The 72,089-nt window shown below is 41.3% G+C and overlaps 1 protein-coding gene and 1 long non-coding RNA gene across 2 annotated transcripts; both read left to right on the forward strand.

Moving 5' to 3' along the window:
- Window positions 1-18,873: 18,873 nt before the first annotated feature.
- On the forward strand, window positions 18,874-54,624 carry LOC126108131 (uncharacterized). The gene is made up of 3 exons (XR_007523508.1): window positions 18,874-19,115; window positions 38,968-39,135; window positions 49,209-54,624. It is a non-coding gene; the product is annotated as an uncharacterized LOC126108131 (long non-coding RNA).
- Window positions 54,625-63,661: 9,037 nt separating this feature from the next.
- On the forward strand, window positions 63,662-66,070 carry LOC126108848 (uncharacterized). The gene has a single exon (XM_049914215.1). The coding sequence runs from the start codon at window positions 63,662-63,664 to the stop codon at window positions 66,068-66,070; it is 2,409 nt and encodes an 802-aa protein (XP_049770172.1).
- Window positions 66,071-72,089: the final 6,019 nt, after the last annotated feature.

The raw sequence follows: 72,089 nt of genomic DNA on the forward strand, positions 1-72,089 counted from the left end.
GCTGGTTCCCACTAGAGCGCGGCAGCGTGGCGTGCGGCAACGGCAGCGGCAGTGGCAAGCGTTTTCCGCGTTGACGCGGCGGCTCGCGGAATTGGCGTTCCCATCTGGAAGCGGCAGACGTTAGCGGTAGCCAATGACGGACAGCCACTGAGGTACGGGGCAGGACCCACTGAAACGCGCGGTGCGTTTGATTAACTATATCTTACACCTACATGAAGGAAAGACGAAGTTGGGTGAAGACATACCAATTTTTAATTTTCTGTACAATGTACTCTTTCACATATTTCATTATTCATGTTTTCTCATTTCACCATGAACAGATTTCATGACTACCGTTCACGATTGTTCACTATCTCCTAACACATTGAAACAATGTACGACAAAAGAAATTATTCAGATAGTTAGGCGAGACAAAAATTTAAAATGTGATACGGTAGCAGGTACACGAAACAGTAAGAACACAAAGGCTAGGTGGAAGGGATGAAAGTGGAAGCCACCTGATAGAATTTCCCACAGAGCTTAATGTAATCATCGCCAGCGCGTTGCTTAAGAATCACGAAAGAATAATATATATTTCGAACAGTTTTCGAAACCAGATTTTAAATTGTAAGGCATTTCCTGGTGCAGACGCAAACCTGACTGAAGACTGTCAATAGCAAGAAAAGCGTTCTGAAAAAGAAAATTTGTTCACGCCGAATATATATTCTAATGGTTGGATACTATTATACAAAGTTATTTGTGTGGAGTGCAGCCTTGTACGTAAGTGAAACGTGGACGATGAACAGTTCTATCAAAAAGACAATAGACGCTTTCAAAACGTGGTGATTCATAAGAATGCTGAACATTAGATACGAGGATCGTGTGACTAAAGAAGAGGTACGGAATTAAATAGAGGAGGAAGAGGGAATTATGGCACAACTTTGACAACAATAGGGGTTAGTTGACAGGACGTATTATGGGGCGTCAAATAGTGAGGACAAAGGGGTTGGGTGATACTATTCTGATAATAATCATCTGTTGAAATACTACTCTACTATTTTATCTATTAATGTAAGCAGTGAATTTACTCTTCCATGCACTCCTCCACAAAACATTTAAACCAAAACTGAAATCAGCTGAACACCAAATCTTTCAACCACTGTCTGACAACTACTGGACTCACTTTCAACTTTCTATAACTATCACCGGCTAGCCACACACACATACAGATATAAGGAGAACGAAAATAAACAAACATTAGTTTTCAGCATATAATTCTGCAGTTTGGCAACATGTACATAAACAAACCAGACAGGAAGGGACATGAGATGAACACACTGTAGTTACGACGTCAAATCAGAGTTTTCAGTAAAACGTCTACTGCTAGTGACAGAAGAAAAAAGAGCGAACATGAAAATGTGCTTATGTTCCATAATCTAAGTTTTAGTTCAACCTCCAGCATGTGACCAGGTGAGGGGAAACGTATATGTCCGCCAAAAACTCGATTCACTGTAAGTAATCAGTCATTCACGTAAAAAAAGATGTTAACTGTTTTATAATCTGCAAGTATCACATATCAAAACAAAACTGAATCATCCTAGATTTCACCGAAGATGCCTTAAAGTAAAAGGAGAAACGCGTCTTGAATCAGTAAAGTACACTGGATAAAGAAAAAAGAAAGGAAATAATCAATAGCTCTACATATTTAGTAAATTACATCTTATGACATACCAGCAAATTAGTTTCGGTTTAACTTCTCATTCGACATGCTATTAATGCCATTTAAAAAAATTCATCTATCCCTTCTGAAAAACTGTAGTTACTTTCATATCTCAGTAGATAAACAGATTTAGGATATTTATCATGCGACGAAATACATGACTTGTCACAAGTTATCGTTTGCGAAAAACACGTTTCGATTTCTTGAAATGTTTACGAAATTTGCGGTTGATACAACCACATGGTTTACGACGAGCAGGACGAAGTATCGGTCACATCGCGAGCGAGCTGCGCGCGGTCACGGCACAGCCCGTCCGCCGACATATTCAATATCTCGAGAACGGTGATAGCTATCGATCTGCTCTCAGCTTTAAAAACAATTTCGATATGTTGACTAAATTTCATACACAATAATGTATAACCTAAAATGAACTGTACGCAAAGTCCACGCAATGCGTTTTCACCTCTGCACACTCATTAAAATTTCGTGTAAAGGTTTACGTAAATGCGATACAGCAAGTAACTACGACGAATAACGAAAAGAAATTTGGTCCTTTATCGAGAGAAGATATCAGGCTATAACATGCCCAAGAATCAAATTTTTCTATCCAATAGTTTCCTTGGAATCGGATGATATGTTTTTCATAGCTGCCGTCGCATCCGCTCCAGCGCTTCGGCGGAAGTTCGTGTGGCTCGGGGTTCCGTACCTGACGTCACGCTCAGCGCGTTCTGTGATTGGCGGCGCGCACCTGGACCGCGTCATGCGGCAGCGGAAGCGGTTCGACATGGTCAAACCGCGACGCAGAGCCCGCCGCGCCGTGCCGCTGACGCCGTTTCCATGGCAACCACGCCGTTGACGCGCGGTTTTGACGCACGGCAGCCCTAGTGGGAATCGGCCTTAAAGGGCAGTGGTTGAAAGATTTGGTGTTCAGCAGATTTCAGTTTTGGTTTAAATGTTTTGTGGAGGAGTGCATGGAAGAGTAAATTCACTGCTTACATTGATAAAACAGTTGAATAGCATTTCAACAGATAATTATTATCATAATACTATCGCCCAACCCCTTTGTCCTCACTCTTTGGCGCCTCATAATATGTCCTGTCAACTTACCCCTCTTGTAGTCAAAGTTGTGCCATAATTTTCTCTTCCTCCTCTATTTAATTCCGTACCTCTTCTTTAGTTACACGATCCTCATATCTAATCTTCAGCATTCTTATTGATCACCACGTTTTGAAAGCGTCCATTGTCTTCTTGACAGAACTGTTTATCGCTCACGTTTCACTTACATACAAGGCTGCACTCCACACAAATACCGCACTCCACACAAATACCTTTGTAAAATAGTACCCAGTCATTAGAATTTGTATTCGATGTGAACAAATTTTCATTTTCAGAACGCTTTTGTTGCTATTCACAGTCTTCATTTTATATCCTTTCTACTTCTGTCTTCTCATTGAAGTCTTAGAAATGCAGTTTAGTTTCTGTACAAGTTGTAGATAATCTTGTGGCCCTGTGTTTTATCGATGACAACTCCAGAGTTTCAAAGAATGTTTTAGTTAAGACTGTCAAAAAAATTCTCTAAACATGCAAATGCTACAAACACAGTTTCGCAGTTCTTCAGTGTGTCTACTTAGCAAAGTGGTAGGATCAGTATTGCCTTGCGTGTTCAGACATCTCACAGGAATCTAACATTGTGCTTAGGTATGTTAGTTTGTAAAACCCCTCCCCCTCTTCTCTCTACATATTCCTTCCACTTTCTAGCCTTCTCTCATTTGCTTAGTTCTGGCTTTGCCAAATGAGTTCTTGACAGTTGCTTCTCGTTTGAGCAAAGTTTTCTTTGATCTTTCTCATTTTCATTCCCCTATGTTTTCCAAATGCAAAATCGCATTGCAATTTTGCACTTTCTGTCAACGTCATGTTTAGACATTTCTATGGAAAATATTTCATTTCCTTGGATACACCCAGAATATGGAATCTTCCAGAATCAGATTGTCACTCTGCAGCGGAGTGTGAGCTGTTGCGAAACTTTCCTGGCAGATTAAAACTGTGCCGGCCCGAGACTCGAACTCGGGACCTTTGTCTTTCGCGGGCAAGTGCTTTACCATCTGAGCTACCCAAGCACTACCCACCCCGCAGTCCTCACAGCTTTACTTCTGCCAGTACCTCGCCTACCATCTTCCAAACTGCACAGAAGCTCTCCTGTGAAACTTGCGCACACTTTGCTGTAGAATGGAAATCTCATTCTGGAAACATCCCCCGGGCTGTGGCTAAGCCATGTCTCCGCAATATCCTTTTTTTCAGGATTGCTAGTCCTGCATGGTTCACAGGAGTGCTTCTGTTAAGTTTGGAAGGTAGGAGACGAGGTACTGGTGGAAGTAAAGCTGTGAGGAGGGGGCGTGAGTCGTGTTTGGGTAGCTCAGTTGGTAGAGCATGTAACGCTCACTCTCTGTTATTGTTTTTGTTTTTTGTTATTGTAGTAGTAAAGACATGAAATCATTGTAGTGGTTTGCTTAGTCAGCCGTATCTCGAATTTTTTGACATTAAATGGAGCCCGAAACTTGCGTAATAAATACTTCGCGTGAAGTGCGATTTGTGGCATAAACGAAACTTAATTGCGGATATGCAGTCCACAGAATATTAACAGAAAAGCTTTAGAACAATGCTCACGACTGACTAGACACATTCAGAGGGTACGTACATTGCGATCTGATGGGAAAGATCTATCTTAATTTTTTTTGTGTAAAATAACTACGTCGTAACACACTCATAGATTGCGAACGTACAATCAGGGTAGAGGCACGTACTTTCTATCATTCCCCGTGGCCTGGGTAAAAGAATTGCAATTATTTAAATTTAAGACTATTTCTTTTTCAATCGGACTCCTATGTTTATACGAAAAGGAAGATTGCAGGTTCTGAATATCTCGGCAAAAACACATCGAAATTAATCTTATCGGCCACCAAAGGAAAGTAGTGAGCACAATAACGTATCTCTATTGTTGAGCAGCGCCGTCGTAAAGATTGTCGCCTTCTTGAATTAACAGAATAATTTGTACTCCATTGGTATGGGATTTAGGCTTGATCTTGACAGAAATTGTAAAACACATTTTTCATCATTTAACACCTTCATTTAACACACACATAGACATGAAACTATACTTTACGCCAGCACATCAGAACAAAAAGGTAGTTAATATTAGAAGTAATAAAAGAATCTCGAAATTAGTCCTTTGTCTCTCAATGATAAAAAAAGTTTTTTAGAGTATTCCTCTGGTATGACAGTCCAACAAATTTTCTTCTTGTATATTTGAGATTAAATTACAACTTTTTTTTTTTAGTTCCTTCTCATCGCCCCCTTTTCGGGGCAATGAGCCCAGACACTGAACACTTGCAGGATGAGATTTTCACTCTGCAGCGGAGTGTGCGCTGATATGAAACTTCCTGGTAGATTAAAACTGTGTGCCCGACCGAGACTCGAACTCGGAACCTTTGTCTTCCGCGGGCAAGTGCTCTACCATCTGAGCTACCGAAGCACGACTCACGCCCGGTTACTGAACACTTGACTGTTATACACATGTAATGGGACTGCACTTTCAGTGTCTTTCTTCCCATATCCTCATTCTACAAACATGGTTTTGGTGCCAGTTCCGACACAAGGCAATGAGGACAAAACATATACATTAGGATATACAGAACACACGTAAAACGCACAAGCTTACATGCTATACACACAATGTCTTTTACATTGTCTTTACATCGTATTTCACATAAAATCATCACATATGGATAATTATACAAGGAATTGTTACATACTCCTTTTAGCTTCTTTCTCTTCTTTTCTTTCTTTTTTATGTCGTACAGTATACACAAAATTATTTTATTATCTCTTTGTACATTGTATTGTGCAAGAGTATAACATTGTTTTTTAATTAATATATCGCCGTATAAACAGCCTTCTCGTTCGCATGTTGACAATAAAAAATGGTTCAAATGGCTCTGAGCACTATGGGACTCAACTGCTGAGGTCATTAGTCCTCGAGAACTTAGAACTAGTTAAACCTAACTAACCTAAGGACATCACAAACATCCATGCCCAAGGCAGGATTCGAACCTGCGACCGTAGCGGTCTTGCGGATCCAGACTGCAGCGCCTTTAACTGCATGGCCACTTCGGCCGGCTGTTGACAATAAAATTCATTTTTCATAAGTCTTTGTCTCTTGAGTAAAAAAAAAAAATTACAGGAAAGACACATATTTATTGGATTGCACGGATCTAGGGTGTGGGGCTAGCAGAGGTGTCTGGGGCAGCAAGAGGCGTTAGTTCTTGCTTAGAGTTGCTTGTGCTTTCCACTGCTTCCCTCTTCTACGCCAGGATCTGCTCAGTGACATCCTTTTCGCATTTTACTATTGTCTCGTCGTGGGTAATATAAACATGTAACAAATAAAAATTCACATGGATTAGTACTTAATACTAATATATATATATATATATATATATATATATATATATATATATATATATAAACATAGGCATAGGCGTTGTTCAAAGGTAACGTGGGGCGTGAATCATGAGCTGTGGTAGTCAGACTTTATTTAGTGTGTCAGGGAACTGTTTTTCTACATGTCTTGGCACTTCGTTGGGTGTCCATTTAATCGTAGATATTGCTTTGCATTTAGATTGCCCTCCTGTGTTACGCCGTTAGCCAATAATGCGTCAGATGCGCTTAACTGCAGACGCAACAATCAGTTTGGAGCTCAGCAGTTGCGTGGGCCCACCGCCGTAGTGCGATGCCGCGCGTCCCGGTCCACACTTTTCAGTGTCTCTTGCAGTGTCCGCAGAGTTTGCGAAAAACCAACCGCATTCGTTTCAACTTGCCGTACACGTTGGCTGTGGGAAGGGACCACTGGGTGCCTTGTAAGTTTACTGCACAAAAGTACTGCACTTCACTATTTGGCTTGCAACGGCATACTGTCCTATATAGTGCGCAGACACTCGTACCGTAGCAGGCTTCCTCGATTCACTATATATCTCTTTCACCTCGAAGAAAAAGCTTTGTCATATGAAACGTATTTTCACTTGTCTATTTGTGTATAGCTCACAAGTCACTGACACTGAATGACTCATTGTGACTGGGTAAATATACACTGTCCTGTTCATTATCTAGTTCGTTCAGAAACAAAACTGTAGCTCACCACTAGCTTGTCTTTTATGATAAATGCCCACATTCGTTATTTTTTTTCCTGTGCTTCTATACGGAACTACGTCGGCGTACTTTTTGCTCACAACATTTTATTACATAAATTGGTAGGTGATTGTGGTCTCAGAGAGTACGTGCCTCTAATACTACATTTCGCGGTCGCGACACTGCCTGACATCTCACAGAGCATGGGAGAACACGCTTGAGAACAACAGCACTTTGTAACTTCATGCCGTACTACTGATGCACTCATGTATTGAAGTGACAACACTAGGACATGAACGCACTATAAGTGTTTTTTAGAAGTTGTCTCCAAATGAGGCAAAATCTGTTCATTTTCTACCCACGAGTTACTATGTGGTGGGGGGGGGGGGACTTTTTTTTCATCCTTTTGTCGCCCAAGTTTGTAACAACGCATGGTACACACACCATAAACAAACAAATAATAAAAAAATGAAAATACATACATAAATAAATCACTGTACTTAAATTGCTAGGTAGTACAAACAACAGATCAATAATGAAGCTTGGCTGCTGTGCGCTACTGCCTGTAAAGTCTGTGCTTGCGTATATGGTGTTCCTTTGTGTTCAGTTTGTGTTACTTTTCCCTTCCATCAAATATCTTCTGCTCAGATTGGACAAATTATTATAAACCGAGCAAAAAAAAAAAAACAAGTGTACTGCATCCCTCTAAAGTCAGCAAACATTCTTAGTGTTTTCATACTGAAAAAATAGATTATTAAAATCCTCTGGCGTTACTTAGTTCACGTAGTGTATTTCCCAGTGATCTTGGTAATGTTTTAATACGTCAATCGTCAGTCATAGTGACAGTAATGGAACCTCCAGCGGCTTTTCTCCGCCGATTGAAGTCTCGCAGTATGTCGCCGAGCGCCACCTGTAAATAATTGTTTGTTTCGGCGTTACCTCATTTTCTTTTTTTTTTGGCTAGTTGGTTTACTGTAACTTACCTTGTACATACCCCTTTATTTTGTTATAAGAGACGGTGTTATGTTTGCCTCAGCTAACATTCACTAATCGTATCTCAACATCGTACTTGCATTCAAACATGTATATAAAGTTGAAAAAAAATTATCTGTATGACAGTAAGATCACACGAGTTGTTATTCATGAATCCTCTCTTTAGGTGCACTTTGCTTAGATTAGGTTACTGTGCGTATGATATATAGTACGCTAAACTTTCATTAACAGCTAGCAATCATTTTTATAACTGCAGCATTCAAAAAAAATTAACGTCATTTTCCATGCGATACATTTATAGATAACACCTCGTGGTGTGGATACGCCAAAAGCACACAATACTTTCTCAGCAACCTATAGTGTACTTGCGTCACACATTTGTCCTTTGTACCTTAGGGAGTCCATTATTTTTCCGTAACTTACCCTGTACCTTAATGCTTTGACACACAAATGGAATAAAAATATTCTTCCGTAACTTACACTGTACCTTATTGCTTTGATACACAAATGGCATAAAAAAAACCTTACATCTATATTGTTCCGAGGTCTGTGCTAATTGTTCACTCCAGATACCTCCGTATATAAACTTAAAACTAAAATACCACTGTGACCAAACAAAAACATTCCGTCAAAACTTACAAGTACACTTCGTGTTAAACATCGCTAGTCACCAACTGACACGTATGTCCTAGCTTACCTGTGTCTTGCATCCACGTTCACTGACAAATGTAAACAATAATACTGAAAAGTTCTTAATCGCTTAGCTGCATAAGATGTACTTTCTTTATCCTAATCGTGTTCGTTCTCTTTTTCACAGTAACTTATTTTATACGTGTGCATCAATAGGTATGGCGTGTGATACTTAATTATAGTAGAATTTTCTTAAGTCTCTGTGTGCATACAGTCCTTTGATCTTGCCATTGTGAGGGTATGCAAGTAAATAACATCCGTCGTGCGGAATATGTACAATTACGTACGGACCAGTATATTTTATTTGGCACTTAGCGTTTTTATTAGCTAACAAGGAAGATTTCACATGAGCTTTGAGTAACACTTTTTCTCTGACTGCAAATCTGGTAACACCATGTAGCTGCTTATCATAATGCTTCTTTCGGCGTTGGGCTTGTTGTGTGATAGAGAGTAATACTTGTCTTATCTTGGATTGCCCCTACGACTATGCATGGTCAACATTGGGGAGCATAATGAGGCCATGCTTAGTTTAACGCTCCACAGTTCTCATCTGTTTGTGTTTCGTTTGCGACTTCATTTATATTTACCCCTGACATGTTGATCCTTAGCTGAGTATTCCTGACGTGGTTTTGCCCTGAGTGTACCGGCATATTGTCACCTAGTGTTTGAGATTGATAGGCTTGGCTGTTAACTGGATATTGGTGATCGCCCGTGTGGTTGCGGCTAAATTCAGGTTGTAAATTATTGTAACTGTTTCCCCAATGGTTCCTATTGCCATTTCTGTTCCAGTTAAGTTTTCGGTCATCAGAATAACCAGAAAAATTCCTATCACCTTTTTTCTTTTTCTTCGAGGTGCGTTCAAGTTCTAAGGCCTCCGATTTTTTTTCTCCGGACTGGAAAGAGATAGAAACATGCGCATTGTTTTAAAATGAGGCCGCATTCATTGTCAATACGTCCCAGAGATGGCAGCACCGTATGGCAGATGGAATTTTACCGCCAGCAGCGAGAATGAGAACTGTTTTAAATACTTAAAATGGCGACGTTTTCCTTACTTGAACAGCATGCAATCATTCGTTTTGTGAGTTTGCGTGGTGCGAAACCAATTGAAATTCATCGACAGTTGAAGGAGACATGTGGTGACGTTGTTATGGATGTGTCGAAAGTGCGTTCGTGGGTACGACAGTTTAATGAAGGCAGAACATTGTGTGACAACAAACCGAAACAACCTCGGGCACGCACAAGCCGGTCTGACGACACGGTTGAGAAAGTGGAGAGAAATGGTTTGGGGGATCGTCGAATGACTGATGAACAGATCGCTTCCAGAGTCGGCATTTCTGTGGGTTCTGTGCACACAATCCTGCATGACGACCTGAAAATGTGAAAAGTGTCATCCAGGTGGGTGCTACGAATGCTGACGGACGACCACACGGCTGCCCGTGTGGCACGTTGCCGAGCAATGCTGACGCGCAACGACAGCACGAATGGGACTTCCTTTTCGTCGGTTGTGACAATGGGTGAAATGTGGATGCCATTTTTCAATCCAAAAACAAAGCGCCAGTCAGCTCAATGGAAGCACACAGATTCACTGCCACCAAAAAAAAATTTCGGGTAACTGCCAGTGCTGAAAAAAATGATGGTGTCCATGTTCTGGGACAGCGAGGGCGTTCACTCAGCAAGGTTGGATGAGATTTCTGGATGAGGTACTGTTCCCATCCTCACTATTTTTATGCGATGACACTCCCCTGTTGAATTAAGATAACAAAATATCTCCTTTATATGTTACATACGAGCCTGCTGTACATTCACTCACTAATTGCGGGGCGGAAGAATGCAAATCGACATATACTACATAAAGGCACTTAATTCCAAAAGCTGCAAACAATCAGCAACCTAAATGTAACAAAAATAACCGAAGGATACATGCACGCAATTAACTTATACCAAATGCAAGAGCAAAAACCGCCCTAAGTAAGTAACTGAATTTATGTTCAATATATGTTAATGAAGTTGCCTTGCTATTTACAGATAAGTAATTTTCTTTTAGAAATTCAAGTTCTGTTGTTAGTGTACAGCTGGCGCATACAGCTGAAAATGGTTAGCCCCTAATTGCAGCCAAGTACGAGAGTAAAAGAAGTAGGGAAATTAGATTCATTCAGCTTTATCCCTTACAGAGATGTGAGAAGTTCTAAGACAACAGGCCTAAAGATAAAACTACAAAATGAAAAGTGGCCAGAAATGTACTTATCTAATAGTGTTAATGATAACTATAACAGTACCCTAGATACCTATTTGAAAATCATTAAAGAGCACCAGCCAAAACCAAACCATGGAAATCTACCATGGCTAACAAAAGGTCTATTAGTATCCTGTAAAAAGCTGAAACTTCTTCATGCACTTTGGAAAGCTCCATGTAGGCCTATTCATTTTGTTGAATATTATAGAGGCTATAAAAAGATTTACAATAAAACTTTGATAGCTGCAGAAAAACTGTATAATGAAAATGTTATAACACTAGCTCCCAACAAAGTCAGAAGCACCTGGAAGATAATAAACAGAGAAACAGGAAAGTCATCAGGAAATAACAATAAACGTTTTATCCTAACAATCAATAATGTTGTAACAGAAGATCCAATAATCATTAACAACACTTCCAACCAATATTTTATCAGCATCTGCCAACAACTTACACAGGGTAACAATAGTAATTCTCTGCAAGCCCAAAAACTAGTTGAGAATAAACAAAAGTCACCCAGTAACTCATGTTACCTGTATCTGGCAACTGAACAAGAGATAAGAAAAATAATAGAGAAACTACAAAATTAAGCATCCACAGACATAAATGGCACGTTAAATAAAATTTTGAAGCTGACTACTAGGGAAATTGCTGAACCCTCTGTCACTTAGTCAACTCATGTCTCAAAAAAGAAATCTTCCCAATTAGAATGAAGATTGCCAGAGTAATAGCACTATTCAGAAAAGGTGATCACATGTGCCCACATAATTACAGACCAGTTAGCCTCCATCCCATTTTGTCAAAGATCCTAGAAAGAACAATATTTGTTAGGTTAAGGGCATTTTTTGATAAAAACTATACTATCATAAATGGTTTTTGCTATGCCTAACTCATTGGCTAATTATATGATTTCATTACTCACATGCTTCTTTCCGAGTTGATTCAGATGAAGACTGTGAGCAGTGTGGAATCTTGTACCTAAGTTAGTTATGTTTACAGAACAGAAACGGAAAGAAATTAAGAATTCCGCAGCATAACACAACTCAATATGAGAGTAGCAGTGGTTACATGGCACACATCACTAATGCCAAATCGAAGGATAAGTTTAAACATTCAATCAAGTAACTGCTATCACAAACCCCTTTATATTCAATCACAGAACTTATTTCAAATGAAAATAACTGGAGCAAACAGGCATAGTACACTAAAAAAAATGTACACAAGTGTAGAGAAAAAGAGAAAGTAAAATGTCTTAACTTCCTTAACAGCATTTATTTATCTAAAGATTTCGTTTTTCTACAGTATTATTGCTGTTAATTTTTTTTTATAATTGTAAACAAAACAGAATCTAGAATTTGTATGTGCTGTGTGGCTGGATTATACTGTATATACAAAATAATGGACCAATAGTACAGAATTATTGCAATTAAATGTTCTGTAATTTAGGTACATAAATTACGTATGCTTCATAAAATCTGTTCAGTTTACAGTATCTAAAATTTTGTAACTATGATGTTAATTTCCAGAAACGTTGTGACTAAAATTTATAGTTATCTTAACAAAACTATAGTTAGAATCAGTAAGAGTAATGTAGTTTACTGGAAAGCTGACAAAGCAAATATGCACTTGGACTTACTCCATAGATGTACATCATAAGCTGCTAAATAAGTTTACGAAATTCTAGACTGCTGCGGGATGTACTATCAAGTACTGTATGTGTGTTGTTTATAATGCAAAAGGTGAACGTTGAATCCTTGCAGACTCTCCCCCGCCTACACTTCTCTTATTATCTGCCCATTTGTGAAACTTTGCCGATCTAACCTGTTGCATAAATGTGTGTTTAAAACACGTAAGTTCGTTCTTCCGCGAGGAAGCCGTTTCCCTGGAAAGTCAGAAGTTGGCAGCATGGTGAGTTGAGATGCATTCTGCTTTGCGCTCTGGAGTTTTTGCGTGAGTACGAAGGCGATGTGTCGGTCTGCCATCTGTCGGCAACGCCAAGAAACAAGTGTGATTGAGAGCCTCTCGCATATTACTTCACCCATTTCAAATTAGGAAGTTTCACAAGAAAAAATCAGAAATAATTAACATCTCCTGCGCGATATGAACTGTTTGAACACATTTTATTAATGGGATTGCTATAAGCGCCAATAGCTCTACATTATTTCGGTTGAGAATATTTCATATTCACAAATGTTTGTGGTAACCTATTCTACATATTTACCAACCGCTGCATCGTTGGGTCACAAAAAGAGTATAAAATTATTCATTTTTAATTTTTAATGTTTGAAGGGCACGTAACGAGAAGTTCGTGTCTATAATTGTATTTAAATGATGAATGAATTGCCAGCGTATGCGCTGGGCTTCGTCGTAACAGTGTAAAAAGGTCACTTAATGAAGTTGTCAGACTCATTCCTGCATTTGCCTGCCTCACCACAGCAACTGACAGTGAGCATCTGGACATAAGCTTCTGAACAGTTCTTGCACTTAACTTCTACCGTTGGTGCAAACCCCTTTTCAAAAAAAAAAAAAAAAAAAAAAAAAAAAAAAAAAAAAAAAAAAATAAATTAACGTTGTAACCTTCTACAGTTTGTACATATATAAAATTCTGCTCCTTGCTCGGGACCATAAAGATATATTGAACATAAAGGAAGGTGTACACCACCACCACACCAGAAACAGCGAGAAATTAAGAATTCCGCAGCACAACACAACGCAATATGAGAGAAGCAGTGGTTACATGGCAGTAAATTTGTACAACTCTTTACCACCACACTTCATTAATGCCTAATCGAAGGATAAGTTTAAACAGCAGTGAAACAACTGCTATCAGAAACCCCTTTATATGCATTCAGAGAATTTCTTTCAAACGAAAATAACTGAAGCAAACAGGCACAGTAAACTAAACGAAAATGTACACAGGTATAGAGAAAAGGAGAAGGTAAAATATGTTAACTTCTTAACAGCATTGTTTTATCTAATGATTTTGTTTTCTACAGTATTATTGCTGTTAATTTTTTTTGTAATTGTAAACAAAACAGGATCTAGAATATGTATGGACCGTGTGACTACTATACTGTATCTATAAAATGATGGGCCAATAGTACAGAATTGTTGCAATTAAATATTCTGTAATTTAGGTACATAGACTATGTATGCCTCATAAAATCCGTTCAGTTTTAAGTATCTAAAATTTTGTAACTATTATGTTAATTTCCAGAAATGTTGTGACTAAAATTTATTAGTTATCTTAGCAAAACTATAGTTAGAACCAGTAAGAGAAATGTATTTTATTGGAAAGCTGACAAAGCAAATATGTACTTGGACTTACTCCATAGATGTACATCATAAGCTGCTAAATAAATATAAAAAAATCACTGTATGTGTGTTGTTTACAATGCAAAAGGTGAACGTTGAATCCTTATAGAATCTGTCCCGCCTACACTTCTCTTTCTGTCTGCCCATTTGGGAAACATTGCCGGTCTAACATGTTGCATAAATGCGAACACATACGCCGTTTTGCTGGAAAGTCAGAAGTTGGCAGCATGGCGAGTTGAGATGCATTCTGCTTTGCGCTCTGGAGTTTTTGCGTGAGTACGAAGCCAACGTGTTGGTCTGCCATCTGTCGGCAACGCCAACCAACAAGTGCGATCGAGAGCCTCTCGCATATTACTTGACCAATTTCGCATTTGGAAGTTTCACAAGAACATCTCAGAAATAACAAACATCTCCTGCGCGATATCAACTATTTGAACATATTTTATTAATGGGATTGCTAGAAGCGCCAATACCTCCTCATTATTTCGGGCGAAAATATTTCATACTCAGTAACGTTTGTGGTAACACATTTTACATATGTACCAACTGCCATTGCAACAATTTTGAGGGTATTTTTCTTATCTTCTATTATTGGAGGGCAGGGATTATATGTTCCGTACCTTATAACTCCTCCCCCCCATGAACCATGGACCTTGCCGTTGGTGGGGAGGCTTGCGTGCCTCAGCGATACAGATGGCCGTACCGTAGGTGCAACCACAACGGAGGGGTATCTGTTGAGAGGCCAGACAAACATGTGGTTCCTGAAGAGGGGCAGCAGCCTTTTCAGTAGTTGCAGGGGCAACAGTCTGGATGATTGACTGATCTGGCCTTGTAACATTAACCAAAACGGCCTTGCTGTGCTGGTACTGCGAACGGCTGAAAGCAAGGGGAAACTACAGCCGTAATTTTTCCCGAGGACATGCAGCTCTACTGTATGATTAAATGATGATGGCGTCCTCTTGGGTAAAATATTCCGGAGGTAAAATAGTCCCCCATTCGGATCTCCGGGCGGGGACTACTCAGGAGGACGTCGTTATCAGGAGAAAGAAAACTGGCATTCTACGGATCGGAGCGTGGAATGTCAGATCCCTTAATCGGGCAGGTAGGTTAGAAAATTTAAAAAGGGAGATGGATAGGTTAAAGTTAGATATAGTGGGAATTAGTGAAGTTCGGTGGCAGGAGGAACAAGACTTTTGGTCAGGTGATTACAGGGTTATAAATACAAAATCAAATAGGGGTAATGCAGGAGTAGGTTTAATAATGAATAAAAAAATAGGAGTGCGGGTAAGCTACTACAAACAGCATAGTGAACGCATTATTGTTGCCAAGATAGACACAAAGCCCATGCCTACTACAGTAGTACAAGTTTATATGCCAACTAGCTCTGCAGATGATGAAGAAATAGATGAAATGTATGACGAGATAAAAGAAATTATTCAGGTAGTGAAGGGAGACGAAAATTTAATAGTCATGGGTGACTGGAATTCGTCAGTAGGAAAAGGGAGAGAAGGAAACATAGTAGGTGAATATGGATTGGGGGGAAGGAATGAAAGAGGAAGCCGCCTTGTAGAATTTTGCACAGAGCATAACTTAATCATAGCTAACACTTGGTTCAAGAATCATGAAAGGAGGCTGTATACATGGAAGAAGCCTGGAGATACTGACAGGTTTCAGATAGATTATATAATGGTAAGACAGAGATTTAGGAACCAGGTTTTAAATTGTAAGACATTTCCTGGGGCAGATGTAGATTCTGACCACAATCTATTGGTTATGAACTGCAGATTGAAACTGAAGAAACTGCAAAAAGGTGGGAATTTAAGGAGATGGGACCTGGATAAACTGAAAGAACCAGAGGTTGTAGAGAGTTTCAGGGAGAGCATTAGGGAACAATTGACAGGAAGGGGGGAAAGAAATACAGTAGAAGAAGAATGGGTAACTCTGAGGGATGAAGTAGTGAAGGCAGCAGAGGATCAAGTAGGTAAAAAGACGCGGGCTAATAGAAATCCTTGGGTAACAGAAGAAATATTGAATTTAATTGATGAAAGGAGAAAATATAAAAATGCAGTAAATGAAGCAGGCGAAAAGGAATACAAACGTCTCAAAAATGAAATCGACAGGAAGTGCAAAATGGCTAAGCAGGGATGGCTAGAGGACAAATGTAAGGATGTAGAGGCTTGTCTCACTAGGGGTAAGATAGATACTGCCTACAGGAAAATTAAAGATACCTTTGGAGAGAAGAGAACCACTTGTATGAATATCAAGAGCTCAGATGGCAACCCAGTTCTAAGCAAAGAAGGGAAAGCAGAAAGGTGGAAGGAGTATATAGAGGGTTTATACAAGGGCGATGTACTTGAGGACAATATTATGGAAATGGAAGAGGATGTAGATGAAGATGAAATGGGAGATAAGATACTGCGTGAAGAGTTTGACAGAGCACTGAAAGACCTGAGTCAAAACAAGGCCCCGGGAGTAGACAACATTCCATTAGAACTACTGATGGCCTCGGGAGAGCCAGTCATGACAGAACTCTACCATCTGGTGAGCACGATGTATGAGACAGGCGAAATACCCTCAGACTTCAAGAAGAATATAATAATTCCAATCCCAAAGAAAGCAGGTGTTGACAGATGTGAAAATTACCGAACTATCAGTTTAATAAGTCACAGCTGCAAAATACTAACGCGAATTCTTTACAGACGAATGGAAAAACTGGTAGAAGCCGACCTCGGGGAAGATCAGTTTGGATTCCGTAGAAATGTTGGAACACGTGAGGCAATACTGACCTTACGACTTATCTTGGAAGAAAGATTAAGAAAAGGCAAACCTACGTTTCTAGCATTTGTAGACTTAGAGAAAGCTTTTGACAATGTTGATTGGAATACTCTCTTTCAAATTCTGAAGGTGGCAGGGGTAAAATACAGGGAGCGAAAGGCTATTTACAATTTGTACAGAAACCAGATGGCAGTTATAAGAGTCGAGGGGCATGAAAGGGAAGCAGTGGTTGGGAAAGGAGTAAGACAGGGTTGTAGCCTCTCCCCGATGTTATTCAATCTGTATATTGAGCAAGCAGTAAAGGAAACAAAAGAAAAATTCGGAGTAGGTATTAAAATTCATGGAGAAGAAGTAAAAACTTTGAGGTTCGCCGATGACATTGTAATTCTGTCAGAGACAGCAAAGGACTTGGAAGAGCAGTTGAACGGAATGGACAGTGTCTTGAAAGGAGGATATAAGATGAACATCAACAAAAGCAAAACGAGGATAATGGAATGTAGTCAAATTAAGTCAGGTGATGCTGAGGGAATTAGATTAGGAAATGAGACACTTAAAGTAGTGAAGGAGTTTTGCTATTTGGGGAGTAAAATAACCGATGATGGTCGAAGTAGAGAGGATATAAAATGTAGACTGGCAATGGCAAGGAAAGCGTTTCTCAAGAAGAGAAAGTTGTTAACATCGAATATAGATTTAGGTGTCAGGAAGTCGTTTCTGAAAGTATTTGTATGGAGTGTAGCCATGTATGGAAGTGAGACATGGACGATAACTAGTTTGGACAAGAAGAGAATAGAAGCTTTCGAAATGTGGTGCTACAGAAGAATGCTGAAGATAAGGTGGGTAGATCACGTAACTAATGAGGAGGTATTGAATAGGATTGGGGAGAAGAGAAGTTTGTGGCACAACTTGACTAGAAGAAGGGATCGGTTGGTAGGACATGTTCTGAGGCATCGAGGGATCACAATTTTAGCGTTGGAGGGCAGCGTGGAGGGTAAAAATCGTAGAGGGAGACCAAGAGATCAATACACTAAACAGATTCAGAAGGATGTAGGTTGCAGTAGGTACTGGGAGATGAAGAAGCTTGCACAGGATAGAGTAGCATGGAGAGCTGCATCAAACCAGTCTCAGGACTGAAGACCACAACAACAACAACCTTATAACTGTGATTAAGAGCGGCGTAATATGCTGCTGACAGCCCACCTTGTATAAGGTGCTTAAAAATTGCAATAAAGAATATAAAAACAGCGAGCCGCATTGACGTGATTCATATCTAAGCTGGTTATCTTATTAATATTTGCAAGACACGTAAACGTTAGTTTGTGTCTATGAATGTGGTTGAAGTACAGACTTCTGGTAAGTGATAAATCTCGGAAGAACATGGAAACGTTTATGATTTACACAATATTAACAGTATACCGATTTATGAGGGACACGGTAACGTATATTCGTGTCTAAATGTCTATGGATTGATTGAATTACAGATGCAAGCGATGGGCCTAGTGGTAATGGGGTAAGAAGACCACCACTTAACTTAGTTCTCAGACTCATTCGTGCATATGCCTGTCTCACCACAGCAACTCATAGTGTGCACGTAGACACAGCTTCTGAACAGTTCTTGCACTGCTGTAAGTCTGAACAGACAATCGTAGTGCTTCCCTTTCGGACAAAGCGAAGGTTTTGTACGATCGTATAGCGTTGGAAACACTACCGATTCGCCCACGTCATTTTTACTCTCCTAATTATGTCCTTGCCTGCCCATCCAGTCGACTATCACTATCTTCAATTTCCGTTAATGTAAAAACGCATCCTTAGCTTTTATCTGTTTGTTGCTTTTGCGTTACTGTTGTGTTGCTGCTACGGTGGACCAATGGAGAAAAGTGCACGACGTTTAATGACGGAGAATCCACACCTGGCCGGCTGCACGTAGTGTAGAAAAGCGGCGCGAGAGGGCAGCAGCAGCGGGCGGCAGCACGAAGTGTCACTGCCCGCGAAAGTATGGCCGTCATTGCATAATGCATAGCGTACAGCTGACTGGACTTCGTGGCATTTGTAGCCACGTTGTTCATTTAAAATAGCAAGTACTGTGTATTTTTGTCTTGAATAAGTCAAACAATGCTGTGCTTTTAGCTGAACTTTCGAAGCCAAGAAGAGAGGGAAGCAGCAAGAAGAAGAATATGCCTGATGAACTTCTGCAGAGCAAACTGGCAGAACACAAAAGCAACTGCATTATGTGAAGTAAGAGCAATTTTCACGCATTAACGTAGATTGGAAAATGTAAGATTCCCCACCTAGTATGTCACGTAGCAAAGACGTGCAGTATTTTACTTGTACAGTTCGTGACGTAACTAGTTGCAGAATGTTGAGGTTAAATTCGTAAGGTACAGTATTGGTGCTTTTACTGGTGAACACGTGTTGGTAAAAACACAAAATAATGTCACCAGTAACTGAGCCAGCAAAACAAAATCTCGTTTCAACTTGTAGCGTGCAGTTCCTGAAGCATGCTTTTCTTATTTGTTTATTTCTGTTCAGTGTAACATCACGGGAAGTGACAAATTAAAACGAAACGAGACAAACGTGAAAGATAAACAAATATAATGAGAACAGTATAGTTGATTTTTCGTTATTTTACAGTTGTTGTGTAAGAGACTGTTGCAGTAAACTATCTCAAGTGCAAATAGACCTTCAACATGTGTAATATATTGCGGTACCGGAACACATGCCAAGCAATGAACGTAACATAAGAGGAGATGTTAAGTTTTTAAATTAAAAATAAAATTGCTTTCGAGCAATTCAAGAAGTGGAATGCCACAGATGAGAAGGTGTCGTGTGTATTACTCTACTCCAGCATGTGCACTTTGTGTGTTGTGATTAACAGTAATATTTTTAAAGTTGTGTTGTTTTGCAAATGAACATCATTTTCATTTCCAAATTTAATTGTAATGGACAGTTACGAAATTTATTCACCTTTAATACACAACAGACGTAATGGGATCAGCCAATTATAGTTTCACTGATTAATCGAATAGTTTTATTCTAGAGCCATTCTAAACCAAAGGAACTAATGAGTTTGTGATACTTAAACCAGCTTTTGTTATTGTAAACCAATACTTGTACGCAAGGCCGTTGCTGAGAGGAAGATGTTTTTGAAATATGCCCCTAGGAGACAGGAAAAGGGAAAAATTAAATTTATAGCTTCAGTAACTTGCATTCTTATGGATACTATCGTTTGCTGCTGAATCATAACAGCCTGAAATACTATAGGAATACTTATAATTTTATGGTTAAATTAATACGATGTTAAACATTCCGACCCACCAGCTTGATGATCATAAATTTACCACTACAAGATACTTAAGTATTCCAATAAAAGAAATGAATGGAATTACCTGGTGTATGCTGTGAAATGAAAACTAGGTTCAGTAACTATTAAAAAAAAAATTAATTTTTATTGTAGCGACTGTATTTTTTAAATGGTAAAAATAATTTCATCCATCCCCATACAGATAGCCGTGAAAATGAGTGATTGTAAAACTGTAGTAGGTATATAATTGCTTTGAAGACTTAAAATAAGAAATGTGGTGTACATTCAGTAGATAATCGATGCATGAATAGTTCACCTCTTTGTATTAACTTAGGCATGCAATTATTCCATAATACATTACTGTGCAGAAATGTGCTAAAGATGTCTGTATTATTAGTCGGAACATGCGTGTTCCTGGAAATATTTTAGACTGCCATTAAAATGTAGTAGTTTTGTTGAATATGACCTTAAACTATTATGGACTTTAAATAAACTTCCCTCTTCAATTAACAATTTGTTGCACATCAGTTGTTTCAGCCTGAGCTGTGTCAATAAATGTGCCTTGATTCGGGATCCTACTATCGTCCTGCTCACAAGTTGCAAAATTAACTACGAAAATCAGATTCAAACACCCAAACAATGGTTATAGTACTTTTTACCTCTCGGAATCCTTCAAGAAGTGTATTAAAATCGTCACAAACTAATGACTGGTTCAGCTTGTTTCACAAGAGAGCTCAGTAATTCATGTAGATTTCTCTTAAATCACTGAAAGTCTCATAGACCTCTGAGGAGTGTTATAATTAGAAGTGTATTATTCTGAAGCAACAACTGACAAGCACACGCTTTTACATTGCGATTTACAAAGAAACTCCTTGTTTCCATATTTTTGCTTTTGTGTTAAAACTCCTCTTTTTTCCAGGTTAAGTGCACACATACATGATGCTAGCCTATAATCCCTTATATCTTATTTCTCCATCACCGTGAGTACATGGTGTTGAGAGTGGCACAAAACACACATCCAAATTTCACACACCTTTCTAACAGAAAAGAAGCTCATATAACTCTTTATTCAGCATCCTAATGTTTTGATGGACCAAACATTTAACTTTCCTGGAAACTATTCCATATATTACGAAGCTATGCAGTTCTAATATCTCTCAAAGCTGTCTGTCTGTAACCTGACTCTAATCAAAAGATGTGTTGCCTTACGCTTCCTGCAAGATGCTCACCTAATTTCTCGGGTTAACGGAAACGACCGATTCCACCCGTGTGCTTTGACCAATGCCATCACCAATATGGCGGAAACGACCATTCACAGCAACTCCCATATCGCTACTAAAACGTCATTACGTAAACATGACAACAAACACGAAAATAGATCGAAAAACCATCAAACACATATTTCTCCGATAATATAATGGAACTAACGGTACAAGGGGGGGGGGGATGGGTGTTTTTTGGGTAGGGACAAACTAAAAATAATCACAAGCCACTAAACCAAACGATAAAATAAAACGACGACAACCTTCCCAAAATCAACTAAAAACAATATCCACTGGAATCGAACATTTCCCTTGATCTATATAGCTCAACAGAAACTACCGATACCAATTCATACAACCCAAACCTACAACCACCTCAACAATCATCACTGCCTCAAAAACCACAAGAAAACATCAAATTTGGAACTAAACACTTCCCTTGACCTTACAGGTCATCAAAAACACACAAAACCTACTCACCAATACCAGCAGCACCACCACCCCCACACAAGATCCACAAATTATCTAGCAAGATAAAAACATGAACAGACAACTCACCCCCCCCCCACACACACACACACAAAACTATACACACAACCTCATAAACATAATAAACCACAACCAAATAAAATACCCACCCCTGAAAATCAAAACTAAAGAAACAAATACTAACCAAAAACAAAAAAAAAGCCATACACACCCTAGAACTAAAAAAAGAACACAACAAAACAAATACCAAAATCTAAAACCACCCCCACCCAACTACCTCACCCCCCCCCCCCCCCCCCCCGCCCAAGAGCCAGAGCTGACACCCAAAAAAAAACTAACCTTCGGCCTGTAGATCTTACTAACAGCCCTTAAGAAAACCCTAAAAATACAATCCCCCTCAGGGATACTCTTCCACCAACATTACTCACGTAAATGAGCCTGAAGGTTGGAAGAGCGCCTCTTCCCCCTCCCAATAACAGATTTAACAGGAACCCCAAAACCCCTCTATATTATTTGTACAGGCCCCACTCACATAATTCTTAAGATCAACATTGCTATTGTAACCCTCCTGACCCAATCCACTATAAGAAGCAAACCCATCAGAAACTACAGTACTCCCCTGTTCTACATACTCCTGAATCAACCCCACCAACTCCCTCTTTGTACGATGTTCAACAACCCTAAGCACACATTCAGAAGACCCAGACCCTGATACCACAGCCCCCCCTCCCCCACCTATGAACGAACCACAGGCTTACCCCTCCCATACTTCCTCCTACCAAACTGCGACCCATCAGTCTCTATCACTACTCCAGGCCCACCCAACTTACCCCTCTATTTAATGTATTCTGAACAAACCTCACGACAAAAAGAATACCAATCGAGGACCGTTCGCTCACTCACACCCACCCCTTGCGCGCAAAAACCTGAGAGGACTGATAACAACAATGATAACTCGTCAAGACAATTTTACGCATGCCCGACCTAGACTTCTCGAACCAGGTACCCCAGTGAATGGAGCGCCAAAAGTTATCACGCTGGCACCTCCCTGGTCTGAGACGTTGGAACTTTCGTTAACTTAATACGTTCACCAAGTGAAGTGCACTTCACCAGCTCGGCCAGAAGACCAAACGGCTGCAGGAATTTGATGAGCGACATTGAACTGTCACGCAACATGCCCCACAACCGAAAACTGTTGATTTTATCGGTCGTAGCCATGCCTAACAGTGACATAACAATAGTAATCCAAAAAATTCAGACACGACAAACCACACATGACACTACATTAACTTAGAAATAACCAAAAACCAAAACGTCAGCTCACTGCAAAATATTCCACTAGAAATTCACTAATAACCAGAACAACACCCGACAACATCAACAACTCAGATGAACCCAGTTCGACACACAACCCACAAACACCAGCAGAGAGCACCACCAACCGCAACCGTATGGCACTTACAAACACATCACAAGCACACACTAACCCAACAACAAAACCATACCCACAACACACAAACACGCCACCAGAGAGCACCACTGACAGAACAAGAAGACATCTACAAACACTCACAAACTAAACTTCACACCATCGTGACGTCACACACCACAACAGACTTACGTCACGGGTCGAAGCCGACGGGTGGTATCGGACCCTTCTGGTGTCCCAGTTTCTCTCCCTACCGACCCTATTCAGATGCAGGCCATAATTAGTGTATCCACATCTGCCAATTTGTAACAGCACACACACGAGAGATTGATTCAATCGAAATCAGTTCACTCAGTACCCAGATTACATGGCTGATAGCTGTGTTTAGATTAGGTTAGTACCTGTTCCATAGGTCATGAATATGACACTTTGTAATGATGTGGCATGTGTCAGGTTAATAAAAGGTGTCAATACAAGATATTACATTAGACAAAATATTACATGACACTCAATACTTTATATATACATATGCACGTGGGAAGAATATATCTAAAAACAAAGATGATGTGACTTACCAAACGAAAGCGCTGGCAGGTCGATAGACACACAAACATACACACAAAATTCTAGCTTTCGCAACCAACGGTTGCTTCGTCAGGAAAGAGGGAAGGAGAGGGAAAGACGAAAGGATGTGGGTTTTAAGGGAGAGGGTAAGGAGTCATTCCAATCCCGGGAGTGGAAAGACTTGCCTTAGGGGGAAAAAAGGACGGGTATACACTCGCACACACACCCGTATCCAAGACACAGACACAAGCAGACATTTGTATGGCCTTTACAAATGTCTGCTTGTGTCTGTGTATCTGTGGATGGATGTGTGTGTGTGTGTGTGTGCGCGAGTGTGTACCCATCCTTTTTTCCCCCTTAAGGTGGGTCTTTCTGCTCCCAGGATTGGAATGACTCCTTACCCTCTCCCTTAAAACACACATCCTTTCATTTTTCCCTCACCTTCCCTTTTTCTTGACGAAGCAACTGTTGGTTGCGAAAGCTAGAATTTCGTGTGTATGTTTGTGTTAGTTTGTGTGTCTATCGACCTGTATCCAAAAATTCATCTATCGAGCAGAAGGAGTCGCCATTAAGAAATTCTTTTAATTTCCTTTTATATGCTATATGGCTATCTGTCAGACTTTTGATGCTATTGGGTAAGTGACCAATGACTTTTGTGGCAGCATAATTTACCCCCTTCTCAGCCAAAGTTAGATTTAACCTTGAGTAGTGAAGAGCATCGTTTCTCCTAGTGTTGTAGCCATGTACACTGCTATTAGTTTTGAATTCGTTCGGAGCGTTAATAACAAATTTCATAAGTGTATATATATATTGTGAGGCTACATTGAAGATTTCTAGCTCTTTAAATAAATGTCTGCAGGATGATCTTGGATGAGCTCCAGCAATTATTCTGATTACACGCTTTTGTGTAACGAACACTCTTTTACTCAATGACGAGTTACCCCAGAATATGATGCTGTACAAAAGCAGAGAATGAAAATAGGCATGGTAAGCTAATTTACTCAGGTGTATACTGCCAAAATTTGCAATGACCCTAATAGCATAAGTAGCTGAACTCAAACGTTTCAGCAGATCCTCAGTGTGTTTTTACCAGTTCAGCCCCTCATTAATGCATACAACTAGAAATTTTGAATATTCTACTTTAGCTACCGATTTCTGATCAAAGTCTATATTTATTAATGGTGTCATTCCATTTACTGTGTGAAACGGTATATACTGTGTTTTGTCAAAGTTTAATGAGAGCCCATTTGTAGAGAACCACTTAATGATTTTCTGACAAACATCGTTTACAATTTCACCAGTTAATTCTTGTCTGTCGGGTGTGATAGCTATACTTGTATCATAGGCAGAAAGTACCAGCTTTATATCTTTGTAAATGTAGAATGGCGAGTCATTAATATAAGAACAGCAGAGGACCCAAGACCGAACCATGCGGCACCCCATTCTTGATTTTCCCCAGTTTGACAAATCACCAGTTTTTTGCATATTATGTGAACTGTTTATTTCAACTTTCTGCACTCTTCCAGTTAGGTATGATTTAAACCATTTGAGTACTGTCCCATTCATACCACAGTACTTGAGCTTATCTAGAAGTATTCCATGATTTACATAGTCAAAAGCCTTTGATACATCACAAAAAATCCCAACGGGTGACTTCCGGTTACTCAGAGCATTTAATATTTCATTAGTGAAAGTATATATAGCATTTTCCGTGGAAATCCCTTCTGGAAACCAAACTGACATTTTGTTAAAACTTTATTTTTACAAAGGTGTGAAGCTACTCTACAATACATTACTTTTTCAAGAATTTTGGATAAGGCAGTCAGAAGAGAGATTGGGCGGTAGTTGTTGACATCAGACGTATCCCCTTTTTTATGCAGTGGTTTAACAGTGGCATACTTCAGTCTATCTGGGAAAATACCCTGCTTCAGAGAGCTATTACATATGTGGCCAAGAATCCCACTTACTTCTTGGGAACAAGCTTTTATTATCCTGCTGGAAATGCCATCAATTCCATGTGAGCTTTTATTCTTGAGAGTGTTTATTATCTTCCTAATTTCGGAAGGAGAAGTGGGTGGAATTTCAGTTGTCTCAAATGGTGTGGGTAAGGCCTCTTCCATTAACTGCCTTCCTTCTTCTAATGAACATTTAGATCCTATTTTCTCTACAACATTTAAAAAATGATTATTCAAAATGTTTTTGACTTCCGGCTTGTTGTTTATCAAGTTTCCATACACTTCGATGGTGATGCTGTCGTCCTGTACTCTTGGTTTCCCTGTCTCCCTTGTAATAATACTCCAAATTGTTTTGATTTTGTTATCAGAGGTATTAATCTCAGACATGATGCACATGCTTCTGGACTTTGTAATAACCTTTCTTAATGTAGCACAGTAGTTTTTATAATATTTGGCAGTTTCTGGGTCATTACTCTTTCTTGTTGTTAGATACAGTTCCCTTTTGTGGTTACAAGATATTTGTATTCCTTTAATAAGCCAAGGTTTTTTGCATGGTTTCTTATAATTAGATTTAACTACTTTCTTGGGTAAACAGTTTTCAAATTCTCTTACAAGTGTATCATGAAATAAGTTATATTTTAAATTAGCATCGAGTTCCTTGTACACCTCATCCCAGTCTAACTGTTGAAGATTTTCTCTGAAACTTCTAATTGTTGAATCATTAATTGAACGCTCAACTTTGGAGGGTAGTTTTGAATTACTGAATGGAGCGATGTCATATACTGTAACTAGCTGAGCACCATGATCAGAAAGGCCATTCTCAACAGGACAATAATTTATGTTATTAAACCTATCTTGGTCTATAAAAGTGTTATCTATCAATGTGCTGCTGTCCTTTACTACCCGAGTAGTGAATCAACAGTGAAGTCCCCACAAATAATAATTTGCTTTCCCCTACCTGACAGATAGCACAACAAGGCATCCAAGTTTTCCAGGAATAAATGAAAGTTTCCTGAAGGGGACCTATATACTGTTACAAGAGCCCTCCTTCAGTTTAAGTTGACAGGCACATGCTTCTATACGTTGCTCTAGACAAAACATTTTAGTATCTAAGCTTTCTACACAGTGATAACTTTTGACATATATGGCAACTCCTCCTCCCACCTTATTCTCTCTACTCACTTAAATCACGGCTGGTTGTGGTGCTGCAATACTTAAACATGTATGCTGTTACTTCTTGTAATTCTCCAGACTGGCTTCCATACTCTGCTCTAAGTTGACAGAACTATTTAAGTGAAACAAGTCCTAAACTCCTTTAGACTTTGTGTTCCTTTCTCTGTGGCTTTGTGCATTTGTGACTTCTGTATAAGTTTTGTTATTTGAAGGAATGTAACAGTTATTGAAATTTTCAGGCAAAATAGACACATACAAATTTGGTGGACCCAAAGGTTGTAGTCGGATTCTTCACTTACGATGAGAAACGGAAAGTAAGAGATAAACAGGAGAGGAACAAGCACCTGCTTGTTATAAGTTTCGTTATTTGAAGGAATGTAACAGTTATTGAAATTTTCAGGCAAAATAGACACATACAAATTTGGTGGACCCAAAGGTTGTAGTCGGATTCTTCACTTACGATGAGAAACGGAAAGTAAGAGATAAACAGGAGAGGAACAAGCACCTGCTTGTTATAAGTTTCGTTATTTGAAGGAATGTAACAGTTATTGAAATTTTCAGGCAAAATAGACACATACAAATTTGGTGGACCCAAAGGTTGTAGTCGGATTCTTCACTTACGATGAGAAACGGAAAGTAAGAGATAAACAGGAGAGGAACAAGCACCTGCTTGGAATTCAAAGAGGGTCAGCCAGCATGCAGGTATTCTTGCCTTTGGTCAGTCTGATGGCTTTTCGTACCTAAATTACTGCTGCTTGGATATTATTTGTGGTCATCACTCCTAAGACGGATTTCGTACATATCTCCAATCTAGTCTGTCATGTGCAATTCTCTTCATCCGTGAATAACTACTGCAACCTACATCCATTTGAACCTACCTACAGTATTCAAGAGTTTGACTCTATCTAAAATCTCTACTGCCAACACATTCCTCAAGTACCCAATTAACTGTTACTTTTTACTTCTTGATGTTTCCTGTTAAAGTGACTGTACATTTAGGCAGGTGGTGCCATAAATTTCTGTCCTCTCAGATAATATACCTCTTTATCGATCATGATCTTCTCCATTATTTTCAGTGGAGAATTTTATTTGTGGGTCGGCAAGTGCTAAACTGTTTGTGGTAGTATAGAAGTGCTGTGGCCATACTATATTGTTTTTATTTTGTGTGTTTATATTCCAGTCTTTGCAATTCATTTTGGGATCTGCCTCATGTCGATCTGGAATGAGGCATCATTGCTGGTCGCAGTGGTCAAAACTAGTCTCAAACATGAAATTGGTAAAATAAAGCGATGGAGTTGTTCAAAAACAAATGCCTCTTCATTGGTGATTCAGACTACCCACCACATCTTTAGCATTCTTCTGCTGCACTACATTGAAACGGCTTCTAATCTCCTCTTGTCTATACTGTTTATTGTCCAAGATTCACTTCCATATAAGGCTACAGTCCAGACAAATATTTCAGTCAACAGGTGGATTTATTTGTGTTAATGCAAGGTGTGTATTGTGTAACGATTTTAGGGTAACCTGAGGCACTGTGTGTAAAGAAACAGATCCCTATTTTAGAACATGGCTGTGTGAAGGTCACTGACTAAAACCTGAACATAAATCTAAATATGTAAATGAAATAACTAAAATGTAATACCTCCAGTGGCCACAGGCTCCTTTCTGGGTCACATGCATCACAATAAACTAGCAATGAGTTAACTAATCATCCAGCACCTCCGATGAGGGTATGAATATCACAGTTGAGAACCAAGTAAGTGACACTGTAATCTTATTGGACGGGACCATTAAATAATGAATAATAGACATCAAATTGAAATTTATTGGAATCTTCAACAATGCTCTGCCACCCACAATTCCTCTTGTCATCCCACGGCCACAAAATGGTAGCATTCTGGTGGGTTGTCAACAGGAACAGCAACCCAACTACAACACTCTGAAGACAAATGTAAACAATAAATTGAAATGATAAAACACCACCTCCATAGTATACTCCCTGCAAAACTCAAATAATTGCAGAAGAATCACAGCACATAAAACAAACATAAAATGAGATCTTCCACACAGTACCATTTGTGGTTAGTATTTCATATTTATTTATATCCCGATATGTAAAGGCATAAACATATCTTTCGTCATGCGCAACATGATTGGGCAGATAATTAGGCATCCTTGAAACACTGCAGATATACAAATACACTACTGGCCATTAAAATTGCTACACCACGAAGATGACATGCTGCAGATGCGAAATTTTACCAACAGGAAGAAGATGCTGTGATATGCAAATAATTAGCTATTCAGAGCATTCACACAAGATTGGCGCCGGTGGCGATACCTACAACGTGCTGACATGAGGAACGTTTCCAATCAATTTCTCATACAAAACAGCAGTTGACCGGCGTTGCCTGGTGAAACATTGTTGTGATGCCCCGTGTAAGGAGGAGAAATGCATACCATCACGTTCCCGACTTTGATAAAGGTCAAATTGTAGCCTATCACGATTGAGGTTTACTGTATCACGACACTGATGCTAGCGTTGGTCGAGATCCAATGACTGTTAGCACAATATGGAATCGGTGGGTTCAGGAGGGTAATACGGAATGCCGTGCTGGTTCCCAATGGCCTCGTATCACTAGCAGTCGAGACGACAGGCATCTTATCCACACGGCTGTAACAGATCGTACAGCCACGTCTCGATCCCCGAGTCAACAGATGAGGACGTTTGCAAGACAACAACCAACTGCACGAACACTTCGACGACGTTTGCAGCAGCATGGACTATCAGCTTGGGGACCATGGCTGCAGTTACCCTTGACGCTGCATCACAGACAGGAGCGCCTGCAATGGTGTACTTGATGATGAACCTGGGTGCACGAATGGCAAAACGTCATTTTTTCGGAAGAATCCAGGTTCTGTTTACAGCATCACGATGGTCGCATCCGTGTTTGGCGTCATCGCGGTGAACACACATTGGAAGCGTGTATTCGTCATTGCCATACTGGCGTATCACCTGGGTGATGGTTCAGGAGGGTAATACGGAATGCCGTGCTGGTTCCCAATGGCCTCGTATCACTAGCAGTCGGTTACAGGTTCATCATCAAGTACACCATTGCAGGCGCTCCTGTCTGTGATGCAGCGTCAAGGGTAACTGCAGCCATGGTCCCCAAGCTGATAGTCCATGCTGCTGCAAACGTCGTCGAAGTGTTCGTGCAGTTGGTTGTTGTCTTGCAAACGTCCTCATCTGTTGACTCGGGGATCGAGACGTGGCTGTACGATCTGTTACAGCCGTGTGGATAAGATGCCTGTCGTCTCGACTGCTAGTGATACGAGGCCATTGGGAACCAGCACGGCATTCCGTATTACCCTCCTGAACCATCACCCAGGTGATACGCCAGTATGGCAATGACGAATACACGCTTCCAATGTGTGTTCACCGCGATGTCGCCAAACACGGATGCGACCATCGTGATGCTGTAAACAGAACCTGGATTCTTCCGAAAAAATGACGTTTTGCCATTCGTGCACCCGACTGCTAGTGATACGAGGCCATTGGGAACCAGCACGGCATTCCGTATTACCCTCCTGAACCGTCTCGGTCACCTCTCGTTCGCATTGAGGGCACTTTGAACAGTGGACGTTACATTTCAGATGTGTTACGACCCGTGGCTCTACCCTTCATTCAATCCCTGCGAAACCCTAAATTTCAGCAGGATAATGCACGACCGCATGTTGCTGGTCCTGTACGGATCTTTCTGGATACAGAAAATGTTCAACTGCTGCCCTGGCCAGCACATTCACCAGATCTCTCACCAATTGAAAACGTCTGGTCAATGGTGGCCAAGCAACTGGCTCGTCACAATACGCCAGTCACTACTCTCGATGAACTGTGGTATCGTTTTGAAACTGCATGGGCAGCTGTACCTGTACACGCCATCCAAGCTCTGTTTGACTCAATGCCTAGGCGTATCGAGACCGTTATTACGGCCAGAGGTGGTTGTTCTGGTTACTGATTTCTCAGGATCTATGCTCCCAAATTGCGTGAAAATGTAATCACATGTCAGTTCTAGTATAATTTATTTGTCCAATGAATACCTGTTTATCATCAGCATTTCTTATTGGTGTAGCAATTTTAATGGCCAGTAGTGTATCAAAGAAAACAGACTGAGTCCATCCTAATTGCCAACATATACAATAGTGTCTGTCATCTCTGGTTTTAACAGCACCCTACACCATTAGATTTGCGATGCACTTGCACAAGCTCTCTCTCTCTCTCTCTCTCTCGCTCTCGCTCTCGCTCTCGCTCTCTCACATATACACTGCCTTTATCTTCCACTTCATATTTACCATGAATTTCGTAATTTTCATGTTTTATTAATATTTTCTATATGAACATTTCACTAGCATACTTCCAGTACTCACTAGATCTACTTAAAATGGCAAAACAGTTTGGATCCCTTGTCATCCTTGTTGGTTATAGCATGCAACAGATGGAATCCTAGCAAACCCATAGCTCTAGGATAACCAGTATTTCTCTCTTCTTCTGCCACTCCTTTTGTCCTCTGTCTCTGAATCCCAAACCAAATTGTTATTTATGTATAATTATACCATTTTTAGCACTATAATTATCACATTTCATGTTTTTAACAGGTGACCTGAACACACAAATGACTACAAAGTTTAAGTTATGTAAATTTAAAAGAAAAGATTCATGAACCATTTTAAATACTAAATCTAAAATATCTATTCATGTACTCAACCACAGATATGCACAATACTTTAACGCATACTCAGAAATTCTGGGCGTTTTTACTGTATGCTCTTAGTATTTTGAAATAGTGTTTCTGCTGTACAGTCTATGTGTCTATCAGTTTCTAAACATCATCTTTGTCAACGAAGTGTGTCAGTTTATTGTGATGTATAGTGACACAGAAACTAGCCTGTGGTAAACAAGGGTATTCTAAAACAACGGTTTTGTGTGTACATTTAGACTTATGTTTAGGTTTTAGTCAAAGATCCCCACAGTGTCATGTTCCAAATAGTGATTTGTTTCCCTACAGGCAGTGCCTCAGTTTAGCAGAAAATCATAACACAATACACACATCATATTAATACAAATAATCCACCTGATATTGAGGTTTAAATCTTTGAAGCACATTGAGGAAATAAATTAAACAGTGACTGGTAACTGTAAATACATTGTTTCATGTGAATTAATATACTTCCGAATAGTGGCTTCAGAAGTACTGAGGTTAAGGGCTTAGCCAAATCACTCAGCATGCCCTGCATTAGTCTGGATGCAAGTAAACAGAAACCACTGGAAAATGTAAAACAAGGTAAAGGGATGTAGTCGAATTACAGCAGCTAATGCACAAGGAATTAACAGGGGGGAAATGACACACTACTAGTATTGGACAAATTTTGCTGTTTTGGCAGCAACATACCTGACACCGGCCAAACTAGAGAGGATTAAAATGGAGTGCGGTAGTTTATAAAAAAGCTTGTCTGAAAAAGAATGAGGTATATTTACATCACGTAATTATAATTTTGACTACTGGAAAGTCTTTTTTTGAAAGTATTTGTCTGGAGTGTAATCGGATGTGGAAGTGGACCATGGACAACAAATAGCATACATAGGATGAAAACAGTAGTTGTGTAAATGTGGTGCTACAGAAGGGTGCTGAATTAGATGTGTAGATTGGACAACCTATGAAGAGGTATTTGTTTCTCAATTGAAATCCCACAGGAAGTCCTCATGTCCATATTTTCACCGTGTGTCTTTGAATGCGAGGAAACCTTCCTTGTTCAACCAACCATTAATTCACTTGGCTACCTGTCCTGTCCACTTGCAATATATTCGCATTACAGCCATAATTACGTCCACCCCGCCAGTCTGCTCCCTAGCCCATTTTTACTCTTCTATATAATTAGGCTGTAGCCTTTAAGTCCAGTAGTCCAGAAAAAATACACACAAAAGCTCTCCATATAAGAGATAGGACATATCTTTTATGATCACTTAACTCGAAAGAATTCAGAAGAAATGACGTTTATATGAAGTGCCTACAGAACTGAATGACATGTTAATTAGCAACACACACACAATGCTTGTTTCACTATTATTTAAGTTAGATTCTTCTCATGCTGCTCAAAACTGCATCTGCTCAACCATAGGATGCTTACAGCTAGTATATAAAAAGACCTTACTTATCTGTACAAATATATCAGGAGAGACAAAAATTTGTTTCTTTAACTGTGTGGGAAGAAATTTTGTTTAATATGACAGTACCTTATAAATGATTCACTGAAATGTTTATATTGTTATAAATATTTGTAGCTACAAATTGTAAACATGGTCTTTCTGTGTCTCCACACTTCACATCACATGTGACAACTCATCAATCACGTATACAATGAAATAGATGATGATACATGAAATCTTTCGAAATTGCTATTTATATTAACCATAAATTTATCATTGTACCTATAACTACAGATATCACATGCTAATATATCTGAATCACAAACATATCATTAAGAATGCCAACTGTTTGCAGCAAATTTGGAGGTTACAGTTCAAAACCTAGAGTTGTCTTAGCTTTATATAAAAAAGAATAAATCAAAAATAACAAAATCTATGTTGCTATTGTCCTCTTTACTGGCAGGTTCTACTCAATTAATAAATAAGATACAAAGTTGGTGTATCATCTTCATGAGCACGGGGCATGCAACATTTGACACCAGTGCAAGAAAAAGTTTGCACTTCTAAACTCTCATTTGAAAGTTTTGCGTTTTACATCACAGATCATAGTTTTCCTCTAACTCTTACTAGAACATGGTTTTGTTGTTGTTGTGGTCTTCAGTCCTGAGACTGGTTTGATGCAGCTCTCCACGCCATACAGTAAAGCTGCATGCCCTCGGGAAAAATTACGGCCGTAGTTTCACCTTGCTTTCAGCCGTTCGCAGTACCAGCACAGCAAGGCCGTTTTGGTTAATGTTACAAGGCCAGAACAGTCAATCATCCAGACTGTTGTCCCTGCAACTACTGAAAAGGCTGTTGCCCCTCTTCAGGAACCACACGTTTGTCTGGCCTCTCAACAGATACCCCTCCGTTGTGGTTGCACCTACGGTATGGCCATCTGTATCGCTAAGGCACGCAAGCTTCCCCGCCAATGGCAAGGTCCATGGTTCATGGGGGGAACATGGTGGGTTAATGTGTAATGCTTCATACAAACGATGCTACTATATCTATAAACTGTTTTCTTTTTTCGTGTCAAATAGTATAGGCTAGTTTGATTTCACTATGAATGATTTCCAGTGACAGAAACCAGACTTACGAGTAATCTACATCTACATTTATACTCCGCAAGCCAGGCAATTGTGTGTGGCGGAGGGCACTTTACGTGCCACTGTCATTACCTCCCTTTTCTGTTCCAGTCGTGTACGGTTTGCGGGAAGAACAACTGCCGGAAAGAATCCGTGCACACTCAAATCTTCTCTAATTTTACATTCATGATCTCCTCTTGAGGTATAAGTAGGGGGAAGCAATATATTAGATACCTCAGCCAGAAACGCATCCTCTCGAAACCTGGACAGCGAGCTACACCGCGATGCAGGGCGCCTCTCTTGCAGAGTCTGCCACTCGAGTTTGCTGAAGATCTCCGTAATGCTGTCACGCTTACCAAATAACCCTGTGGTGAAATGCGCCGCTCTTCTTTGGATCTTCACTATCTCCTCTATCAACCCGACCTGGTACGGATCCCACACTGATGAGCAATACTCAAGTATAGGTCGAACAAGTGTTTTGTAAGCCACCTCCTTTGTTGATGGACTACATTTTTTAAGGACTCTCCCAATGAATCTCAACCTGGCACCCGCCTTACAAACAATTAATTTTATATGATCATTCCACTTCAAATTGTTCTGCACGCATACTCCCAGATATTTTATAGAAGTAACTGGTACCAGTGTTTGTCCCGCTACCATATAATCATACAGTAAAGGATCCTTCTTTCTATGTGTTTGCAATACATTACATTTGTCTATGTTAAGTGTCATTTGCCACTCCCTGCACCAAGTGCCTATCCGCTGCAGATCTTCCTGCATTTCGCTGCAATTTTCTAATGCTGCAGCTTCTCTGTATACTACAGCATCATCCGCGAAAAGCCGCACGGAACTTCCGACATTATTTACTAGGTCATTTATATATATTGTGAAAAGCAGTGGTCCCATAACATACGATGGTACAGACTTAGAGTTGAACTCAAAACAAGGAAAGACAGTGAGAAGTACCTTTGTAACATACGGTAGTGCTGTGAACAAGACGGGAGGCCATTGCAATACTGCCATGGAACTCAATTGAGATAAAAGTGAAATTTATTATTGTTATTTATTCCAAAACATGTTTCGCCCCTGAACTGATCTTCTCTCCTATCGTACTACTCAGATGACTCCATCCATCTTCCCACAAATGCAAATGCGCATGCGCATGTTCGCTCTATCTCTATCTTTCTGCCTTTCCACATGTAACCGTCTGCTCATTTGCATATGACATCTGTCCAGCATGGACTACAGCTCCATTGCCAGTGCCGCCAACACTGCCAACCGTGCCAGCTGTGACACTTGCACCAGTCAGCTGTGCCGTCACCCTCACTGTTGCTCCATTTCCACATCACCATCACTACATCTGGGTCCAGAAGCAGCTTCCCAGCATCCCCACCTGCTCCAGCAACAACAAACCCTGCAACCTGTGCCATTTCGCGGTCGCCTCCCTCTTTTTATTCGTGCCTTCTAATGGATCGACAGTTCAGGGTACGTGTGGGTTCTGTCCTGTCAGACAGCTTTCGCCATGAGAATGGGGTCCCACAGGGCTCCGTTTCGAGCGTCGCTCTCTTCGCCATAGCGATCGATCCAATAATGGATTGCCTCCCAGCTGATGTATCAGGCTCCCTTTTCGTGGACGATTTTACCATCTACTGCAGTGCGCAGCGTACATGTTTCCTGGAGCGCTGTCTTCAGCGTTGTCTTGACCGTCTTTACTCCTGGAGTGTCGCCAGCGGCTTCTGTTTTTCTGCCGAGAAAATGGTCTGTATCAACTTCTGGCACTACAAAGAGTTTCTCCCACCGTCCTTACATCTCGGTCCTGTTGTGCTCCATTCGTGGAGACAACAAAATTTTTAGGTCTTACATTTGACAGGAAACTTAGCTGGTCTCCACATGTGTCATATTTGGCTGCCCGGTGTACCCGTTCCCTAAATGTCCTCCGTGTTCTCAGTGGTACGTTGTGGGGAGCGGATCCAACCATCCTACTTCACCTATATTGGTCGATCGTCCACTGAAAGCTGGATTATGGGAGCTTTGTGTAGGCCTCTGCACGTCCGTCCATCTTTCGCCGCCTCAACTCTATACAACATCTGGGGTTACGTCTTGCGATCGGAGTGTTCTATACTAGTCCCGTCGAGAGTCTTCATGCTACCGGCGCGTTATACTGCTTTGCCGGTAAGCCTGTCGGCTACTGCAATCCCCGACCACCCGTCTTATCGTTCCTTTTTTGACGACTCTCTCGACTGTCAATACGGGTTTTATGTATCTACCCTGCTACCCCCTGGAGTTCGCTTTCGTTGCCTTCTTCAGCAACTTGATTTTCCACTCCCTGCAACCTTTAGAGTGGGCGAGAGCCAAACGCCACCTTGGCTCCAGGCTCAGGTTCGCATTCACCTTGACCTCGGCTCGCTCCCAAAGGAGGTTACCCCAGCTTCAGAATACCGCTCGCAGTTTGTCGAACTTCGTCCGAAGTTCATTAATACGATCTTCATTTATACAGATGGCTCTAAGACCAATGACGGTGTCGAGTGTTCTTTTATTGTCGGGATGCACAGTTTCAAATACCAGCTCCGTGGCCATTGTTCGGCCTTCACAACTGAGCTATTTGCCCTCTACCAGGCCGTTCTTTACATCCGCCGCCACCGACATTCTGCTTATGTCATCTGCTCCGATTCCCTGAGCGCCATCCAGAGCCTCAGTGATCCGTATCCGGTTCACCCTTTTGTGCGCCAGATCCGTCGCTCTCTTCGGCAGCTGGCAGACGACGGTTCTCCGGTTAGCTTTATGTGGGTCCCTGGCCGTGCCGGTATCCCTGGGAATGAAGCTGCAGATGCTGCGGCCGAGGCTGCGGTTCTCCAGCCTTGGACAGCTTCTCGTCGTGTGCCTTCATCTGATTGTAGCAGGGTCATTTCTCAGCACATTTTATCACTGTGGCATGCCGATTAGTCTCCACTTACTGGAAACAAGCTTCGGGCTTCAAAACCTCTCCCCATGGCTCGGACGACCTCTTCACGCCCTTCTCGGTGGGAGGAGGTCGTTTTGGTCCGGTTACGGATCGGACGCTGCTGGTTCAGCCACCGCCACCTGCTGACGGCTGTGTCAGTGCTGCTCTGCCCGTGTGGGCAATTGCTGACGGTGTGCCACATTTTAACGTCCAGTCCGAATTTTAATACACTGTGCATTGATCTCGGCCTGCCATGTACTCTGGGTGAAATTTTAGCGGATGACCCAGGAGCAGGTGCTCACGTTCTTCGTTTTATCCACTTGACAAACTTGTCTGAGGACATTTGATCATGCTGTTTTCTTTTCATCCCTTGCCTATTAATGTGCCTTTTATAGTGTTGTCCTTTTTAGTTGTTTTTTTAACCTTGTGCCTCGCAATGCATTCATAATTTAGTCTGGGCGCTAATGATCACTATAGTTTTGCGCCCTAAAACCACAAAAAAAAATCCTCTCTCTCTGCACCTCCACACCCTCCATCTCCTTCATCAAGGCAATTTCCAGCACCGCCCCCTTTCGGATGTTGAACTTCGCCCTGACATCTACCCTTCCTTCCAACTGTAACCTGACCTTGTTCCCTCCCCCTATCCACAGCTCGTGGTCTTGCAGTCGCGTTCTCGCTTCCCGAGTGTGGGGTCCCAGGTTCAATTCCCGGCGGGGTCAGGGATTTTCACCTGTCTCGAGATGGCTGGGTGTTTGTGTTGTCCTGAACATTTCATCATCATTCATGAAAGTAGAGAGCTTGGAGTGAGCAAAAGTTGGGAATTTGTACGGGTGCTGATAACCGCGCAGTTAAGGGCCCCACAAACCAATCCATCACCATCATCATCATCATCATCATCATCATCATCATCATCATCATCCCTCCCTCCCTCCCTCCCCCCTCCTCGCCCTTTCTGTCGCAGCTGTATATACTAAAGTAATTTTGAATAGACTATAGGTAGACTTAGACTATGTGCATCTTACAATATATGTTATGAATATAATAGAGGGAAACATTCCACGTGGGAAAAATATATCTAAAAACAAAGATGATGTGACTTACCAAACGAAAGTGCTGGCACGTCGATAGACACATAAACAAACACAAACATACACAGAGAGAGAGAGAGAGAGAGAGAGAGAGAGAGAGAGAGTGTGTGTGTGTGTGTGTGTGTGTGTGTGTGTGTGTCGACGTGCCAGCGCTTTCGTTTGGTAAGTCACATCATCTTTGTTTTTAGATACAATATATGTTGTTACACAGGAAACCTAAATCTCATGAAAATTAAACTTGAACAAAGATACATTACCTAAAAGATGTTTGTTATCTCATGTAAAATAATTTTTTTTTTCAATTATTTTGCAGGTAGAAGCTGAGAGATTGATAAGAACGACAGTGTTTGCGTATAGCTACTGTACCTAATTCATAGGCCTCTGACCACCTTGCACTTCATGTAGTTTTAGTAATGTGTGCTCAGTTCTATTGATATTGCAGATTCATATATTTTATATTATAAAATATAGTTATAATGTACAGTTTTGAAATTTTTATATCGCTTAAATAATGAAGTTGGTAATTAAATTGGCTGATAGTACTGTTTCTGTTTACCAGAATCACTTCACTCCAGACCAGTTTGAAACCAACAGAGCTTGTGGAGTGGTAAAACTTAAACCAAATGCTGTGACAACCATTTTTTGTCATCATAAGCCACCAGTGGGATGTAAAGCTCCTTCTGAGAGAAACCTGTTGGCCCACTAGAGAAACGAACTGAGGATACTGGTAACTGGAAAATAACATTCACTACTTCAGTAGCTTTTTATATGTGTCATGCTGTCACACGCTGCTGAATTGCAGTACTGTGAATATCTTGTGTAACTGCTAATGGTTCACATTTGTTGTTTTGAACAGTAGGACACACAGAATTTCCCTTCACAGCATTATGCTTGCAAACAGTGGGCTTACTTGTATCGTAGAAGTTGTTGTAGTAAATACTTTGTCAATTGAGTACAATAAGCATTTACTTTTTAATAGTTGTTGTAAATACATAGCTTAGAATTTCTTCTTTAGAAATAAGAGATGGAGTTTATCTACATCATTTATTATTTGCTAATGATCAAGTAGTCGTAGCACAATATGGGGAGGATGCTAACTATATGTGCAATCAACTAACAGTAGCATACAAAACTTGGGGTTTGAAGATTAATTACCAAAAAACAGAATACTTGACTAATGATTCAGATGAGCTATACATTGAAGGAAAGAAAATCAAAAAGATAAACACTTTCTGTTATTTGGGATCCATTTTAGAAATGGAGGGTCATTGGGATGCTTAACTCAGTCTTATGGAGCAGGAATGTAATGAGTAGAACTAAAAAATTAATATACAAATCCATATTGGAGAGTGTGGTTCTGTATGGAACGGAGACCTGCACAATTAACATGAAGAACATTAAAAAATTACAAGCTCTAGAGATGGACTTTTGGAGAAGATCGGCTAGAATCTCCAGGAAAGAAAAGATAAGGAACACCGAAGTAATAAGGAGAATGGAAATAAAAGAAAGAATATATGACGTAATGGATAGGAAGAAATTACAGTGGTATGGGCATGTACGACGTATGGAGAAAACCAGAATACCATAATTGATACTGGAGTGGGAACCGGAGGGGAGAAGACGACCTATGACCACCTGGCTCCAAAGTGTCCAGCACACAATGAGGAGAATGGGTGCAGAGGAAGAAGACACACAAGATCAAAACACCTGGAGGAATATTTTGAGAATATAGTTTAAGAACATTAATTGTTTGTATTATAATTTCCAAGTAAATTATTATGTTGGAGATAAGCCTCTGTAATGAAGAAAAGCTCAAAATAATATAATAGAGTTTCTTCTTTCAAAGTTATATTTAATACTCTCATTTAAACTGTTGTATAGTGAAGGTCTGTTAAATTACAGTGCTGTCAGATTTCTTTGGTGCCTTAGCAAAGAGCTAATGATTTTTGTAAACACTGTGGTAGTGTTTATTGGGAATTAAATATAATTGGTCGCCTACAATTTCACTTTAGTATATGGCATTACTTTTACATTTCAGAGTATTAAGAACCCACCTCCAGAATATTTTGGGCTCTTAATACTATGAAATGGAAAAGTAATGACATGGAGAAGAAATAAAAACTTTGAGGTTCGCCGATGACATTGTAATTCTGTCAGAGACAGCAAAGGACTTGGAAGAGCTGTTGAACGGAATGGATGGTGTCTTGAAGGGAGGATATAAGATGAACATCAACAAAAGCAAAACGAGGATAATGGAATGTAGTTGAATTAAGTCAGGTGATGCTGAGGGTATTAGATTAGCAGATGAGACACTTAAAGTGGTAAACGAGTTTTGCTGTTTGAGGAGCAAAATAACTCATGTTGTTCGAAGTAGAGAGGATATAAAATGTAGACTGGGAATGGCAAGGAAAGCGTTTCTGAAGAAGAGAAATTTGTTAATATCGAGTATAGATTTAAGTGTCAGGAAGTCGTTTCTGAAAGTATTTGTATGGAGTGTAGCCATGTATGGAAGTGAAACATGGACGATAAATAGTTTTTGACAAGAAGAGAATAGAAGCTTTCGAAATGTGGTGCTACAGAAGAATGCTGAAGATTAGATGGGTAGATCACATAACTAATGAGAAGGTATTGAATAGGATTGGGGAGAAGAGAAGTTTGTGGCACAACTTGACTAAAAGAAGGGATCAGTTGGTAGGACATGTTCTGAGGCATCTTTATTAGAAGATGCTAGGCTGTTAATGGAAGAGGCCATACCTATGCAATTTGATACAATTGAAATCTCATCCACTTCTCCCTCTGAAATTAGGAAAATAATAAACTTACTTAAAAGCAAAAACTCACATGGAATTGATGGCATTTCCAGCAAAATACTAAAAGCTTGTTCTCAACAGATAAGTCCCCCTGCGGGTCCGGGGTAAGAATAGGCACGAGGTATTCCTGCCTGTCGTACGAGGCGACTAAAAGGAGTTTCAACCGTTTCGGCCTTCCATGTGATGGTCCCCCTTGGGGTTTGACCTCCATTTTTCAAAATTCTACAGAAGTACGAGCCTTTTGGGGAAGGACACCTTACGTGGTGTACCACTGTTCCTAAGTGCACTCAGACCTTGGCACTCAGCATTGCACCGGCGTTGTAACCATACCCACTATTACTCAAATTGGGCCTAAACGCCTTTTGGGTTGTCCAAGTTACGCCCATAGTGCATCTCCATCTGCACCAGCGATCATGATGGACTTTCCATGGCACCAGAAATCCAGCACGGTAGCCAGCCCGTTGTGGTGGGGTCGTCATGTACCCTCTAGGTTGTAGCCCCCTGACAACACAGGGATGGTACTGCCGATACCTGAGCTGCACCCTCCCCACGTCGGCCAAAGAGTAGATGCCAGTCTCCTTGGGGCATCAGGACTCCCGGCATCGGTCATCCTGCCAGGTGGCCCTTGCTGAGGCTGGGTGGCGCCCGTAGGGAGAGCCCCTGGTCGGAGTGGGTGGTATCGGGGCAGACATTTCGCAGATGAAACGTCAACATGTATCAGGTCGCTCTGCGGCCGAGTCTTTTAAAAAGAAAGGTACTGTCTCTGGTTCTGGTTTTCCTGCCCTTTCCCCCTTGGCCACTCCCTGGGAGGAAGGACAGGCCCACCGGCTTGGGGCGAAGTACTTCCCCCGATATTTAGTCTGTTCTCGGACCAATGGGGGGACGTTCGCCACCTCCAAGCCCATGTTCTTTGTCCAGCACATCGAGGACATCTTCGGGGAAATCGAGGCTCTCAGTAAAACGCGTTTGGGGTCCGTTCTTATAAATACCGCCTCTGCCACACAGTCGGCGGCGCTCCAGGCGTGCGACTGACTAGGGGACATCCCAATGTCTATTGTCCCGCATCTGGCACTGAATAGGACGCAGGGGGTTATTTTTCATCGGGACCTCCTGCTACAATCTGATGAGGAGCTCAGGGCCAACCTGGAGCACCGAGGCGTGCATTTCGTCCGGCGAGTCCAGCGCGGCCCCAAAGACCGTCGTATCGACACCGGGGCCTTTATCCTCGCCTTCGAGGGGGACGTTCTCCCGGAGAAGGTAAAGGTGATGCGCTACCGGTGTGACGTGCGACCCTACGTCCCGCCTCCTATGCGCTGTTTTAGGTGTTTGCGCTTTGGGCACATGTCATCACGGTGTGAGGCTGAGCCCCTTTGTGGCGATTGTGGACGTCCTCTTTGTGAGGAACATACATGCACCCTTATTCTGAGGCCAGGAAGAAGTATGACTGCCTCCATCCCATGACGTTGGCAACTTCGTTTGCCCCAGTCATATCCACTCCTTCCACAGTATCCTCACCCCTATCCTGTCCCCCCTCCACCTCCTCACCCCATCCGGGGGCTCTGCCTCCGCCTCCCAAATCCCTCCCTTCCAAATCCTCCTCCCCTGTGGCCCCCACCCCCTCTGCCCCAGGGGCCACCCTTCCTCCTCCTTCTCCCCCCACGCCACCTGAGAAGCGATCCTCTTCTCAGGTGTCCATCGGGGAAACGTTCCGGACCCCGGCTTCCGAGGTCCGGCGTTCCAAAACGGACCCCGCGCGTGAGGACCTTCTTCGGGTCCAGCCCACCATCCCTGTGCCTCCTCGGCCTTCCAAGAAGGCCTCCAAGAAGAAGTCTTTATCCCCCTCTCCACCCCGGCGCGTTTCGACTGACGCTCCATCCGTGAGTCGCTGCTCCCGGCCGTCCTCAGTTTCGCCGGGACGCTCTGCTGCCAGGCGCTCAGCTGGCCTTTCGTCGGCAAATGATGCTGCCCCTCCTACACAACCAGGGACAGCGGCCGCAGCTGGCGACGAGTCGATGGAACCGGATCCGCCTCCCGTCGGTTGTAGCGTTGTTCCCTCGCAACCTGGCCCTCCGCGGCCGTTGAGGTGACCAGCTCTTTTCCCGTCTCGTTTCCCCGACTTTTTGACTAGCGATGGCATTGTTTCATTGGAACATAAGAGGTATTCAATCTCATCGGGAGGAATTACAACTGCTCCTCTGCCTGCACTGTCCGCTCGTCCTTGGACTCCAGGAAACCAAGTTGCGCCCGACTGACCGTATTGCCTTTACCCACTATACCTCGGAGCGGTATGACCTCACCCCTGTGGACGTTATCCCAGCTCATGGTGGGGTCATGTTGCTCATTCGGGACGACGTCTATTACCATCCCATCCCATTGACCACCCCACTCCAAGCAATAGCTGTCCGCATTACTCTTTCTGCTTTTACTTTTTCAGTTTGTACCATCTACACTCCACCGTTGTCTGCTGTTAGTCGGGCTGACATGATGCACCTGATCGTTCAGCTTCCCCCGCCGTTTTTATTGTTTGGCGACTTCAATGCCCATCATCCCCTTTGGGGCTCTCCTGCATCCTGTCCAAGAGGCTCACTCCTGGCAGATGTCTTCAACCATCTCAATCTTGTCTGCCTCAATACCGGCGCCCCGACTTTCCTCTCGGACTCTACTCACACCTACACCCACTTGGACCTCTCGATCTGTTCTACCACTCTTGCCCGTCGGTTCGAGTGGTATGTCCTTTCTGACACCTATTCGAGCGACCACTTCCTCTGTGTCGTTCGTCTCCTGCACCACACCCCATCCCCACGTTCTTCGAGCTGGAACATACTGAAAGCTGACTGGGGACTTCACTCATCCCTGGCGACCTTTCCGGACCACAATTTTCCCAGTTGTGACAGTCAGGTCGAATACCTCACGGCTGTTATCATCCATGCTGCCGAACGTTCCATTCCTCGTACTACTTCTTCACGTCGCGTTTCCGTCCCCTGGTGGAACGAGGCTTGTAGGAACGCTATCCGTGCTCGACGGTGTGCTTTACGCACCTTTCGCCGCCATCCTACGTTGGCGAATTGTATTGAATACAAACGACTCCGAGCGCAATGCCGTAGAGTCATAAAAGACAGCAAAAAAGCTTGTTGGGCCTCTTTCACCAGCTCCTTTAACAGTTTTACTCCCTCTTCCGTCGTTTGGGGTAGCCTGCGCCGGCTGTCTGGCATTAAGGCCCACTCCTCGGTACCTGGCCTGACCTCAGGTAATGCGGTCCTTGTTGATCCTGTGGCTGTCTCCAACGCCTTTGGCCGCTTTTTCGAGGAGGTTTCAAGCTCCGCCCATTACCATCCTGCCTTCCTTCCCAGGAAAGAGGCAGAAGAGGCTCGGCGACCTTCCTTCCACTCGCTGAATCTGGAAACCTATAATGCCCCCTTTACTATGCGGGAACTCGAACGTGCGCTTGCACTGTCCCGGTCCTCTGCTCCGGGGCCGGATGCCATTCACGTTCAGATGCTGGCACACCTTTCTCCGGCGGGCAAAAGCTTCCTTCTTCATACCTACAATCGCGTCTGGACCGAAGGTCAAGTCCCCATGCGTTGGCGTGATGCCGTTGTTGTTCCTATACCCAAACTCGGGAAGGATAGACACCTTCCTTCTAGTTACCGCCCCATTTCTCTTACAAGCTGTGTCTGTAAGGTGATGGAGCGCATGGTTAATGCTCGGTTAGTCTGGATTCTTGAATCTCGACGGCTACTTACTAATGTCCAATGCGGCTTTCGTCGCCGCCGCTCCGCTGTTGACCACCTTGTGACCTTGTCGACATTCATCATGAACAACTTTTTGCGAAGGCGCCAAACGGTAGCCGTGTTCTTCGACTTGGAGAAGGCTTATGACACCTGTTGGAGAGGAGGTATCCTCCGCACTAGGCACAGGTGGGGCCTACGCGGTCGCCTGCCCCTTTTTATTGATTCCTTTTTAACGGATCGAAAGTTTAGGGTACGTGTGGGCTCCGTATTGTCCGACGTCTTCCTCCAGGAGAACGGAGTGCCTCAGGGCTCCGTCTTGAGCGTAGCCCTTTTTGCCATCGCGATCAATCCAATTATGGATTGCATTCCACCTAATGTCTCAGGCTCTCTCTTTGTCGATGACTTCGCGATCTACTGCAGTGCCCAGAGAACATGCCTCCTGGAGCGCTGCCTTCAGCGTTGTCTAGACAGCCTCTACTCGTGGAGCGTGGCAAATGGCTTCTGGTTCTCTGAAGAAAAGACGGTTTGTATCAACTTTTGGCGATATAAAGCGTTCCTTCCGCCATTCTTACATCTCGGTCCCGTTGTTCTCCCATTTGTGGACACAACTAAGTTTCTAGGGCTCACGTTGGACAGGAAACTGTGTTGGTCTCCACATGTCTCTTATTTGGCGGCCCGTTGTACACGTTCCCTTAATGTCCTCAGAGTTCTTAGCGGTTCATCTTGGGGAGCGGATCGCACTGTCCTGCTTCGCTTGTATCGGTCCATAGTCCGATCGAAGCTGGATTATGGGAGCTTCGTCTACTCGTCCGCTCGGCCGTCCCTCTTACGCCGCCTCAACTCCATCCACCATCGGGGGATACGTCTTGCGACCGGAGCCTTCTACACTAGTCCTGTTGAGAGTCTTTATGCTGAAGCTGCCGAGTTACCATTGACCTACCGGCGCAACGTACTGCTGTGTCGGTATGCCTGCCGGCTGTCGTCTATGCCTGACCACCCCTCTTACAAGTCCTTCTTCGCCGATTCTCTCGACCGTCAGTACGGGTTGTATGTGTCTGCCCTGCTGCCCCCCCCCGGAGTCCGCTTCCGTCGCCGGCTTCGACAATTGGATTTTGCCCTCCCTACCACCTTCAGGGAGGGTGAGAGCCCGACATCACCTTGGCTCCAGGCTCCGGTTCATATTTATCTCGACCTCAGCTCACTCCCAAAGGAGGGTACTCCGGCTGCAGTGTATTGCTCACGGTTTGTCGAACTTCGTGCTCGACTTGCCGGTCACACCTTTATTTACACTGATGGCTCCAAAACTGACGATGGTGTCGGCTGTGCCTTTGTCGTCGGGGCCGCCACATTTAAATACCGGCTCCTCGACCAATGTTCCAGCTTTTCGGCCGAGCTTTTTGCTCTCCATCAGGCCGTTCAGTATGCCCGCCGCCACCGCCATTCATCATATGTTCTCTGCTCTGACTCACTCAGTGCTCTTCAGAGCCTTGGAGCTCCCTATCTGGTCCATCCCTTGATTCAACGGATACAGCAGTCCCTCCATTCATTCGCTGATAACGGTGGTTCTGTCAGCTTTCTGTGGGTTCCCGGACATGTAGGAATGCCTGGGAATGAGGCTGCGGATGCTGCAGCCAAGGCTGCAGTCCTCCTGCCTCGGCCAGCCTCCTATTGTGTCCCGTCATCCGACGTTTGTGGGGATGTATGTAAGAGGCTTGTGTCGTTGTGGCGGGATGCTTGGTCATCCCTCCAAGGAAACAAGCTCCGGGCAGTAAAACCGCTACCAACTGCTTGGACAACATCCTCCCGACCATCTCGGCGCGAGGAGGTCCTTCTGACCAGGTTGCGGATTGGGCATTGCCGGTTTAGCCACCTCTACCTGCTCTCCGGTGACCCAGCCCCGCAGTGCCTTTGTGGTCAGGCATTAACAGTGCGCCATGTTTTATTGTCGTGTCCCCGTTTTAGTCAATTTCGTGTTGTCCTGTCCCTGCCATCTACTTTACCGGATGTTTTAGCTGATGACCCTCGAGCAGCTGCTCGTATTCTGCGTTTTATAACTTTAACTGGCTTGTCCAAAGACATTTAATCTTTTTACTTATTTTGTCTGCATCTTTGTCAGGTCCTTCTGGTGTCCCCTCCATCCCCTTGAGTTTTACCAGATTCCATGTGCTCTAACAACAGTGACTGGGCACTAATGACCTCAGCAGTTAAACCCAACAAAAAAAAATCAACAGATAAGTAAGATTCTCAACCACCTGTGTAATAGCTGTCTGGAACAGGGCATTTTCCCTGATAGACTGAAATATGCTATTGTTATACCTTTGCATAAAAAAGGGGATAGATCTGATGTCAACAATTACCGTCCAATCTCCATTCTAACAGCTTTATCCAAAATTTTTGAGAAAGTAAGGTATTCAAGAGTAGCTTCACATATCTGTAAAAATGAAGTACTAACAAAATGTCAGTTTGGTTTCCAGAAAGGTTTTCAACAGAAAATGCCACATATGCTTTCATCAATCAAATTTTGAATTATCTGAATAACCAAACACCACCCATTGGGATTTTTTGTGATCTCTCAAAGGCTTTTGATTGTGTAAATCATGAAATTCTGCTAGACAAGCTCAAGTATTGTGGCTTGAGTGAGACAGTGCACAAATGGTTTAATTCGTACCTAACCAGAAGAGTGCAGAAAGCTGAAATAAGCAGTTCTCATAATATGCAAAGATCAGCACATTCCTCAAACTGGGGAACTATCAAGAATGGGGTTCCACAAGGGTCAGTCTTGGGTCCTTTGTTGTTCTTAATATATATATTAATGACTTGCCATTCTGTATTCATGAAGAAGCAAAGTTAGTTCTTTTTGCTGATGACACAAGTATAGTAATCACACCTGACAAACAAGAATTAACTGATGAAATTGTCAATAATGTCTTTCAGAAAATTACTAAGTGGTTTCTTGTAAACGGACTCTCACTGAATTTTGATAAGACACAGTACATACAGTTCTGTACAGTAAATGGTATGACACCATTAATAAATATAGACCTTAATCAGAAGCATATAGCTAAGGTAGAATATTCAAAATTTTTAGGTGTGTCCATTGATGAGAGATTAAATTGGAAGAAACACATTGATGATCTGCTGAGACGTTTGAGTTCAGCTACTTATGCAATAAGTGTCATTGCAAATTTTGGTGATAAACATCTTAGTAAATTAGCTTCCTATGCCTATTTTCACTCATTGCTTGCATATGGCATCATATTTTGCGGTAATTCATCACTGAGGAATAAAGTATTTATTGCACAAAAGCGTGTAATCAGAATAATAGCTGGAGTCCACCCAAAATCATCCTGCAGACATTTATTTAAGGATCTAGGGATATTCACAGTAGCTTCGCAGTATATATACTCTCTTACAAAATTTGTTATTAACAACCAAACCCAATTCAAAAGTAATAGCAGTGTGCATAAGTACAATACTAGGAGAAAGGATGATCTTCACTATTCAAGATTAAATCTAACTTTGGCTCAGAAAGGGGTGAATTATACTGCCACTAAAGTCTTTGGTCACTTACCAAATAATATCAAAAGTCTGACAGATAACCAACAAGTATTTAAGAAGAAATTAAAAGAATTTCTGAATGACAACTCCTTCTACCCCATAGAAGAATTTTTAGACATAAATTAAGAAAAAAAAGAAAAAGAAAAAAAAACCAAACAAAAAAGTTGTTATATTAACTTAATTATGTTGTTAAATTAATTATGTCATGTATTGGAAAATTTGACTCGTTCCACATCATTACGAAATATCGTATTCGTGATCCGTGGAACTAGTATTAATCTAATCTAATCTAATCTAATCTAATCGAAGGGATCACCAATTTAGTATTGGAGGGCAGTGTGGAGAGTAAAAATCGTAGATGGAGACCAAGAAGGAATACACTAAACAGATTCAGAAGGATGTAGGTTGCAGTAGGTACTGGGAGATGAAGAAGCTTGCACAGGATAGAGTAGCATGGAGATCTGCATCAAACCAGTCTCAGGACTGAAGACAACAACAAAAAGAGCCCACCTGGAATTTTACCACTCATATTGTCACAGATTTGCTTCTCTCCTTTGAAACTAAGATTTTGGCATCTTATGAATCCTTAAATCACATACCACATCCTACTGAGAAACAATTCCAGGCTGCTTGAAAGCATATTATAGTATTAAATACTTTTTCATTTTTGAGGATTGTAATATTGCAAATTTGTGTTCCAGAATGGAGAGCCTTCGAATGTGACCAGTGACATCAGTCCTCCAGAGAACCTGGACGCAACAGGAGATGAAGTCACCACTCTGAAGAACCTAGTACAACAGCTTCGGGCTGAAATTTTAGCTTTGAAGAGAAAACTCAACTTCTCTCAGAAAGGGGGGAGACAAGAGTGTGTTTAGAATAAGACAACTTTCTTGCCAGCCTGCATGGTTTATTTGGTGCAGATCTGTTTGCAGTATTAACAAAGGGGACATGTAAAGGTAGCAAATGGTCAGTGGAATCACTCCAGAAAGGGCTGAGAATTAAGACTAGCTTGTGGTAGTACGTGGTAGAAAATAAATTTCCGTTTCCTTCAGACAGAACCTCGAGATGTTTGCTACAGAATGTACAATTTAGACCTGGTATACTGAGGGAGCTAATGAGTTTTCCTGAAAGTTAAGTTTGACCTCATGCTGCCGGATGAAAAATGTGCTCCTTTCCTCATGGATGAGGGTCGTATCATTCCATCATTGGAATATGATTGGAGCATTAGTTTTTATGCTGGGTGGTATTACCTGAAAATGGAAACAAACAATAGGTTACCATTACACAGGCCATCATTTTCCAGTTCTCATGTCAAAAACATCACTATAAGCATTTAGTGAATCTGAGGCACTCGGTATCGATGTTCACTACATCGTGTCAGATATGGGAGGGCAAAATTAAGCTGTATGGTATTTTGAAAATATGAGGAACCACTTAGTCACCAGGCAATCAGACTTCCTTTCACAAAATGTTGTCGAGGAACGATATCTACCTTGTAATGAGGTACATATAAATCGTGTAAAACAGTTGCTTGAGATAGACAATGGTTTAAGTCTTAAACTTGCACCACAACTGCATGAGAGGTGTTTGATGCCAAACCTTTATCATAAAATGAAAGTTGGCTTGGCTACTGCCCTAATTAACAGCCAGACTGCAGCAGCCATTGAGTATGGTGTCAGGACAGAGAAACTGCAGGAAAATGCTTTAACCACAGCACGGTTTCTCAAGCACGTTCATAAGTGGTTTCGACTCATGACATGTAGAGCTCCAGTTATGGCTCTGAGTCGCTCTGATGAACAAACATACAGTGAGGCTCTCTGTCATCTGGAGGACACTCTGTGTTTATTTGAAAACTTGAAAATTGGCCTGAAGGGTGCCTGGAAACCAGTTCAGTCTTTGTAGTTTTGTCAACTGTAGGTATTTTGGAATTGCAGGACACATTCGTGAATGAGAAGAATTTTAAATTTCTGCTAACAAGTAGATTTGCACAAGATGCTTTAGGAAATCTGTTTTCAATGGTCTTCTTCAAAAATCCAGTATCAGCACCATCAGAACTGAAAACAGCACTGATGATTATTACTCTTTCTTAATTCTTTACTTATACCACTGATAATGAAAATTAAGACAGTAGATTCCTGGCAGAATTAGTGGGGTAATTTGTAAGTGAAGATGGGGATAAGTGTGCCGAGGAAGTTGACGAGCCACTTGTAACATGGTGTGTGATGATGAGCACCAGTCTCTCTACTATTTATGTTGTCACAATGTTAGGCAAGCTACGGAGCGCCATGCACTTTGAGAGGAGAGCCTAATCGCATCCAAAGAAAATCCCTGTACGTCTGTGAACGTGCTTTTACATCTGAAGTCCTTTATAGATGCCTCACTTATTCAGCCACCAAGTGAGGTTTTCAGTGTATTGCAAATGGCAAAGGTTCATTTGAGAAGCAACAAGAAGAAGTTACTCACAAGTGAATTTTTGGTCTCTGATATAGCCACTTCTGTGTTTGCATCAGTGGAGGAGAAAGCAGTTTTCCTATCCTGCCACAGTGTACAGAAGAAAATAATTCACTTTTTTGGCAACAAGAGTACATATGCTTCTAAATGAGGCAAATAAAAGATACCAGGGTGTAGTGACACAGGGCAGTAGAAGCATGGCTATGAGAAAATTATTGCAGAATCTGTGACTTCCAAAATCACGTTTTAGTAAGTAATTTGGAAAATTGACATTCAAACTTCATTAGGTTATCTTTAATATCTTGAGGCACAAAATCTGTGGTAACATTTTCTCTTCAAATAATCTCATTTCTGTTTGACTTACAGAGATTTTTATAAAATTTTTGTTCCATGTTTCTTTCTGAATGTGGGATGTTATTATTATCTCGTGTAATATTTGTTACATTTTGCAAGCAGACTCTGTCCCTGTCAAGGGTTAAGAATGATACATAGATAAATAAAAACTTCATCCTTCAACCTGTGTACATATTAGACATTTGTGCTTTACCATCACCTTTGTTTCTTCCTTGTGCTTCATTTGCTTTCTTTAATTTGTTTCTCTTGGTTTTAATAGGCTTTTATACATACATATGAAGACAGTAACTGTTCTTGAAAGAACAGAATACTGTTGATGACCGTGCAGCTATTCCCTGGATTAAATGATGACTAACTGAAAACCTCAGCTGCCGACAGGTGTTGTTGATATACCTCGATGTGGACAGCTGAAAATGTGTGCCCCAACCAGCACAGTTACTGTCTTCATATATATAGTTAAAGGCTACCCACCTATTGACCTTCATCTGTGTGAATGCGTTGCCCAAACTCATACGGGAATCGCCAAAGCGTGCGCGAGTAATGAGTGAATGGGCAAATGTCTATAAGATACATTACATATGTAGAATTGTGGACAGTTGGGAATGTGAGTCTCACGGGAAGCGTGCAAGAGATAAGTTCCTGCAGTGATGGTTCACAAGTAGGCCACCCTTTTGAAGAATACTTGTTTCAAAACATGGTGAAATTTGAAGGTTATTTCATGTAAATGTCATGCACATTTTGTATTGTAATTGCTATTTTTATTTCTCTTCATAATCTGACAATTTATGTTGAAATCACGAATGTGTGAGCGGAAATGCAGTCAACTGTGGTACATTCTGTAGTTAAAGTTACTGAATGCTCCTGATAGTGAAAATGTAGACAAGTTAACCTATTGCTGTAATATTTTAATATTTATACTGATAAAGTTACACTGCCATTCTGGCTAAGTTTAGGTTAGTCTTAGACAACACTTATTTTAACTACGTGGAATTCCGTGGGTAACTTTTTAGCCATCAAAAAAGTAAATCAGTGGTTAATAAGTAGTTTAAACAAATTGTTCTAGTTCAGTAATGCAGGTTTACTTTGAAATTTTATTTGTATAGACCTGTTAAAAACAGTTTTAATTTAAGTGGATATAAATGCAAAAATAAGATTTCTTCAGGATATTTTTAACAACATGTATTACAAATAATAGTGTACAGATTGTCTTCAAAGTAGAACAATACTTTCAGCAATACTATATAGTAAATACATTCCCTCAAACATTTTCAGATACTAAGTGTAGATGTTCACTTCTGTTATGGACCATTCCCCTTTCTGTTAACAGGTATTGGGTGAGATTTAACTTTTCTGTTGATAAACTGTCTTTACAGTACAAAACTGCATCTTAGCCTTCAGGTCAAAAACCTGTTTCTTTTTTTCCTTTCTTGGACCTGGAAATGCAACTTATTTAAAAAACTTGTCTTATATATCTGCTGTAGTGACTTTTCCAGCATATGGTTTACCTTCATGTAGTGTAATGACAACCATTTATTTGAAAGCCATATTCCAAAACTAATTTAAATTTGGTGACCAAATCCCCCAGCAAACCTAGAACCATGTTCATTATTGGTAGTGCAGAAATGATGTTCACAATTTCCCCATGATCGTGAGCACGCAACTGCTGTTTACACCTAATTCAGCTAATTTCAGGCTACTGTCAGGAGCATCTCTAGGCTCATTATTTTAATTTCAGTGCCTGACCACTGCAGCAAAAGTCCTTATACATTTTCTTGTTTTTGGGTTTATCTTGGTCACAATGGGAAAGGTTGCAGGAACTTGACTTAATGATTCAGTTAAATTTATTCATTTATGGTCTTTTGTCTTTCTACATTTCTGTTACTTAGTTTCCAATCCATTCGAAGAGCAAAAAAAAGTCAGAAGAGCTAACAGGATGGTTTGATGGTAATTTAATTACAAAATAGAAATTTTGGAGATAAAACTGACACTGTAAGGGCATAAAATGAGAAATAGTGAGTGGTACCATAGAAAGTTATCATGACTGGTAAAAAAAATTGACCTTATTGACTGTAAAGTAGTGTTTAAACTCATATTTAGGAGGCTCATGATAGTAAATTGTACTTTGTACAACACAATATATTGTACAAAAAGTAAATTTCATGCTATGCAAGTATCAAATTTATGATCTTTTATTTAGTAACCATTGTTACCTGGAGACTATTATTACAATTGCAACCTGGTTGCTAAAATGAGTTGTATTAAGACAACTACAGTTGTTACTGTTTCCTACATACTCATTTTGATCATAGACGTAGTTTTGTTTGAATACATTTCAAAAATATTGTATTCTCTTGTGCTTTCTTAATGATTCTTATAACGTCATAGAACAATTGCAGACAAAATTTTATAGCATACATCTGACAAAAATAAAAGGCATGCATAATCATATAGGCACGTTTATCGATTCTATTTACTAAGGTAGCGTGCATATATATTTGAATCCAATGCTTTATTTTGTATTAAAAAAAGACATTGGTCGTATTTTTGTAGTACCAAGTAGGAGGAATAAGAAGTCGATACAGAGCTTTAAATTAACGATAGATTTTTCCTTGCACTTACAAAATATTGGTTCCTCTGACCCCTGTGAGTATTTGATGATAATAATAATAATAATAATAATAATAATAATAAAGATTTTATTGTCTTTAGGCCATTACAGCAATTGACGTCCAATGAAGGTACAATTTATAATACAGTGTGATAAGGTATTGACTACTGAAATATTTTAGCTTATATTACAATAAATGTACAGTGGGTCATCTGTTGGATTACTGCATTTTACAGTTGAAGAATTCATTGATATCATAGAATGGGTGGGCAATAAACCATTCATGCAGTCTTTCTTTGATTGTATGTTTAGGAAGATCCTGTAGAACATGTGGCAGCTTATTAAATAGTTTGTGCCCTGTGACTTCATAGCTATTTATTGATTTTGATAATCTGTGGCGAGGCGTGTATATGTGTTTGATGCTTATTGTGTTGTAACAATATACATTTTCTCTACGTTTCACATCTTGTAGTTTGTTCTTCGTAAAGATTAAGACTTGTATATATAGAGGTTTATTACTGTCATAATTTTTTGTTTAGTAAATAAGGGTTTGCAGTGAGCCCTTTGTGAAGAATTTGTAATTATCCTAATGGCTTTCTTCTGCAATAAAATGATGTCATGTATATGACTACAGTTACCCCACAAGATAATGCCATAGGATATTATACTTTGGAAAAATGTAAAAGAAGATAATCTGATGTATGTTTCAGGTACATAATTTCTGAGTTGTCTTAATAAATAAATTACTCTAGATAGCTTACTACTAATATAATTTACATGTTGGCCCCAGGATAACTTTTCATCTAAATAAACTCACAGGAATTTAACAGAACTAGGGTCATCAGATAGTGGCTCGTCTCTTAGGGTGAAGATTATCTGCTGCATTTTATTTTCATTTAGCAGGAAACCATTTGCTCTGAACCAATATGCTGCGTGAGTGAGTGTATTTTCAACACAGGTTTTAAGATCGTTAAGATTGTTACTGATATGAAGAAAAGTCATATTATCTGCATATAATACAGTGATGCATCTAATAAATGAGGGGAGGTCATTAATCATTATCAGAAACAGGAAGGGGCCCAGTACAGATCCCCGGGGCACACCTACTTTTAACATTTCTGTGTTTGACATTTCCTTACCAACACAAACTACCTGTTTACAGTTGTTGAGATAAGCTTTTAATAGTCTGAGACAGTTTCCTTTGATGCCGTAGAATTCTAGTTTCTGTAGTAGGGGTGTGTGCTCGACACAGTCGAAGGCATCGCTTAGGTCACAGAATGAGACCTGAGCAAAGCCTTTGGTCTCAAAAACTTTGAGAATGTAACTGACTACCGTGTCGATTGCGTGGATGGTCGACAGATTCTTCCTAAACCCGTATTGTGTGGCATTAATTATTCCCAGATTCTCAAAGTGAGATGATAATTGTTGGTACGTGATGCATTCTGTTACCTTGGATAATGCGGGTACTATTGAAATAAGCCTGTAACTAGATGGAGAGTCTTTATCTCCCTTTTTGTATACTGGGACGATCCTAGACAGTTTTAACTCATCAGGAAATATCCCTCAAGTAAGCACTTGTTTATGCAATGGGTTAAAGGGTTGTTGTTGTTGTGGTACTCAGTCCTGAGACTGGTTTGATGCAACTCTCCATGTTACTCTATCCTGTGCAAGCTTCATCTCCCGGTACCTACTGCAGCCTACATCCTTCTGAATCTGCTTAGTGTATTCATCTCTTGGTCTCCCTCTACGATTTTTACTCAACACACTGCCCTCCAATACTAAATTGGTGATCCCTTGATGCCTCAGAACATGTCCTACCAACTGACCCCTTCTTCTAGTCAAGTTGTGCCACAAGCTTCTCTTCTCCCCAATTCTATTCAATACCTCCTCATTATTTATGTGATAAACCCATCTAATCTTCAGCATTCTTCTGTAGCACCACATTTCGAAAGCTTCTATTCTCTTCTTGTCTAAGCTATTTATTGTCCATGTTTCACTTCCATACATGGCCACACTCCATACAAATACTTTCAGAAACGACTTCCTGACATTTAAATCTATACTCGATGTTCACAAATTTTTCTTCTTCAGAAACGCTTTCCTTGCCATTGCCAGTCTACGTTTTATATCTTCTCTACTTCGAACATCATCAGTTATTTTGCTCCCCAAATAGCAAAACTCCTTTACTACTTTAAGTGTCTCATTTCCTAATCTAATTCCCTCAGCATCACCCGACTTAATTCGACTACATTCCATTATCCTTGTTTTGCTTTCGTTGATGTTCGTCTTATACCCTCCTTTCAAGACACTGTCCATTCCATTCAACTGCTCTTCCAAGTCCTTTGCTGTCTCTGACAGAATTACAATGTCATCGGCGAACCTCAAAGTTTTTATTTCTTCTGCATGGATTTTAATACCTACTCCAAAGTTTTCTTTTGTTTCCTTTATTGCTTGCTCAATATACAGATTGAATAACATCGGGGACAGGCTACAACCCGGTCTCACTTCCTTCCCAACCGCTGCTTCCCTTTCATGCCGCTCAACTCTTATAACTGCCATCTGCTTTCTGTACAAATTGTAAATAGCCTTTCGCTCTCTGTATTTTACCCCTGCCACTTTCAGAATTTGAAAGAGAGTATTCCATTCTATATTGTCAAAAGCTTTCTCTAAGTCTACAAATGCTAGAAACGTATGTTTGCCTTTCCTTAATCTTTCTTCTAAGATAAGTCGTAGGGTCAGTATTGCCTCACGTGTTCCAACATTTCTACGGAATCCAAACTGATTTTCCCCGAGGTCGGCTTCTATCAGTTTTTCCATTCGTCTGTAAAGATTTCGCGTTAGTATTTTGCAGCTGTGACTTATTAAACTGATAGTTCGGTAATTTTCACATCTGTTAAAGGGTACAGAATGCAATCACACACTTTTTTAGCAGGTTGCATGATATGCCATATATATCTAAGCTATCAGATGATTTCAGTTGTTTTATGACCCCTTGTACGAATCTCAGCGATACTTCAGAGTAGGTTAGTGTGCTTGTATTTAGTGACTGTCCACCCCAATTTTGAGAGAGTAACTCTGATGGACTAATGTCTGGTTTAATAATTGTGTCTCCTATTTCTTTCACTGAATTAATGAAAAACTCATTGAGTGTTTGAGGTGGGATATTAATTTTGTCTTTTTTAGTATATGTGGCAGCACTGTTAATTACTTTCCAAGTGGTTTTGCATTTATTGGTGGAATTATGTATGCTGTTGGCATTTTAGGTTTTTTTGGCTTGCAGATTGGCTTTTTTGTATTCATTCCTACATTCCACATAGGCTGATTTGGCATAGCCAGACTTCATACTATTGTATATGTTGCACAGTAACAGAACTTGTTTCTTTAGATCTGTCAGCTGTTTAGTGTACCACATATATTTTGTCTGTTTTGAGATCTGGATTTGTGGCTGCTGTCCATTATTTTGATTTTCTTTATGGGGATATTGTAGTTAAATAGGGTCAAGAATGTATTAAAAAATCTATCAAATATTATTTTGGCTGGCAGGTCATTACTTGAAGTGTAATGTCAATCGACACTGCAATGGCCAAACCAGTCTCTGTCAGCAAGGGAATTACGAAATGTGTTAATTTTATCCTCAGTTACGGGTCTGGTAATCACAGCTGTTGGGACAGGTCTGTTTGCATTGCTCCTATTGAGGGGAATTTTACTTGCATAATTTAGAGATACGGAGTCATGGTCAGAGAATAGGAACACTACAACTTCACATGTGTTTTCAGTGATCTTGAAGATTACAAAGGTGTTTAAACATGCTTTTTTTCTTGTGGGCCTGTTACTGACATGATGTAAATTGTATTGTCTTCGTAAGTTTTCCAGATCTGCAACACTACCCTTCCATTTAGTAACATCAAAATCAGCATTCAAATCACCTGCTATTGCAATATCATAGTGTAGCCATTTAATATTACTTAATTCACTCAGTAGCATGTCCATTTTTTCTAAAAAATATGTTAATGCTTCCCTTTGGTGATCTGTGCGTGGATACTATTATTAGCTTATGACTATTAATGATTATACCCATAACTTCAAAGTGCTGTTCATCACACAAGGAATTTAGGTCTAGTTTGGTTATTGTACAATTGAGTGACTGGTTGGAATAAATTGCCACACCACCTCTAATGTGCTCTATCCTACAGTAGCTATTTACTGTACTAAAATTGTCAAATTTGGTAACTGCAAGTTCATTCTCATTAGTCCAGTGTTCACTCAGACAAAAAATATCAAACTGGTTATCAAGACCAAACTCATTTATGATAAGTTCTTTATCTTTCAGTCCTTTAATGTTAAGATAACCTTTTTTAAGATCCACACTACTATTGCTTACACACTGAACACTATGGTGATTGGTTTTCAAACCTTTTACAAGGCTTATCTTTTGGATTTCTGCCTCTTGTTGCCTTTTACTAAAAAAATTTGTTCACTTGGAGTGGTAGCACATCTACTGTTGTATGCCTACTCTTCCCTCCTTGTGGTGATATTGTAGATGAGGCTGCAACTATAGGAATGGATGGAAGTGCTGTTATGGTGTTTGGAAGAACTGTTGTGGCATCTGGTGACTGAGGAGATAAGGTTGTTGCTTCGTCTTCTGCTGCTGCTGTTGAATCTTTGCTGATGAAGTGTGGTAGGTACTGCTACAGCAGCATTTGTTATGTGTGTAGGTACAATTGCTGCTTCCGCCTCTACTGCTGCTATAGGAGTAACCATATCTTCAGGCTCTGCTTGCATCAAGCAAGGAACTGGAAGAGCAGCAATTACTTCTTGGTGGTCAAAAGCTTTCAGTGTCATTCTGATGTTTTGGCACAGAATCTTCTTGCCTCTGTTATTAAGGTGCATGCTATGTCTCGTGTAACAGTCTCTTTTTGTTTCTTTTCTTTTCTTTTTTTTCTTTTTTCTTTATTTATTGTGATTTCATTCCCCTGCCCCATATGGGCAGGGGAGGGCTGTCAGCAGCACAATCCGCCACTCTTCAGCCCAGTGACACGACAATTAAAACAAGAATAAAATAATACATACATAAGGAGATAAAAAAGGGGAACATAAAACAGAGTAAGGGGAGAAAATGGAGGTAAAAATACACTGACACGTAGACGTTCATTGGGGACAGTTAAAAAAGTCACCAGAAGGTTAAAAAACACAGTTGGCGATTCTTAAAATACAGAGAAGCACTGGATGCGCATGCACAGCTTAAAAGTTGGCCACAGTATTAAAAACACTCTGAAACAACACACTGAAAACCCACTTGGAGCACACACGACGAAGAATAAAACTACCAGGTGGGACCTGCCGAGGGAAAGGGCAGAGAGGATGGAAGAGGAGGGAAGAGCATGGGGCAGCTGGGGAAGCAGCGGGATGAAGAGAGGAGAGGCAACCGTGGGTTCACGAAGAGGCAGGAGACACATGGGGCAGGAGAGGAAAAGGGAAGACAGGGCAGGAGGGAGCGCAGAGACACTGAAAGAAGGCACAAGAGATGGAGGGGGAGTAGGAGGGGAAATCCGCTCAGAAGGAGGGAGGGGGAGGAGAGGGAGCCCTGAGGAGGAGGCAGGAAGAGGCGGTTAGAGTTGGTAGGAAGGGTAGATGTCAGGGCGAAGCTCATCATCCGGGAGGGGTAGACGGTGGAAGTTGTGTTGGGAAAGGAGATGGAGGGTGCGGAGATGGAGAGGGGGAGGGACACAACGGTAAAGGCGCGGCAACTGGTTGGGAGTGGAGAGGAAGGGAGACACCAGGGGGTGAGGGGGATCGAGGCGGCGGACAATATATAGTGTGTGGATGTGTTCAAGGAAAAGGAGAAGGTGGGGGAAGGGGATGAGGTCATAGAGGATGCGCGTGGGGGACGGAAGGCGGATGCGGTAGGCGAGGCGGAGTGCATGGCTTTCGAGGATTTGGAGGGCTTTATAGAACTGGGGTGGGGCGGAAATCCAAGCGATGCTGGCATAACAAAGGATGGGGCGGATCATGGATTTGTAGGTGTGAAGGATGGTGGAAGGATGCAGACCCCACGTCTGGCCGGACAGGAGTTTCAGGAGGCGGTGGCGGTTGTGAGCTTTGTTTTGGATGGTAAGGAGATGGGGAGTCCAGGTGAGGTGGCGGTCGAGTGTGAGGCCAAGGTATTTGAGGGTAGGAGTGAGGTGGATAGGACGGCCATAAATGGTGAGGTAGAAATCATGGAGGCAGAAGGAGGGAGTGGTGCGGCCTATGATGATTGCCTGGGTCTTGGAGGGATTAACACAGAGGAACCACTGGTTGCACCAAGCGGTGAATTGGACTGATTTCTCTTTTGTTGAATTTAGTATTGCCTTAAGGTTTCGTGTTGCACTGTGGAGATCGTTTTTATATACATTATTGGCTGCAGCTATGACGACAATATGAGAATCATTTTCACTTTCTATTGAATTCTTGGATGGGTGCACCTGGTTTGATAATACTAGTTGTTTGTATACAATGACTGTAACGTATTTTTGCAATTTCAGGTCCATAGCTATCAGAGAATATTTTCACTTTGAGCTTGCCTTCACGTTTATTGCGGAAGTTTCTGCTCGGGTGCTTGTCACTATATAGATTCGGCGTGTTGTCGTCCTCGTCGTCACAGTTTTTGGTGGCCTAATTTAATGTTAATTACGAAAAGAGGTGTTGAAACTCGATACCACAACAAGAACTGCGAACTCTGCTTTCGATATTAATAAAGGATAGCAGGGGGAAAACTGTTTCACGCTCGCCACAACAAACACTTATCGACTCATTTACCTTGAATTTGTCTCTAAATATCTGACATGCTTCATTTGAAGCTACTAATTAGTTTTAGCAGTGCATTAGACGGCTGAGTGCACTTGTTTAATATACACGGCTAAATGTGCTGCAGAAGTCACTGCATCACCAGGGCCATTTTTTCACTACACAAAGCCTTATGCTTTGCAGCTCGCGCATGCCATCTGTCGGCGGCAGTCCGTACTATGTGAGTCCGGCTACTCTGACACGCAGGCTGGTGCATCTCTCTCTGGTTATCACTGTTAGGATTCAACCGCAATTCTTATACATATGTTTTAACAACGCTTTTCAAGAGACAATGCTCTCATCATCAGGTTGTAAAATCTGTCATGAAATTTAACGGACTGAAAAGACAAAATACCATCACAAATAGTTGGAAGTCCATAGGGTAAAACAGAATTAAAAGTATATTGGACTGTGGGTCCTCATCTTACACAGGCGATCATCATAGGCCACACCACCCGCTCCTTCCGCCTCCATGATTTCTACCTCACCATTCATGGCCGTCCTATCCACCTCACTCCTACCCTCAAATACCTTGGCCTCACACTCGACCGCCACCTCACCTGGACTCCCCATCTCCTTACCATCCAAAACAAAGCTCACAACCGCCTCCGCCTCCTGAAACTCCTGTCCGGCCAGACGTGGGGTCTGCATTCTTCCACCATCCTTCACACCTACAAATCCATGATCCGCCCCATCCTTTGTTATGCCAGCATCGCTTGGATTTCCGCCCCTCCCCAGTTCTATAAAGCCCTCCAAATCCTCGAACGCCATGCACTCCGCCTCGCCTTCCGCATCCGCCTTCCGTCCCCAACACGCATCCTCTATGACCTCATCCCCTTCCCCCACCTTCTCCTTTTCCTTGAACACATCCGCACACTATATATTGTCCGCCGCCTCGATCCCCCTCACCCCCTGGTGTCTCCCTTCCTCTCCACTCCCAACCAGTTGCCGCGCCTTTACCGTTGTGTCCCTCCCTCTCTCCATCTCCACACCCTCGATCTCCTTTCCCAACACAACTTCCACCGTCTACCCCTCCCAGATGATGAGTTTCGCCCTGACATCTACCCTTCCTACAAGCTCTAACCCCCTCTTCCTGCCTCCTCCTCAGGGCTCCCTCTCCTCCCCCTCCCTCCTTCTGAGCGGATTTCCCCTCCTACTCCCCCTCCATCTCTTGTGCCTTCTTTCAGTGTCTCTGCGCTCCCTCCTGCCCTGTCTTCCCTTTTCCTCTCCTGCCCCATGTGTCTCCTGCCTCTTCGTGAACCCACGGTTGCCTCTCCTCTCTTCATCCCGCTGCTTCCCCAGCTGCCCCATGCTCTTCCCTCCTCTTCCATCCTCTCTGCCCTTTCCCTCGGCAGGTCCCACCTGGTAGTTTTATTCTTCGTCGTGTGTGCTCCAAGTGGGTTTTCAGTGTGTTGTTTCGGAGTGTTTTTAATACTGTGGCCAACTTTTAACCTGTGCATGCGCATCCAGTGTCTTATCTGTGTTTTAAGAATCGCCAACTGTGTTTTTTAACTTTCTGGTGACTTTTTTAACTGTCCCCAATGAATGTCTACGTGTCAGTGTATTTTTACCTCCATTTTCTCCCCTTACTCTGTTTTATGTTCTCCTTTTTTATCTCCTTATGTATGTATTATTTTATTCTTGTTTTAGTTGTCGTGTCACTCGGCTGAAGAGCGGCGGATTGTGCTGCTGACAGCCCTCCCCTGCCCATATGGGGCAGGGGAATGAAATCACAATAAAGAAAAAAAAAAAAAAACTCGTCTTACACTGAAGTTGTTGACACAAGTCAATGGCCGTCTCATAGCTACCAGATATGCTGTCGCACTGCACCGACTCGGGAGCTGTTGTCGGCTGACGTGCCTCTCTCTCTCTCTCTCTCTCTCTCTCTCTCTCTCTCTCTCTCTCTCTCTACAATACGAGCAGGTGGCTGAGTTAGAATCGCCTCCATTACGCCACCTGCCGTCTTCTGCTAGCCTGGATTTCCAAAACTGAGAGCAATGGACAGGCTGACGCCGTACACAAAGAAAAAAAAATTGTCATAGCGATACTGGGAGGGAGGGAAGACTAATCCCGAACCAGTTGGTACGAAAGCATATATTCATGTCATTTAACTTTTCGTCATAATTCACGAGATCCACTGGGTGAGACGAAACGCGGGAAGTACTTTGACGTGAAGCACCCTGCATTGTGCTACTTACACTTGATCCACATAAAGCTGCAATCTAAAACAAAGATTGAATGATGCTTGTAACTCGATACAAAAAGCTAAACTAACATGCAAAGATCAAGTGGATCAAGTTGCAAGTTGGACAGAGAAGAAAAATAAACAGGAAAGTAAAAGTAAACTGGGTTGCACTACAGTAATCTCGATACAGGCTTTCCAAAATTGTTTGTGACTTGTTTGAAAGGCAAAGACTAGAAATACAACCAGATTTGACTTTAACCAACGACATATGCCGGTGATCTCAAAAATGCAATTCTTGTGGAGGAGATGCTTGTTGGGAGTTACTGGAGAGGATGGGGGTATACTGAGGAATCGTCAGCGCTAGGATTTCACCGGGAACAAGTCCCGCCCACTCACCCCCACCGGAACAAGTCCCGCCCATTCACCACCGGTTCACCCCCGGTTTTCCCAGTCTTTGTTCGTGGACTGGCCATCGTTTCAGTTGACCCATGTGGTTTCTGCGTTCGGCTGCACGTTGCGGTAGAGCATTGTTCTTTTAGCTGATTTATTTAACACATTTCGCGTGAGAAGTGTTTTGCTTGTTAAAAGTGTTTTATCGTGTATTGCATGTGAAAAGTGTTAAAAGTGTTTTATAGTGTTAAAAGTGTTTTGGGTGTGTTTTACCGTGTACCATCTGTGTGTGAACTATTCACGTGTGAAAAGCATTTCGTGTGTAGTAATAGTGTTTAATAATGAGTTCTTTTAAGTGTGAAGTTTGCGGCGACGAGTATAGTTACCGCAAGACTCTGAAGAGGCATATGTCCACAGCCCATCCACAGAAGCTGAGCGAAATGATGCCTCCTGTTACAGATAAAGAGCCTTCGTGTACATACCAATGCTACATATGCGACAAGGATTTTACTTGTAAAGGTAGTTTAAAACGCCACCAACAAAATATTCATGGCCAACCGCAACAGCAAGGGTTTAAGTGTACAATGTGTGCATTTGAAACCGATTCAAAAAAGTGCTGGATCGATCATTTCCAGTCTGTACACGGATTATGTGTGAAACCAGAAGCCCTGGAATTCTCCAGTGAAGAAGAATTTTTAAAATGGAAAGAAGAAATGGAATGTGCTACACATTCCAAATTCATTAAAAGCTGTGGCACTAAATTTTACGATGAGGGCCCCACATGTTATTACGTTTGCCATCGCTCAGGTCAGTTTACCTCCAAAGGTGATGGGAGAAGACATCTGAAATTGACAGGAAGCAACAAAATTAATGGCAAGTGCCCTGCAGAGATTAAAGTCCAATACAAAGAAGGAAAATGCCATGTTACTTTTGTGTCCACTCACGTTGGTCACGATCTGGACCTAAGTCATCTCAACCTGACAGAAAAAGAACGGATGAAGATAGCTGAAGACATTGCTGCAGGAATCCCATTTCCTACTGTCCTCCAAAAAATTCAAGAAACAGTGCAGAGTTCTAATTTGGAGAGAGTGCATCTTACAACAATGCAGGATTTGCATAATATTGCAGCGGCGTATAACCTGTCTTCAGAGTCAGTTAGACATTCAAATGATGCGATCAGTGTTGATGCTTGGGTGCAAGAAGTGCAGCAAAGTGACAATCCATGTGTATTGTTCTATAAGCCTCAAGAAACAATTAATGATCTGTACCCTGAACTGAAAAGTGAAGACTTTGTATTGATTATAATGAACAACGCACAAGGCGAAATATTAACTAAATATGGAAGTGACTGCATTTGTGTCGATGGAACTCATGGTCTAAATGGCTATGATTTTGAAGTTACAACATTACTTGTACTGGATGATATGAGGCAAGGATTTCCATGTGCTTTCCTCATATCTAACAGGAATGATTCAGATGTTTTGAGTATATTTTTCAATTGTGTTAAGTCTCAGGTTGGACAGATTTCCCCCAAAGTATTCATGACGGACCTGGCAGAATCGTATAGTATCGCTTGGAACAAAACAATGGGACATCCTGAAATGAGACTTTTCTGTACCTGGCACGTTGATAGAGCCTGGAGGGCCAATATTAAGAGCAAAATTAGAAGTTTGGACAAGAGAAACGAGGTGTACAATCTTGTTAAATCGTTAATGCAGGTAAGAGATGTTGCTGTGTTTCAAGAATCGTTGGTAAAAGCATTGCAGAAACTCAACAGCGATTCAGAGACTTCAGAATTTGGTCACTATTTCAAGACGTATTATGAAAAAAATGTGAAGTGTTGGGCATATTGTCATAGGATGCGATCCGGACTCAACACAAACATGCACCTGGAGAGCATGCATAAGACATTGAAATATATACATGCTAATGCAAAGCAGGTAAAACGTTTGGACAAAGGTATATCCGCTTTGATGTCGCTTGTAACAGCAAAGCTGTTTGACAGGCTCATTGTCAATGTGAAAGGGAAGCTAACAAATAAAATGAAAAACATTTGCCGTAAACACAAATGCAGCATTCTGATGAATAAGGACTCAATTAGGAAGGTAGGCAGAGGTTGGGAAGTACCAGCCACAAAATCACATGAAGTTTACCTTGTAGAAGAAAATAATATCTTCTGTAACTGTAAATTAGTGTGCACTGACTGTAAAGTGTGCATTCATAGGTATTCCTGCACATGTATTGATTATAGCATTAAGTTAAATATGTGCAAGCATATACATAATGTTTGCCAACTAGACAGTACAGAACAAAATCCTTTTGAAATTTCTGAATTACAAGATGCAGTAGCTACAGATGTTGGAGATACGTCTTGCATTAATGAGAAAGAAGTGATTTTGAAGCAAGTAAGTGGAAATGCTAATTCCTGCACCCCAGAAGCATTGGCAGAAGAGAAGAGAAAAATTATTTCTAGGTTTTCAGAAATTGTTTCTGGTATGTCAGCTACTGAAGTTCAGCTGGCTAACAAAATGGTGACTTTGTTGAAGGTTAATGTAGGTGCTGTTCACACCAGTAGTGGTATCTCTTTCATTAGCCCACAAAGAAGTCTCAAGAGGAAACTTTTGCCCCAGAGGAGGCTGTTTTCAACAAAGAAGAAAAGTTCCTCAAAATGCATATCCATGGCAGTTCCTAATGCAGAAGAAACTAACATCATCCTGAGAACACTTCTGGATGAAGGTCTGTACCATTAATTTGCAACTATTTGTATTTAATATTAAAATATTTTAAATGTTCATGTGCCCGAATCTGTTGTGATTAGTTCTACATTGGGATGTAGTATGAACATTCTGACATGAAAATGACTTCAAAATTTTATCATTACATAACATGCCTCATACAAATGAAGGTAGTGACATAAGTGCCCTATCAATTCCACCTCTTTATACAAACTGATAACCATATTCTAGGTTATAATACATATGTAGTTACTTCTTCAGGTAGACAATACATGGTTATCACCGAAGGCAATAATCTATTGTGGTAGTGCATATGGTGTTACTTCTTTAGACAGATAGGGCTGCTACTTGACATTATTATCATTTGGTACATTTTCTACAGTATGATATAGTATCAATATCTTTCAGATATCTTACCATGTGTGCTTCAGTATTATTATTACTATTTTGTCATACTTCCCCTTTCAGATTTTATTTATAAATTTCATGTTCATGTGATGTGGAGTTTTTTCATGTAGTTTTAGTCTGTGACTGAATGACTCTCCCTGAAAAACCTGTGGGTTATGTTTCAGCTCCCACTATGTCTCGGATAGTATTTTTTGTAGTCTAAAAGCATTGAGGAAATTAGTTTTCTGAGAACCCCAAAAAATAATACATTAGGTGATGACTGAAATAAAATATGCACAAGATATATTTTTTTTAAAATTTTATCAGTGATATTATTTATGGTGTTCATGATTTTTGTTTTGTTACTTAGTATCCTGCATTGTTAACTCCACGATATCGTTTTAATTACTGGTACACATCTTTTTGACACAATTTTTTTGATCAAATAGTGTATTTCACATAAACATTCCACAGCCTTTTTTTATGGTGAAGTGAACAATTCCTGGGTTAGCACAGTTAAATTATTTTTTATTTGCTGTGGTGTGCTGGTGTATTTCCACTCAGTCATTCTATCAGTATTGCTGGAACCTGCAAATAAGTTAGAACTTAGAGTACACAATGATATGTCATGCTTTGTTCAGTCTGATACCATCCTCTACATAGATGACTCACAAGTAATAGCTGCTATAACACTGATGAAAATTTAATATGCCGCATTGAGTAAACGCTTGGAGAATAACGTGCTTTCTCTGTTTGGCAGATTAAGTATACCATTAGAATTACTGAGTGAAAACAGTGGCACACACACAGCAGTGAGACGTGCAACAAGCATCACCTGGTATGTGATGGTAATTCCATGAAGTGGACCACACTGCAAGTGATATATCTTCTATTTCACACATCTCCAGTGCTATTTTTCTGTTCTATGTATGGAACATGATTTATAATCCTGTACCTGTCAGTTCATATGTGCAACAAACTTTGAGTCAACCAATGCAGCAACAGGTCCAAAATAGCACACCAGGTATTAGATTAATTCTGTGTTACAAACAATACTGAAATGCCTTGTGAGACATCTCTGTATTCATGTATGCCCAATGTTACTTCCCTGTTCCAATATACAATGCCTGCATTGTGATTTATTGTTTAATTGTTTACTTACAGAGCCTGACACTGAGCGTGATCAGCAAGGTTTTGGTATGCCATGGCAGCAAGAGCTTCCACACACCACACCAGGTATGATATTAATTCTGTGTTTGGCACAATACTGAAATGCCTCATGGGTCATCCTTATATTCATGTATGTCCAATATTTCTTTCCTGTTCCAATACTCAATGCCTGCATTGTGATTTAATGTTTACTTACAGGACCTGTCAGTGAATGAGTTTAGAACGGTGCTTTCGATAAACCATGAAAGCAAGAGCTTTCACACAACACACCAGGTATGAGATTAATTCAGTGTTATGCACTATACAGAAATGCCCTGTGAGTCATCCCTAAATTCACGTATGCTCAATGTTACTTTTCTGTTCCAATGCACTATGTCTGCACTCTGGTTTAATATTTACTTTCAGGGCCTGTCAGTTTGTCTGTGTGACACAGCAAGTGTCACTGAAAATGGCAGCAACACATCCAACATGCCACCTTAGCTAGCTATGTCTGTCCCTGTAGCTGTGTGGTTAGAGAGACTGATAGGTACGTAGGGTCTCAAGTGCAATTCCTGTCCAAGTCGGAGAGTCTAGCTTCTCGGGGGCTGGGTTATGTGTTGCCATTATCACCACTTTACCTTTTTTTCAAATGCAAATCACCAAAGTGACATCATCTGGTGAAGACTTGCAGTAGGCAGCTGAATGGTTCTGCATAGCATCTCCCAGACAGATATGCTATACGGTCATTTCGTTTCACTCTAGGTAAGAGACTGATTCTATGTTATGCACATTTTTTAAATGAGTTGTGAGTTATCTTAGAATTCGTATATGCTTAGTAAATTTAATATTTATTTGCAGGACTCTAGAGTAAGCAGTGAGTAGCTGTGTACACTATGATGCTTTGTCATGACTGACACCTAGCATGGCAATACAGCATGCCACTATAATGGTGTCAACAGTGTTGGATAGTTTGTCTGCTCCAATGGATGGTGGTGCATGAGAAATAGACTTGTCAGGAAGGCCAGTCAGACCCCTGTACGCCAGGTTTGCAGTTTGGCCAGTGGATATTTGGAACAAATCCACTAACACTCAGGTATTAAAAAGTTTATTTATCTATCTTTAACATCACAGGATCATGTTTCCATATCTGCATCCATAGCCGGCCGGAGTGGCCGAGCGGTTCTAGGCGCTACAGTGTGGAGCCGAGCGACCGCTCCGGTCGCAGGTTCGAATCCTGCCTCGGGCATGGATGTGTGTGATGTCCTTAGGTTAGTTAGGTTTAATTAGTTCTAAGTTCTAGGTGACTGATGACCTCAGAAGTTAAGTCGCATAGTGCTCAGAGCCATTTGAGCCATCTGCATCCATCCCTCCATCCCCCGTCCCCATTCCCCAGTGAGAGGGTCATAACTATTTTGTGAGTTTGTGCATGGAGCACATGAGGCTCCTAGTAATTGAATCCTTTCTACTTTTCCAGGCTGCATTAACTCTCCCGTGCTCATCCATCCCTGTCCTCACTTCTTTCCCTCTTCCCTTTCTTTATATCTCTGTTTCCTTGCTTACACTGGCCTGGCTATCCTGGTTTTTTGCTATCTCTTACAGTTTTATTCTTCTTGCTTTTCACTTCCCTATTTGGAGTGTTTGGTCCCTCTTTGGAGTTTGAACTCCTCTAAATTTTGTCTCCATGGTGTGAGCCACAAGGGGAACACCACCATACATGAAGTCTTTGGATTGTGGCCTTACCAGCTCTTCCATTTTTTACCTGAAGCCATTGTCCTTTTCATGCTCTACAGCTAGCATGGTACCCATTTCATGTGCTTGGGGTGTTATGTACTCTTTTGCTCGAGTCCTCTGACAACACAGGGATCACAGTTCTGATACTTGAGCTGCTACCTCCCCGTGTATGCCTAGGAGTAGTGGCTTGTCGTTCTGGAGCATTGGAACTCCCAGCAACAGCTCCTATTCCAGGTGGCCATTGGTGTGGCTGAGTAGTTCATTTTGATGTCCGTTACTCCTCAATAACCTTTGAATATGTTTCAGGGTGTCATTTCTCATAGTGACCTCATCTTCCAAACTGGTGAACTGCAGGGCAGTCTGGAATGGCAAGGCATTCATTTTGTTCAGAAAGGCTGTAAGGACAACCACATTGATAATGACCACTTTATTCGGGTGTCAAGGTTATGGTTTATCAGTGTGATGTGAAACTGTATTGCTTCACATCAGATTCCTTTTTGCTCAGTCTTGGGCTGACTCTTTGAGTCCACCACCTTCCCAATAAACTCCTTGCAATAAGGGGACTCGTACCGCATGGCCTACAGCGGATCTAACATCCTCTGCTATCTTTGTATTGGTCATACCAGGTTGACTCAAGCCTCTTACTCCATAATGATCTGCCCCTCCCCCCACCCCTCACTGTCATCCATATTTTACTAGACTCCCCCATCTTTTGGCCTTTCGCATTAAACATGCTCTTCCACTCTTCATTGTTACAGACGTTAGCAGACGACCTTGTGTAGTTACATCTGTCTTTGGTTATCATCCTAAAAGTGGTTTGTCCCCTATATTTAAGTACCTGAATTTTCTTCCATAACTGGAGGCCTTCATCATTGCCTTCATTCCGGCCAGGTTTCCCTCCCCCATTTCTCTCCATTTTGTTTGGAATTTTGTGCTGTTTCCTCCCCACCCCCTCTTCTTGTGTCATCTTCCCCTGGTGTTGTCCCGATTGTCACAGTCATGGTATGATGTGGGGACCGGCGTGGGTTTGCAGTGATTCCAGCACCCTGTTGCACATAGCATGATTGAGGCACATTATGATCTCCCCCTACTCCTGTTCTTTATTCTTCCTGCCACCCCAGGGTTTCTTCTGCATCTTTGTTTGACTGTTTACTTTTGCCATCGACTAGACTGTGCTGTTGGTTTTTTGCTCCCACAGCCTCTGACATTTTGGAACTTGGGACTGATGACATCACCATCTGATCCCTCTCCCCATTCAATCAATCAATCAACATCTGCATCCAGCAGACAACCAGTGAGACTTAGTATCTGCTCTGTTAGCATCTGTGTCAGGATGTTACTTGGATTAATGACAATTTTGAAATTATTACTTGTTTCCAAATACAAAAGGCATTTTTGTTCCCTGATAAATTAGGGGTACAAACTATGTGCCAGTATTATGGAAATAACAACCAGTTAAAAATAAAACATTCTGGAATATGAGAAATTTGGTTACAGATAACTTTTGAAATAGGGGATTTTAAAAAATGTAAAATATATACTACAAAGTGAAATCAAAAAGGCTTTCAGCTGAGTTGTATATCAGAATGACTTATCCACCCATTCCTAATTCCACCTCCATGTGTTTATACTGATCATGAAATAATATTTATTTATGAAATTTATTTTTAGGTAAATGAGTTACATTACCAGGAAAATTGATTGTGAACTATCAGATGTAGATATATTCCCAGCTAGAATGAGAAAATATTTAATCTGTTTAACAGTTGTATGTGTGTTACTCATCTAGCTGGATAAAAAATAAATATATATTACAAGTTGATGATTGTAACTTACTCTGTTTTAATTTAGGGATGGGTGACAAATGCATAGTCATCAACAGGTATTACACTGAGCCGGAATCACAGCCATCACTGCCCAGCTCAGCTTGGGAGCAGAGTGACCTAGCAATGCTACCATTCTAGGCTGGTGGCAAAAGCAGCATCAGTTCCTGGCAGTGCATAATATCCCACATGTCAGCAGAACTGCCATACCAGAAGCTGGTGAAGAAGTAAGGAAGACTGATGTTTGACATCTGGTCAACAGTGAAGTCATCAGAAACAGAGCACAAGCTGTGGCACTTTCAAGGACAGAGAAGAAAATCTGCCTTGGCCTTAAGTGATATAGTAAAAATCCTAAATCTGGATGGCAGGACACAGAAGTGAACCAACATGTTCCACAATACGAGACCAACATGCTAGCTAATGTGCTATAAATCTTCATCCAGAAGTGTTCTCAGGATTTTGTTGGGTTATTCTGCATTAGGAACTGCCATGGATATGCGTTTTGAGGCACTTTTCTTCTTTGTTGAAAACAGCCTCCTCTGGGGCAAAAGTTTCCTCTTGAGACTTCTTTGTGGGCTAATGAAAGAGATACCACTACTGGTGTGAACAGCACCTACATTAACCTTCAACAAAGTCACCATTTTGTTAGCCAGCTGAACTTCAGTAGCTGACATACCAGAAACAATTTCTGAAAACCTAGAAATAATTTTTCTCTTCTCTTCTGCCAATGCTTCTGGGGTGCAGGAATTAGCATTTCCACTTACTTGCTTCAAAATCACTTCTTTCTCATTAATGCAAGACATATCTCCAACATCTGTAACTACTGCATCTTGTAATTCAGAAATTTCAAAAGGATTTTGTTCTGTACTGTCTAGTTGGCAAACATTATGTATATGCTTGCACATATTTAACTTAATGCTATAATCAATACATGCGCAGGAATA

This window comes from Schistocerca cancellata, chromosome 11 (genome assembly GCF_023864275.1).
Source record: "Schistocerca cancellata isolate TAMUIC-IGC-003103 chromosome 11, iqSchCanc2.1, whole genome shotgun sequence".
Classification (NCBI taxonomy): Eukaryota; Metazoa; Arthropoda; class Insecta; order Orthoptera; family Acrididae; genus Schistocerca; species Schistocerca cancellata.

Bases quoted from the DNA above. Each gene is read 5' to 3' on its own strand.
- LOC126108848 (XM_049914215.1), top strand. From the start codon at position 63,662: ATGAGTTCTTTTAAGTGTGAAGTTTGCGGCGACGAGTATAGTTACCGC.